This window comes from Momordica charantia, assembly GCF_013281855.1.
Source record: "Momordica charantia cultivar OHB3-1 chromosome 5 unlocalized genomic scaffold, Mcharantia_2.0 BLBB01000005.1, whole genome shotgun sequence".
In the NCBI taxonomy this organism is placed as follows: Eukaryota; Viridiplantae; Streptophyta; class Magnoliopsida; order Cucurbitales; family Cucurbitaceae; genus Momordica; species Momordica charantia.
The window spans coordinates 13,778,747-13,850,835 of NW_028275163.1; the positions used below are offsets into that span (position 1 = coordinate 13,778,747).

The following is a 72,089-nucleotide window of genomic DNA, read 5'->3' on the forward strand; positions in this document are numbered from 1 at the left end:
AAGGTAACCTCTCATCGACACTTTAGCTTGTTCAATTGTTTCCCCTTGACTAACCTCGTATTCTTTTCAGAAATGACATCCAAATTCCTCGCCCTCAGCAGCACGAAGCGGCAACGCACCACGGTCTCAATGGTCCCACTTGCGCCCGTTCAAGTTCGTCGTCACACTAGCAGTGCTGACGTTCCTGCTCCCGGGCTGGCGAATTTGGCCAAGCTTGAGGCCCTCCAAGCTCAGCCCTTGCAGATCGTCGCTGGGGCGAGGGGTCGTCTACCCTTCTACAGCGGAAGAAACGAGCGAGGGAAACGCTTCCCGCTGAGGAGGTCAACTCCAGATCTCCACCTCCCCCCATCGTGGTCGACTCGGAGGAGGGGTCTCAACTTGGTCGACAGCAATGCGACGAGCTCCCACTCCCATTCAGGCTCGCCTTTTTCCACTTCAACATTCACGAGGCCGCAACGAAGGTGAGGTCCTCAAGCTCTCGTCGAGTGGAACTATCTGTCTAGGCGCCCGAGGACCCTGTGGAGGCGGTGAGGAAGACCATAGCTCTTGCTGCAGAGGTAAGCTCGCGTTCACTCTTCCTTTCCTCTTTTCCTTTATCTCATTTGATCTAACCTTAAGTTTTTGCAGCTGCAGTATTGACTGGGATGTTTATGCTGAACGCACGCACTAAGCGTGGTAACAATTATATAGATGCAAGCGCACACCTGTCAGAGTAATATAAAATGGATGGAGTATCCAAGTATCGATCCTGAAGGACTTCTAAACAATTTCCAAACTCTGAAGTTTTAAAGAATAGTGAATGTTGAAATGAGTGATTCTTGTAAAATGGGAAGTGGTCACAAATAATGGTTTTGGATTTGGGATTTGGACTTATAATAATAAAACCTAGCCCGATTTACTTCAAGTTAGCCAACAAAGAATCAAGGACATGCTAAGGATAATATGCATTTTACTTTAGAAACTAACGACTACGCTTCTCACTTTACTTATGTCTAAGCAAGTTCAAAGTCCTAAGACATTCCCTAATATGTCTATTATGAGATATATCTTAGTTTTAGGATGGAAATAGTCGCAACCTCGGGTTAAGGTCCTATGTCTAGGCTACTTAAGCGGAACCCTTATGTCTAAGGCGCTCCTCTCCTCGGTTTAACCACTCAACAATGCAAATAAGCAACCTTTTCAGTATTGACTTGTTAAGACTTACAGTGGCCTTCTCTAAATCCTAACTTTTTGGGAAAACATGTTGAGCAATGAATGGAAAGTAAAAACACTACTTCTTAGCAACCCTTTTTAGACATAAAAGGCTAACTATCCATAACCGGGCTAGAGACGGGAATTTAGAAAGACATATTGAAGAAAATACAGCAAGTAAAATGGTTGAATGTGGAATGCATGTGTGAAAAACAAAAGTTAACTAATGGAGAGTTTTTATCGGGATTGAGAGCTTCGCCCTTCTCTTTCAAGCAAGGGAGAGTGTCACGTGCTCTTTCCTCCAAAACACAACTCTCTTAACTAAAAATAAAGCAAAGGCAAAGAGAAGATAAGCAAAGTGCTAGATTTTTATATATTTGAATAAGTAGAAAATAACTAAGTACAAATGGAAACAAAACAAAGCTCAATAAAAGAATGTAAAGTGCTCGGGATTTAAAAACGAAAAGCAACTAATGAAAGCAACTCAAAAGTACTTAGAAAGCAGTAAAGAAACACTAAAAATGATCAAGAGAAGGAAGCAAGGCTTGATCAATTTGGTGGAGAAGTTGCTGGAATTTATAGCTGTGCAGAATTGGTTAGGTAGGTCCTAAAACGATGGTGAATCACCCATTTCCAACTCTTTTGACTGACCAAAACGTGCTCAACTGATAGTGGAACACTTCTTCTACACGTATGCATCGGTTGGAACCACCAAAATGCATTGGAAGACGCGTTTCATTAAGGGCAAAGTTGGAAGAAAACCAGTTTTTCTGCAGGCTTCCCAGGCGCCTGGCGCCTCCCATGATACTTTTTCGTCTTTTTTCTTCTTTTGATTAATTTGCACTCCCAAATGGTCCTAAAATGTCATAAATACAATATAAGCCATCCACAAACCATAGTATATGAATTTTGCATGAATTGGAACTCAAACGATCGAGAAAAATCCGAAACAAAGCTGAAACATAGTAAAACAGCATCTAAAACCTTCTTTTTACGTAATCAAGTATCATACCTGTCTCTCGGCATCGATGATGAGCTTGAAGCTCAGGGGACAGGACTTGAAGGAGGAGGAGACAAACGCTTCCTACAAGCGGCAGATTGCTGAGGTCGAAGCCTAGGTCGACCAGCTTCGAGCTTAGAAGGATGTCGAGGCGGACAGGTCGAATGCCTTGATTGCCCAAGCTTGGACCGACCTGAAGAATGCACGTGGACGAGCTGATACTGCAGAGAAGGGCTGGAATGAGGCTCGGTAGAATTTGGTGAGCTAGGCTTACTTGGAGAAGAAGGTAAAAAAGTTTCCCGAGTTCGACGGCCTGGCTCGCGACCTGGCAAATAAGGGCTTCTACTACACCATTAATTGGCTCGAAACCGCTTGCTCGGAAGAGGTCGTCGCTGATGTCGAGCAGAAGTATGAGGCCATCTAGATTGACTGTCCTACTGAGGCCGGCAAAGGAGCTGAGCCTGCTGACGCCGATGCAGGAGCCAGCAAGTCTGCTGACCCTCCACAGGAGTAGATTGTCTCCTCCTTCTACTACTTCTTCTCTTTTTAAATGAAATTAATGTATTGAGCCGAGGCATATATACCTCGGCTCTTAATCAAAATTTTAATTCAATCAATGTACTGACAACAACTCGCTTTTAATGAAACGAGATTTTGTCCGAGCCCAATTTGTTTCTTTTCAATGTCTGTATACTTAGAAAATTTTGGCTTAAGTTTGAGTCTTGACTTCGTTGTCTAACATTCTCAAGTCTGGGTGATTTACTTCTTGCACAACGACTTATGAGCAGAGATACCTCAGCTCGGCGGTGCGCTTAGTGAACAATGGATGGTTGGGTTCTTACGAGTTGACTAGTGCCCCCAAAGTTTGAAAAATGCCACAGGCAATCTTTCTCGTTTCTCGTTATGGATGAGCATAGGTCATACGACGTAGTCTTCCCTGGCTCCCATTTGACGTAGCTCGGTAGTAGTAGACAATGCTAACGAATAAAATCAAATTTTGTACAAGTCTGGGGAGATCGGCCTCCATTAATGAATGATATTTTGCACGTCGGATTACACACATTCTATTGATAATAAACTAGCAAATGCTCGGCGTTCCATAGGTGGGGGAGTTGTCTCCCATTGAGGTCGGACAGTAGATAAGCCCCTGAGTGGAGCAACTTCAAAACTCTGTACGAACCTTCCCAATTCGGCTTGAGTGCTCCAACATGCTGCATTACCTTCTTGAGGACGAGGTCTCTAGGCTTGAACATTCGAACTCTTATTCGACGTTATAGTACCGAGCCATACGGTTCTGATATTCTGCTAACCTAAGCTGGGAGTGAGACATTTTCTCCTCGAGTAGGTCAAGATTCATGAGGAGAGCTTCGCTGTTGCTTTGCTCGTCGAAATTCTCAACTCAGAGCGTCGGCATGCCGATCTCCATGGGAATGACAGCCTCTGACCCAAAAGCTAGGCCGTATGACGTCTCGCCAGTAGATCGACGTGGTGTAGTTTTATAGGACCATGATACCTCTGGTAACTCTACTGCCCACTAACCCTTCAGAGATTCAAGCCTCGTCTTCAAACCTCGTTTGATGATTTTGTTAATGGCTTCAACTTGCTCGTTTGACTGCGGATGGGCCGGAGACGAGCTGAGGTGGCATATGCCAAGCTGTTGGCAGAACTGGTTAAACCGGGCACCGTCGAACTGCTTTTCATTATCGGTAATGATGGCGTTCGGTATTCCAAACCGACATATAATGCTCTTCCACACGAAACTGATGACCTTTTTCTCGGTAATGGACGCCAGAGGTTCGGCTTCCACCCACTTGGTGAAATAGTCTACTGCTACCACGGCAAACTTCAACTGCCCCTTCTCTGTCGGTAGCGAGTCGATCAGATCTATCCCCCACTGAGCGAAAGGTCAAGGACTTGAGATCGGCGTTAGCATCTCTGGGGGTTGTCTCCAGATGTTTACGAAGTGCTGGCACTTGTCGCATGCTTTTGCGAACTCCTTGGTGTTGCGCTTAATCGTCGGCCAATAGTAGCCCTGGCGAACGACCTTGGCATCCATGGACTGAGCTCCTCTGTGGTTTCCGCCGATTCCTTCATGAATCTCACGTATAATGTACCTCGCCTCCTCTGGATCGAGGCACCACAACAACGGTAGAGAGTATCCTCTCTTGAAGAGCTTGCCTTCTTGAATCACGTAGTAGGCCGCTTGACGTCGGAGCTTCCTGGTTTGGCCCGAATCTGTCGAAGTTAAACCACTGGTTAGGAATCTTTTGATCGGATCCATCCACGTAGGCTGATCTAACTGGACCTTCATTATCTCAGGTCGGTCGATGGATGACACGACAAGTATCTCAATGGTACTGTTCTTGGTAGGTCGGTTTCGTAGGCCGAGGCTAAGCGAGCCAGTGCGTCGGCGTTGGAGTTTTCTGACCTCGGCACCTGTCGAAACACATACTCTTCAAACTGGGCGAGGAGCCCTCGAGTCTTAGCCAGATACCTTTCCATACGAGTATCCTTCACTTGGTATTCATCGGTTACCTGGTTGACAATCAGTTGGGAGTCGTTGAGGACCAGAAGACGCTTCAGACCCATCCCCCTTGCGACCTTCAGACCGTTGAAGCTTCATACTCGGCTTTGTTGTTCGAAGCTCGGAAACTGAACCGGAACGCGTACTCAAACCGAAGGTCACCGGGACGGAGGAGCAGCATGCCTGCCCCACAACCTTCTCATTGGACGAACCATCCACGTAAAGTGTCCAGTGGTCGCGGACGTCGCCCCATTGTCTGGGTGGAGTCAGTTCGACAACAAAGTCGGCAGCGGCCTAACCTTTTAGCGTTGTTCTCGGCTTGAAGGCAATGTCATGCTCACTGAGCTCTAGGGCCCACTTCATCAGCCGACCTGTCGTCTCGGGCTTGTAAAAAATCTGCCTCAATGGGAAGTTTGTCACAACAATTATCTTATGCCCCTGGAAATACGACCGCAGACGACGCGTCGACGTCACCAATGCCAAAGTTAGTTTCTCGACACAGGGGTAGCGAGCTTCGGCCTCGGTCATTGATTTACTTGTGTAGTAAACAGGGCTCTGCCGCCCTTCTGCCTCCCTGATAAGGACTGAACTCACTGTATTTTCTGACACAGCTAAGTACAGGTAGAGAACATCACCAGGCAGCGGCTTAGACAACAACGGGGCCGAGCTGAGGTACTACTTTAGCTTCTGAAAAGCCGACACATACTCTTCTGCTGGCGTGCCACGATTGAGCTCTATCTCGTCGGTGCATGGTGGTGTAGTTGCTTCAAGTTCCATGACTACTACACAAGTGGCTATTCCCTTCATTGTGGCTGCGTAGCATTCTCTCGATGTTTTTTCCTCACCTCGGACTATCGCAATTCCGGTCGGGGTGGGGTACTTCAAGACATGGTGGTAAGTGGATGGAACTGCTCTGAGGTCATGAATCAGGGGCCCACCAAGTATGGCGTTGTATGCTGAGCTTTGATCTATCACGACAAACTCGGCGACTCTGGTTACCTGCTGACCTCCTTTGCCGATAGTGACAGGGAGCGAGATGCACCCTTCCATACCGACGAACTCCCCTGAAAAGCCAACCACGGGTGTCAGGCTGTGCTTCAGGTGCTTTCTCTCCCACCCCAGTGTCGTGTAGGTCGAGAAGGATAAGATATTAGTCGATGCACCACCGTCGATAAGAACTCTTCTGACCTCCACGTGATCTATTAGTGGGGCGATTACTAGGGCATCATTATGGGGCATGTGCAATACTTTGCCGTCCTGGTCATCAAATAATATCGGCATAATGGGCTCCCTCGGGTAAGAGGTGCAGACTTCGTGCGCGGCCTCCCAGGCTAGGGTTTTCCTCTTTTGCCTAGACTGCCCCCCGCTCGGACCCCCGTGAATGGTGTTTATTATCGCAGGACGATCTTCCTTTCGTCTAGGCGGCTGTGATCTTTCTCTTTTCTCCTCCCGAGCTCATCCTTCTGGCTCGGCTCCTCCTCTGTTGCTAACGTACTTCTTCAAATAACCTCTCCGGCTCAAATCTTGTACCTGCTCCTTCAAATGGAAGCAACGAGAAATGTCGTGGCCGTGATCCTTATGGAACCAGCAGTAGAGTCGCTTGTCTCGCTTCCTTAAAGGTCGGCGGAGCTTTTCTGGGGCTACAAACAGCGCTTCCAAGTCGGTGTCCTCAGTTGCCGCATAAATCTCCGCGATTGAGGCGTTCAGCGGAGTGAACCTGTCGAACTTCGGCCCTCGACAGTCTGAAGAGACCCTCTCGTCGTGGCAACCTCTATTCTTGTTGTCATCGGCCCGCCGAGACGAGCTCCGATCATTGCCACGTTGCTTTTAGGAGAAGGGGACTTCTTGTCCTGATCTTTACCACGGTTGCTCTGCCTGGCTCCATAGGCCTTCCACAGCTCCAGGCCATAAATGTACTGGCGAGCTCGGGCGAGCATCTCTTTCAGGGAGGCCGGCGGACGGCTTCCGAACTCTATCGTCAGATTTCTGTCGTTCAACCCAGTGGTGAAGTACATCATGGCGATATCGTCGGTACAACTCACCACCTTGACGTGCTCGTCCATGAACCGAGTGATGTACTCCGTCAGGGACTCATTGTCCCGTTGCTTCACTGTTTCGAGGTGCGAGGGGGGTAACTTCAACAACTGTCGAGCCAAGAACTGATTGATGAACAACCTTCTCAGCTGTTGATAATTATCGATCGATCGAGGCTTCAACGTCGGTACCACAACCTCGCTGAGCCTTCCAGAGCTATTTGGAGTGCTCGACACTTCATGGCATCGCTCGCAGCCAAAAAATCCATGATCATCTGAAATCATTCATTCAAATTGCAAATGCATTTTGATTACCTGGTATAACAGACGATGCTCTGAGACTAACACTTTTTCCATTTTCTTTGAAGGACCAAGCTAGAGCATGGCTCAATGCATTTCCACCGGGATCCATCACCACATGGGGGTCGTTAGTGGAGAAGTTCTTAACAAAATTCTTCCCACCTACTCGCCACGCTGATATCAGAGAGGAGATCATCTCCTTTAGACAGTATGATCGTGAACCTGTTCACGAGGCGTGGGAGAGATTTAAAGAACTAATCAGGAAATGTCCGAACCATGGCTTGCCGGCATGCATCCAGATAGAACATTTCTTTAGAGGCTTAGATCATCCTACTAAGATGATGCTAAACAATGCTGCCAACGGAGCCTTTACAAAGAAGACATTCAACGAGATAGTTGACATCCTAAATGACTTAGCTTCACACAACGAACTATGGTGTTCGCAAAGATCTAGGGCAGCACCAAAGAAGCAAGATCCAGCTGGAGTTTTGGCTCTGGACATTGCGACCTCGATGCAAAAAGAGATGGTTACAATGAACCAGAGGCTAAAAGAGATGGCATTGGGAATAAAAAATCCATTAGCCACGCCGATACAACCTGTGCAGTCGGATTATTGCACTCCTGCCCCTGTTTGCCAAGTCAACGATCTCATTTGTTCATTTTGCAGTGAAAACCATATTTATGATAATTGTCCACATAACCCTGCTTCTGTTTTTTATGTAGGACATGGGAACAATAGGAACTTTAACCCATATTCGAACACCTACAACCCAGGTTGGAGGCACCACCCTAATTTCTCATGGGGCGGACAAGGAGGTTCGAGCGGTTTTAATCAAGGGCAGAGCCAACAGAACAAGCAGTCCTATGTTCCACCTACACAGCAATACATCCCACCACCGCAACAGCAGTACAATCAGAGAACACAGACTCCACCAGTTCAAAATAACAACTCAAATCTTGAGAATATGATGAAGGAGTACATGGCCCGAACCGACGCAGTAAAGATGGTGATAAGTGACTTCGTGTTTCTCATTGTCGTCGTTTTATGACCTAGCTGTTAGTTCAAAGTCTTTCTACGAGTAGCTGTGGTTGAAACCGATGTTAGTGTGTGGAAACCTCAGGGGCTAGTAGCCGGTCTGTCAGATGTAAAAGTCTTAGTGTAAGGAGGGAGTGTGCAGATTCCTTAGGGGTATTTGAAAACGTTTTCTGTTTTTGAAAGAGAAAAAAGATTTTGAAAGAAAAAGTTTTTATCATTTCAAACTTGGTTTATAGTGACTAAGTTTACAAAGGCAATAGAATGGTAGGCTTTGACATCTTTTCCCTGAGACAATTTATGATTGAACATCTCGGTTGCTTTTGCTTTTCCTTGTCCATGTGTTAGAAAGCTGATTAAAGTTGCTAAGTTTTGCTTGAGGACAAGCAAAAAGTTAAGTTTGGGGGTGTGATTACGCTTGTTTACATGCGTAAAAAGAAGGTTTTAGATGCTGTTTTTACAATGTTTCAGCTTTGTTTCGGATTTTTCTCGATCGTTTGAGTTCCAATTCATGCAAAATTCATATATTATGGTTTGTGGTTGGCTTATATTGTATTTATGACATTTTAGGACCATTTGGGAGTGCAAATTAATCAAAAGAAGCAAAAAGACGGAAAAACTTATATGGGAGGCGCCAGGCGCCTGGGAAGCCTGCAGAAAAACAGGTTTTCTTCCAACTTTGCCCTTAATGAAACGCGTCTTCCAATGCGTTTTGGTGGTTCCAACCGATGCATACGTGTAGAAGAAGTGTTCCACTATCAGTTTGAACACGATTTGGTCAATCAAAAGAGTTGGAAATGGGTGATTTACCATCGTTTTAGGACCTACCTAACCAATTCTGCACAGCTATAAATTCCAGCAACTTCTCCACCAAAATCATCAAGCCTTGCTTCCTTCTCTTGATCATTTTTAGTGTTTCTTTGTTGCTTTCTTAGTACTTTTGAGTTGCTTTCATTAGTTGCTTTTGGTTTTAAAATCCCGAGTACTTTACATTCCTTTATTGAGCTTTGTTTTGTTTCCATTTGTACTTAGTTATTTTCTACTTATTCAAATATATAAAAATCCAGCACTTTGCTTATCTTCCCTTTGCCTTTACTTTATTTTTAGTTAAGAGAGTTGTGTTTTTGGAGGAAAGAGCACGTGACACTCCCCCTTGCTTGAAAGAGAAGGGCGAAGCTCTCAATCCCGATAAAAACTCTCCGTTAGTAACTTTTGTTTTTCACACATGCATTCCACATTCAACCGTTTTACTTGCTGTATTTTCTTCAATATGTCTTTCTAAATTCCCGTCTCTAGCCCGGTTATGGATAGTTAGCCTTTTATTTCTAATAAGGGTTGCTAAGAAGTAGTGTTTTTACTTTCCATTCATTGCTCAACATGTTTTCCCAAAAAGTTAGGATTTAGAGAAGGCCACTGTAAGTCTTAACAAGTCAATACTGAAAAGGTTTCTTATTTGCATTGTTGAGTGGTTAAACTGAGGAGAGGAGCGCCTTAGACATAAGGGTTCCGCTTAAGTAGCCTAGACATAGGACCTTAACCCGAGGTTGCGACTATTTCCATCCTAAAACTAAGATATCTCTCGTAATAGACATATTAGGGAATGTCTTAGGACTTTGAACTTGCTTAGACATAAGTCAAGTGAAAAGCGTAGTCGTTGGTTCCTAAAGTGAAATGCATATCGTCCTTAGCATATCCTTGATTCTTTGTTGGCTAACTTGAAGTAATTCGGGCTAGGTTTTATCATTATAAGTCCAAATCCCAAATCCAAAACCATTATTTGTGACCACTTCTCATTTTACAAGAATCACTCATTTCAACATTCACTATTCTTTAAAACTTCAGAGTTTGGAAATTATTTAGAAGTTCTTGAGGATCGATACTTGGATACTCCATCCATTTTATATTACTCTGACAGGTGTGCGCTTGCATCTATATAATTGTTACCACGCTTAGTGCGTGCGTTCAGCATAAACGCCCAGTCACCTTCGAACACCTCCACATACGAGACGGGATCGCCGGATCCATCATACGAACTCATAACTGGGACTTTGAACCTCGGCGGGATGGGCTCGTCCAGGACAGCTTGGGAGAAAGGCGGCTCCTCCTACTCAACCGACTGATGTGGGTCTACGGGTTTGTACTGCCATTTGAGATCTTCTATCTCCTTCTGAAATTGATCTCGGAGGAGGTCCACCTCGGATCGGAATGAATGATCGCCGTGGGAGGACCTTTCTCGATCTTCGACCTCCAAGCTTCTCTCTTGTCGTAAGTCATCCTGGTAGCCCTGACCTTCGGGCGCCAAACCGATCGTCGTCTTGGTGGCCCCTCACCTCGGCCCTGGCAGGCGTTGTAGTTATCAATCGATGCCTGATGGGTCCGGATTGGTCGGACCCTCGGGCGTTGGTCTTCCACCCCGTCATCCTACTGAGGGTGGCTTCGTACCTGCGCTTCCAAGGTGTGTCCTGTTCCCGGGAGTTGTAGCCTTCGCGAGGGCACCCCAACTCGAGCCTCCCTGCAAGGTCGGAACTGATTCTCTGTTCTTTCGGTCGGATGCATCAGCCCTTTCCTCGGGCGGGATCTCTGGAGACGGAAGAGTCGGACACCTCGCTGCCCCTCTCGACTGCTTCAAGCCGTGCCTTGACTTTCGTAAGCTCTGCGATTACGTTAGCTACCACGATGGGGTCCACGCCCGCATTGGTGCTTGCCCTGGAACACGCACCTGTGTTCCTCCAGCTGCGGAGACGAGGAACACGAGGCGGCAACCTGTTCCTCTGAGGCTGTAGCGGTGGGAACTGTTCTGAGGCGAGGTGGAAGTCTCGGGTCGCTATGGGATCAGATGTGGCGGGTCGACCTCCATTTTCCTTGACAACCTTCGCCTGGGGCCGTCGCTCGATGACGGAGTCCCAGCCACCTGAGAGTATGTAAAGCGACGATGGGCATGGGAGGTGGCGGCATCCCTCATTGGAGAGCGGATCGGCGAAAGTTGAGATCGCGACTGCTGGGAGCGGGTTTGGGCCATTAGCTCAGATTGCAAGAGCAGAATGACTTCCAGATGTCGCCTCCCCAAAGACGGCGCCAAATGGTTGAGCTCGAAATTGCCAAGCTCGGATTAGTAGTAGATCGGAACGTACATGATGAGTTATTAGCCGTTGTTCCGGATGTTCCCAGACCACTCACAAGATCTGCAAAACAAAGGCAGCACTCCGACAAGCAAGTTAGTTCTAGTCCGAGCTAACTTGCCGATTTTATCTAGGATTGCGTACCTTGCATTTAAGGCAAGGGTTTCTATTTATAGAAACTAAGCCTGATAGGAAGTCTGACACGCCCTAAAAATGCGGCATGTTGTCGGGTTCGGAAGAGACCACGTTACGGACTTTGCTCAAGGTCGGTTCGGCTTCATAAGTCCTACCCTGACTGCCGACCTAAGTGTTTTGGAGTCAATTCCCATATTTCGGTTGCGTGTTAATTCAATTCGCCTCTTCGAGTATGACGCGTGGTAGGCCGGGATTCATACCCAACGAGAGTGATTTGAAATTTTTAGGATTTTTGCTCTTTTTTTAGAGCGATTTGAAAATTTTATTCCGTTTAATTCGATGTTTAGGTAGGACGAGGAACTTGAGACGCGTGTGCATGAGAATACGAAACGAAATAATTGAACAGACAAGATGTGTAGAAAGCACTACAGGTTGATGTGCTACAAACTTATTCTTTGTGCTTCTTTGATTTTTGTTTTCGAGATCTCAACGAGTTTGATGTAATCTTTGATTCTTTTGAGTTCGACCGATTGAATTTTGTTTTGTTTTGTTTTTTTTTTTTGTTTTGATAGAGAATGGAAATATGATATGAGGAACATATTTGTGCCGACTATTGATTTTGTTGGAGAGCTTGTGAAGTCGAAAATTTGAGTACTAGTCTACAGGTACCATCGATTCTATTTCTATTTCAATTTTCAGTCTCGGAATTGCGCTTATAACAAATACTTTATGTTATTCTTTTGAGATAAAATAGTAGTGTCCACTTTGAACTTTAAGATCGATTTAGGTCCTATTCACTCACCGAGAATCAGAATGAAAATCAATCGATATCAAATCAATCCGAATGAGAATGTTATTCCTTTAATGCTGTTTACCAAAAATTTTATGAAATCGGAATCTAAATTCTTTGATATTTACTAAAACTGTCTGGAATCGGAATCAGAATTAGAATCAGGACAATTACTAGTATATCCTTTTTTCTTTGTAGCTAATTACAAATACATTGTTGTGCTATTTTTTTTATAATTACAATAATAATAAATTTTATTTTATTTTATTACTCTATTGATAGTAAATATTTTTTTATTATAACAATTCATTTAGTATTAATAAATAATGAATAATTAAAATAAAATTACATCAACTAAAATAGTTTGTTTTAGAACTATCCTCATTTTATATAAAGTATTATTAAATTTTATTATTATAATATTTAATAATAAGGTTATTAAATTTTATTACTATAATATTTAATAGTAATGAATTATATTTAAAAAATTCTATTAATATTAATTAATAATAACAAAATAAAATTAAAAATTAAATAAAAATTTATAATATCTTATAATAAAATCAAATCAACTAATTAAAGTGGTATAAATTTTTATGAGTAGTATAAATAAAAAAGAAATAATAAAAGTATAAAACAATTAAATATAAAAGTTATAGGTCTCGTTGATATGTGAGAAAGAAATGGTAAAAGTTTTGAAAAGTAATTACAATAAATGTATGAAGCCCACGAAATAAGGAAGGAGAATGAGATTGATGAGGGTGTAGGAGGGAAATGAGTTTACCTCTTTTTAAGGGATAGACTAAAAAAATTGTGTGGGTCCCACCTTTTGATTTCCAATTCGATAAATGGCCTTAGAGTAATGTTATTTTTCTTCTAAAATTTTGTTGCCCTCATTTTAGTTCTTTATCATGGCTTCCTCAAACGCCTTTTGAACATTTACTTTACAATTTTTGTTATTTCTCTCTTATACTAAGTAGACTATACCTATACTTAAAAAAAAAAAAAACTAGACCATACCTATAACTTTTTAATTATTGTTTTACAATTTTAGTCTTTTTATTTATATTAATAATTTTTCTTTTAATAAAAAATTATACAACTTTTATTGTGAGATTTTATTATAAAATATTATAAATTTCATGATGGTTACCTACCTTAAGAATTAATTCTTATGTGTTTCCCAATATCAAATATTGTAGGGTCAGATGGTTGTCTCGTGTGAATAGTCAAAGTGCGCCCGAACTAGTCTGGACACTCATGGATATCAAATATATACGTACGTACGTACATGTATATAATATTAAATTTTTATCTAATTTATTAATTAATTAATTTTATTTTATTATCATTAATATTATTATTTAACCTTATAAAAAATTAATAATATTTTATATTAATGAAGATTGTTCTAATAAAAATTATATTGCTACAAAAAATTATATTAACTTTTTTAAGTGGATGAAATTTTATTTGATTATTTATAATTGATTAATACTAAGATAAATTATTCAAATAAAACATATTACTAACAATAAAATAAATTAAAAATTATTACTATTTTATTGTTAGAGTATATATATATATTAGTATATTTTATTCTCTTGTATTAATATGTATTAATTTGTCTTTTACTTTATTCTTATAGGATTAGGTCAACCTTGTATATTTGTCTATATAAATAGATTTTAATAATGAGAATAAGTAATATTTTGGATTCTCTCAAACCCTAGTGTTTACATGGTATCAGAGCCACTAGTTTTTTATCAAATTTTTGAACTTAGGGTTTGTGCCCATTAGGACTTTGTGCCCATTAGGGTTTTGTTCATTAGTATCCAACTCCAACTCACCACTGCCGCTGCCACCGCCTCCCACTACCGTCGTCGTTGTCGCCGCTACTGCCATCATCGACGTCGCCCACTGTCGTTTGTTGTTCATGGGTTTCCGTCGCCGACGTTGCTAGCGGTTTCTGTCTCGCTGTCGTTTGCGCTTCTGTCGCCGCTAGCTGCCGCCCATCACCGTCGCCATGCGCCTCCATCCCTGCCGTCGCCCCCCGTCACCGTCGGTCTTTGGGTGTCGTGGGTTAGGGTTTCTGCTTTTGAGTTATTTCGGTTCAGCTGGTTTGGTTCGTTGACCCGGCTCGGCCGATTCGGTAAATTTGGCCCGGTTCAGACGGTTCGGTTAAGTTGGTCCAGTTCAGCCAATTCGGTTCAATTGATTTGTTTGGATCGCATCAATTCAGTTGTTTGTTATGGCAGAGAATAAATTAACTGTAGCATCTGAGATGATCCTAATGCTATAAAAAATTATAGAAAATAAGTTGAATGAATCAAACTATTCTTCATGGAAAGTAAATGTTCGTCTTTTTTTGCGAAGTATTGATATGGAAGATCACATAACTGAAGATCCTCCTTAGGATGAGAACCAGAAAGCTTGGTTGAGCGATGATGCTCGATTGGCTCTGCAGATTAAGAATTTGATTGAGGGTGACATTATTAGCATGGTCAACGAGTGTGAGTCTGTTAAAGAATTGCTTAAATACTTGGAATTCCTTTATTCTGGAAAAGGAAATGTTAGTCGAATATTTGAAATTTGCAAGCGTTTCTACCAACCTGAGTGTGGTGATCAATCGCTTCCGAGTTACTTTATGGAACACAAAAAGACTTATGCAGAGTTTAATGTATTACTCCCAGATAGTAATGATGCAAAAGTTCGGCTTGCCAACGTGAACAAATAGCAGTTATTAGTTTTCTTCTTGGTCTTCCACCTAAATTTGATGTGGCCAAAGATCAATTATTCTCTGGTTCGGAAATTTCAGCTTTAGAGGAGGCATACACTCAAGTACTTCGCGTTGAAAAGTTACAACCAGTCATGTCATCTCAATCTAACAGTGCTTTGGTTGGACGTAGTACAAATGCATATTGAGGTAATACCTATCAAGGAAATTCCACGACCTCGAATACTCAACGATGGAATTCTAGTGCTCCAAAGTCAAATTCAGGAGGCCTGGACATACAAAGCGAGAATGTAGAAAGCTGTTGAATAAAGGTCAGAGAACACAGTCTGCACATGTTGCATCTACTCCTGATAATGCTGGCAAGTTAGTTACGATTTCTGCGGAAGAGTTTCCTAAGTTTGAACAGTATCAAGAATCATTGACGACATCGTTCTCTAATCCGATTACCGCAATCGCTAAATCAGGTAACACCAGTAAATGTCTTCTTTCCTCCGCGACAAAATGGGTCATTGACTCTGGCGTGACAAATCATATGTCAGGTAACCCTAATTTATTTGCTAATTTCTCCCCATTTACATCGTTGCCTGATGTTACCATAGCAAATAGCACCACTTCTCCTGTTCTTGGCTCTGGCACAGTGCATCTTTCCAAATCGCTTTTATTGACATATGTCTTAAATCTACCACAGTTCTCATTTAATTTAATCTCTGTCAGTAAACTTACTCGTGATCTCAAGTGTTGTGTCTTATTTTTTCCTAGTTATTGCTTATTTCAGGATCTTACGACGACGAAGACTATTTGTAACGCCCTAGAACGTTCCACACGCTTCTAAGTCACGTTAACTACCCACCTGTCTAACCTTAACTCCAAACACGAGATAACAACTCCCTGTGAAATAATTATAAAAAATAAAGCTTCAACTACCATCAATTTACCAATGAATCAATCCTATAGAATATCAATCAAACATCATCCATGGACAACCCCATGAGGCAATTTCATTATTCCAACTAGGCAAACTCAATGAATGGAAGAAAATTAAAATAAACACCTATTCCGAAATAAAGTAGACAACGAGTGGGAACCTCCCAATTATTCAAATAAGAACAAGTAGTTTGTTGACCGAGCCATAAAGTTTTCACCATCTAAACCTAAGCTAAGCAAAACTAACCACGCAGCCTATGGTCATCGCTCGTCACGTCTCCTCCGCTTCATCACCATGGTCGCCAAAGAATCCTCCGGCTGAAACAATAATTGTAGAAGGGGGGTGAGTATATAAAATATACTCCGTAAGTAGCCCTCACCAACAACACACAAACATCATGCTCAAAACAAAAATCATGAAACATTCATAGCCATGCTCTTCATCACATTATGCAATCAAACATAGACACGCTCTAAAAGATCCGGCGATAACCACAACCATGAACAATTTAACTACCAACCTCGAGTCTCCCTAACATCTCAAGCACCTCTACGCTTATCACAGCTATCCTAACTTTCCAAAGCTAACTCTTTCGAGTAGAGTCGGCCCCTGACCATTTTTACCCAGAGCCCCGATACTGCTGCATCGACCCTCGACCATTTTTACCCAAGGCCCCGATGACTTCACCATCTATCGGCCCTTGACCATTTTTACCCAAGGCCCCAATAGTTTTCCTTCCAAAAGACTCCTCGCATCGACCCTCGACCATTTATACCCGAGGCCTCGACACTCATCTTTATCCAACATTGGTGTGTCGACCCTCGACCGTTTTTACCCGACGCCTCGATACTCAATTAGTGACGTATCAGCCCCCGACCATTTATACCCGAGGCCCTGACACACATCCATTCACCTCCCCCAAGAATCCAACGTTCCTTATCATGACCAACTCCACCACAACCCCAAGCCTGCGAACAGGGTCCGAAAATATGCTTCTATTACACCCACAACTCATAAGAGAATAATATGACTCAGACCAGCACACTCGCATCATAAAGAAACGTTTACATAAACTATACTAGCATGCCCACATCATAAGAAAGCATAATCACAATACTTCCATTTTAACGAGCATCCCTTGGTAATCACACATCATTCCACAACAATTCTCAGTAGTCTAACAAGGCAAAATTCCACCATTAACTCCGACGAACATACAACAATACACCAAGCATATAGATTAGCACAAACGAGAGTTACCCAGCACAATAGCGTATCAAAATCAATATTAAACAACACAAAACAGCACATTGGAAACCAACTAACACACATTAACGCACGCACGCACACACCCCTTGTAACGCCCCGCGTTCTTTGACTCGTCTTTTTAGAGATAAATAGTGTCTTTGGATTTTTCCCTAAGCTGATAACTTTAATTCTTGGATTTTATAATTTTGAAATCCAAATTTTTGGCTAAATTAGAATTAAGTTTAATTTCATTGGATTAAGATAATTTAAGTTCTCGATCAGTGTAGGAGATTTTTAGTTAAATCTTAAATTCATGGTTTTTGGGACTCTTAATTTCTACTTATTGGATCATTATTCTTGGCTATTAGAGTTTAAGTTAGCTATTTTATTTCGGGTTGTTGTGGGTTTTATTTGATTTCTAAAGTGAAATTTTGGGCTTGTTGTTTTGGGCCTTTGTGTTATTTATTTTATTAGAGTTTAAGGCACTCACGGCTAAAGTGTTTGAGGGCCATCTAGAAAGTCTAGGTTTACGAGCTTTGTACAGTTAGTCTAGGGCAAGTGGGAGAAATGTAATTGGGTATAGTGTATGCCCTAGTTATTGTATTTTCCCTTTGCTTTATGATAATGTACACCCCACTCGAGTTTAGTTCAAGTGGAAGTTTGTTGGGTGTGTTGCGCTAAACTCGTAGTTTGTATTTTGTAAAAACATATGTCTATTCAATAAAGTTTTATTCAATAAATTTGTTGTTGAATCATAGCTTTCCATTTTCCAAAATCCAATAACTAAACATCCAAGGTTATTTATGATGTAATCGGGACAGTATATATACTGCGTATATAGTTGATATACGGGGTATATATTTGATATACCCCTGATATATGAATGGATAATGTCCCGTGAATAACCTAAAGGGTCTATAGTATATGGATAAGGCTGGGTACCTTATCCTGGCAACACTATGGATACGGCCCACTCTGTAAAGGTTACAGACGACTCGATCCAGGTCGTTCGTGTGGAGACATGCGAGTGAGGGTATCCTATACAATGAGTTTGTATAAGACCGGACCACGAAATAGGCAATCTTTAGATGTAACACCGTTAATTAATAGGTTGCCATTTCTTAGGATGACCAGGCAACTCATTCTCAATCCTGAGTGAGTTGTGGACTCCTGCCCGTGAGGGCTCGTCCTTTGATCTGTATGGGTGAGAGTGGCCCGAGTCGCTGACTCAACATTCCTACCATTTTCGGGACGAGACCGAGTGGGGATCTGGGAACATAACTTCACAAGATGGAATTCACTCCTCCCCGACTTTAGGGGAGTAGGTGAGTGTTCCCTTAAATGCTGACTCCGGGACTTGAACAAGGGGCCCCACCCTCTCATTGGCCGAGAGGGACATCCGGCTATTGGTTGGACCATAATCGGGTTGTTCATTAGAGGAGCAGTGGTGTTTAGGGAGTAAGATGTAACTCAGGGGTAAAACGGTAATTTGACCCAACTCGAGTTACGAACACTCGTGAAGGATTGACTCGTCATTAATGGTCGTATATCCATGGACACGAAAACATTCTGCAGTGAGAAAAGTGCAACTACGGGTCTTTAGTGGAATGACCTGTAGTTAATGAATCTAGATTAACTCGGTCAATGAGTTTGACCGATTATTCTTGCATCGTTGGAGCTTCGGATCTGTAGGTCCATTAGGTCCCCTTGCTAGCTCATAACGGGTAAAACGAGGATCAAATTTGAATTGTTCAAATTACTTAAGGGATTATATGTATATTGATACATTATAATATATATAGTTAATTGTAAATTAAAACTATATATTATGAGAGATATTATTTGAATGAGATTCAAATAAAATTAATATGAATGAGATTCATATTAAAACTATAGGTTAAAAATAATGTGCGTAAGATGTGCATTAAAACTATAGGTTATATGAGAGAAATGATTTAGAATATGATTCTAATTTTATAATAAATAATTAAGTGTTAATTATTTATGTATATATATATTTATTAATTTTTAATTGGATTAATAATTAATTATATTAATTAATTTGATTAATTTAATTTTATATATATATTAATTATTATTATATTATATATATATTATTATTATTATTATTATTAACTCCCCTGCAAAATTGCAGGGGAGTGGGAGGTGTTGCTTCTTCTTCTCCAAGTGTTGGAGAAGGGGTAGAAGATGTGGTTACAGAACAGAACAGTACCAAGGAAAACTCCCACGAATTCTCTCAAGAGTTCTCTCCATCTCTCCCTCTCGTTCCAAAGAAATTCTCCCACAAGAACGATCTCGTACCCAGAGGATAGCGAGGAAGGCTCGGTGGTGGTGTTCGTCGGAAATTTGTTGAAGAAACGTTCTTCAAAGGTATTGAATTTCCTCTGTATTTTTCTTCTTTAAATTTCGATTTTGTATCCCGAAAATAAGCAACGAAGATCCGCTTCCGCTCCGGGATTCACATCCCTTCAATTCTAATATACCTTATGTGAGTTTATATGTAATATATGTCTAATATACGTCCAATATACTATTGATATGATATTCTGATATACTTGAATATGTATGTGATATACTACTAATATGAGTGTTGATATATTTGAAATATAAATATATGATATACTACTGATATGACTGTATGATATACTTGCAATATGTATGTCTGAAAATGGTAAGTTGGGAATACTAAAATATTCAAAATCAGAAATATAAAAAATTTGCTATATTTGAAAATTAAAAAACAAGTGCTATATTATTAAAGATATAAAACTAATTTGCTACCCAATGCAATTCCCCATAATATTAAATAATAACATTCTTATTTCAATTCATGATACTAAACGAGGTCTAAACTCTCTTTACTTCAAAGGATTGAGAATCAAAGAATGATGATGAAAATCTGGTGAATGTAGGAATAGAATCAATTGGTGACACACTTCTCAAACTTAGGAATTAAACCCTCTAAAAAAAGGTAATTTCATTTATCTCCTAAACCTCGTGAATCTCATTTCTATTAATTATTTATTAGTTGATCATTGATGTAATTTTGTTATTCAAATATTATAAATTTCTATTTGATTTATCTATTATTTAATTTTACTTTGTTATTGTGAAATAATATCAACAAAATTGTTAAAATAGAATTTGTTGGGGGTAAAAACCCGAGCAGGATGTGTGTCTACTTGCGAAGCGTGGGACCACAAACCGATGCCCCCAGCAAGCTGGCAGTGCCGAGCAGGACACGTGTCTGCTCATGACAGGATGAGGGATCACAAAAAGCTAGACACCGTATGTAACCGTAGCAGGAGGCGCACATTACCGGTACGACGGGCACGCCCTGTAGCTGCAGGCGACAAGCTCTAAGCTGCAGGAGGAGGTGCCACCCCGCGGCTATCGGGAGCGTGCTCCACGATGCTCCCAGTATAGTGCGGTGCGTCATTTCCACCTCTAATCGTCGTTCTTCCTAGTCGGCCATCAGAGGGTATAAAAGGAAGGACACTCACCCTCACCGAGTAAGTGAAAAAACATGTACTCACACTTGAGGTGTCTTTTTCTTATTTCTATTATGATTACTAACTGGATCATCAGAGTGTTTCAGGCGGGACATTGCACTGGTGTCGAGTTCTTTGGTTTCAGGTTCCCTTATTCTCCGTTCGGGCTATTCATTAGAGGGCCACATGGTCTTTGACCAGAATTCACCGTCAACAGTTGGCGCCGTCTGTGGAAACAACGTTTTCAAGCAAGAACGAAAACTAGTTCTCCGCATCAAGACTTCATCGGAATGGCCTCTGACGATCAAGGGGAACCCGAGATGAGGAACGTCGATGAGGAGCTCGGCATGACAAGCCCGTCGATAAGCCTGCCCCGACTCCCCCCGTGTCGCAGAAAGCAAGGGGAACCGGGATGTTGTCCACTCTCTTCACCCAATCAATCATATAGGCAAACGAAAGGTGGGGCACCCCCACTGCAAAAGTCCTGGGTTCCATAGCGAGATATGAGCAGCTAATGCCCAAATGGCTTCCCATATGGGAAGACTTATCGAGGTTGTCTTGAGCGACTGAACCTGCGGAACCTTCCCCTTCCCAATGGGAGCATGGTCGAATGAGGAGCGACTGAAGGGGAGCCCTAGGCCTCGACCCATGGGGGGCTCGGAAACGAAGACCCCCTGACATCTCTTGGGCCCCTTGAAGGGTCGAAAAACTTTCGGGATAGGCTCAACAGAAATCGCCCCAAGCGCGGAGCGACCAGCTCCAACGGGGACTCTCAAACTAGCACAGAAACGTTGAGCAGGCCGAGTGGGTCCTAGGTCGGGATAAGGAAAGAGGAGTTAGACCGGGTGAAGGAGGAAATCATCAACCGAGTTAAAGCCGAGTTGGAGCGGGAGGTGCTGGACCCACCACACAGTACGAACCGTCGAAGATCGCCCAAGAGCCATTCACGGCCAGCATGCTAGTCGTGGAACTGCCAAAGGGTTCAAGGGGCCTCGTATTGACAAATACGATGGATCGATAGACCTCATGGATCATGCCACATCATACCACGATGCCATGCGAGCTAGGCTGAACACCCTCACCATTAGCGGAGGCCCATCAAGAGGACACTCTAGCAACAAGCAGAAGGGCTCTGGCTCAACAAGCTCGAATGGACTAGGAGCGCGGGAGGTTCTAACCGTGCAAATAACCGAGCCAGGACCCATGGTAACCTTTATAGACGGGGAAGCTGGCGTCTAGCTCCAGCCATACAACGATGCAGTCGTGATTGTCACGGGCATCGACCATGTACCCACACAGTGAGTATTGGTGGATGGAGGGAGCTCGGCCAACGTCCTTCCCCTAGGGGTGCTGCGCACACTAGGATGGGACTCCACAAAGCTCAAAAGGTGTCTGTCCCCGTTGATCGGTTTCTCAGGAGAAAGTGTCTACCTCGAAGGCAGCATCAAGCTACCCCTAACCTTGGGAGAGGGGAAGGAAGCTATCACCCAAGTTGAGGAGTTCGTAGTTGTAAAGCCCCCGAATTTTGATAACTTACACGGGGAACATTACTATACTTATTTGCTCCATACTTTCTCCCAAGGCACAAAGGCCACTAAACAAACCTAGATAATTTAGCTTTTTATTTGCTAAACTTAATCCTGTGAACACTGCACTTAACAAATTAACGAAACAACTTGTCCTCCATGGATAAGCAATACATAACTCTCCTATTTAAGTACAAATAGAGTTAAATTGAGTAAACGATGATAGACCAACAACCTACTCGATAGAAGCATAATCCTACAAGATGATAACAAATCAACTAAGCAAATAAATCCACCACGCTACCAATGTGCCACTCTGATAATAACAGCAAACATAATTAGTTAATCCATGCTTCAACCTTTCCAAGTTAGAAAGTCCAATAACGTTAAACATACTCCCTAAGCTTCTCAACGAAACCAAAGGCCTAATCTTTACAAGAGTCCAGACTTAAAAGAAAAGTCATCTAAAACATTCTAATAACTCCTTAAACTTTACACAAATCAATGCTCAAAACAGAGGACATAAACTAAATCGACAAGTTTTCCTAACAACCTATTTTAGACAAGTGAAAACTAAATGGAAGCTAGTTATGGTCCTTCTTCTTGAGTCTCCTCCGCACCATCACCATGATCGTAACTCGTATCCTCGCCTGAAACAGTAATTGCAGGGGGGTGAGTATATAAATACTCCGTAAGTAGCCCTCTCTAACTACACACAACCAACATGCTCGAAATCACAACAAATATCACAATACGACAAATAGTAAAATCACCAATAGGGAATAACAGTTATCAACACACACACATGCATCCCAAGTATCAAGACTCACAGAACTTTGACCACAAAGCTCGCTAACCTCTAGCTTCCCCAAGCTCCTTCTAGCCCATCACACTACGTTAGTTCTCCAAGTCTAACTCTCTGAATCGTATCGACCCTTGACCTTTTGTACCCAAGGCCTCGACACTCCTCTACAGAAGCTTGGTGTTCGACTTGGCCTTTATACCGAGGATAGGGGTGTTCACGGTTCGGTTCGGTTCGATTTGGAGGCCGAACCGAAATCGAAACCGGTTTTTAAAATAAAAAAATTCAAAATTGAGCCGAACCGAAATACACAGCAGAACCCAACCCTCGTTTCCTGCGGTTTGGGACCTGGGTCTGCTACTGTGGGCTTGTGCTTCTGAGCTTATGGTATAACGCCCCACGTTCTCTGACTCGTTTATTTTAAGATATAAATAGTGCCTTTGGATTTTTTTTCCATAAGCTAATAATTTTAGTTTTTGGATTTTCTAATTTTGGAGTTCTGATGTTGGGTAAATTAGAATTAAGTTTATCGGATTAAGAGAAATTAAGTTTTGAATTTTTAGAAAGAGATTTTATTTCGATCTTAATTCAAGGTTTTGGCAATTGAATTTTCCCATTTGGATTTTATTCTCGGGTTTTAAAAAATTTGTTAATCTCTAAAATAAATTTTCCAACCTTTTAAGGTGGGTTCTTTGTAACAAAAGGATTAGGAAAACCCTCCTTATTAATAAGATTAATAGCCCTATTTTGTTATTTACTCACTTTTACTTCCTTTTGGTAAAAAGGAAAATAAAATAAAAGATGGAAAACAAGGAAAGGAAATAAAACAAACAAAAGAAGCCCTAGGTTTGCATTTATCTCTCCAAATACTTCCCCCCCTAGATTTCCTTCTCCGACGACAGCACCTCCTTGGCGGCGTTCGACGACCTCCTACAGCAGAGACGACATCCTTCAATGGCTCTTCCTCAGAACAGCAACTCCTCTAGAGTATCGACGATGGCCAAAGTCAATATCTGAGATGCCCACGATCTGTGACAACTCCCTGCAGCAGCGCCAACGTTCTCCAACAATCGAACGACAGTGTTTTTCCGATGCTTTTGTAGCAGAAATCCCACGAACCGTAGTAGTGGCACCGATTTGTAGCAATCGGCAACGGTGCATCTTCTTTCAAACTCAGATTCCGGTGTCATTCTGCAAGTAACCGGTGTCGTGGCCTTCCGTTGACCCCAAATAGCACAGACCCGTGAACCCCAGCGAGTTTCGTGGTGTTTTTGTCCGATCCGACAACCTCGAGCTTAAAATCGCCGACCAGCAGCGGCGTCTGCGACAAATTCGTGGTGGGGTGTCTTGGGTCCTGTGGCCCATGCGTGACAGTCTTCCAGCTTCGTTCTTCACCAACCGACAACCCCCAACGACCTTGAACCGCCTAGATCTGTGAAGCTCGGTCAGTTTCATTGACCCACCATTGTTTGAAGTTAAATTTGGATTACCCATATCCAAACAAAACCGATTTGTGATACCCACCCCTCGACATCTAGCCACTCCTAACTCAAGTTGTTTTAGTGTGAGTTAGTAGGTAACGACTCACCTAAACTAGGTTTCAATTGTATTTAAGTGTTTCGAATTGGTTACTAACCTCGAGATACTATTCATTTTGTTTTAGGAACTCTTCGACAAGCTTAGGAGCTTTAAGACATTGTTGGTAAGAAGTTTCTTACTGAGGGGATTGTTTGTTGTGTGTTGATATGAAATGCTTGTTGATTGTGGGCCTATGAGTGTCTTTTGAATGACTGTTTGAGATTTATGATATCTTATAAATAGTGGTTATGTTATAATTGTTGAGTAACATTTGGAAATTCATGTAGATGTGAGATATACTGTATTATGAGCTATATACATGTTGTGTGTAGTATTGGTTAGCTAAGTTGGATTGATGTTATGCCTTGGTTGGGTTGAATGTGAAAGTTGTGTTAACTGTTTTGGCTGTATGATTAGTTGTGTTTGGAGCATGCTGACTTTGTCGTGCAACTTGTATTTGACTATGAACTATTGTGAACTTATTTGATAGAATATATGTTGGCTTTCTCTTTTTGAATATAGAGCATGCTGAAAGTTGAGAGAATGGTATTGTTGTGATGTTGGATGGTCATGTTTGAATAATGGTTGCATATGTTCGTGTATAATGCATGTTGCGTTGTTGTGAGATAATTTCTGCATGGGTCATGGCTGAAAAGCATGTAGGTCTCTGGTGAGAGTTCCGGGATGTAATAAAGTAAATGGAGGACTAACAGGGCTAAAGGACTGGCACATCACTAGTTGGGTATCGAGGCTCCAGGTGTAAAGGTTGGGGATCAATGCCCCAACTTTGTAGAGATGAGTGTCGAGGCTCCGGGTACAAAGGTCGGGGATCGGCACGATGATTCTATTTTTTGAATTAGTATTGGGTCTTGATGTGGTGGCGGTTAAGGACCAATACGTTGAGTTGTCGTTGATACCTTGGGAATAAATGTCAAGGGTTGATGCACAGTTCAAGGCCTTGGGGATAAATGGCAAGGTCGATACGATTCGAGGAGTTAGACTTGGAGGACTAACATTATGTGATTGGTTAGAAGTTGTTTAGAGGTCAAGGACCAATACATTGAGTAGTCATCGATACCTTAGGGATAAATGTTAAGGGTCGATGCACAGTTCAAGGCCTTGGGGATAAATGGCAAGGTCGAACGCCAAGCTTCTGAAGATGAATGTCAGGCCTTGGGGATAAATGACAAGGGTCGATACGATTCGAGGAGTTAGACTTGGAGGACTAATATTATGTGATTGGTGAGAAGTTGTTTAGAGGCCAAGGGCCAATACGTTGAGTAGTAGTTGAAGCCTTGGGGATAAATGTCAAGGTCCAACACCGAGCACCGTAGAGAAGTGTTGATGCCTTAGCTACGCGAGGTCAAGGGTCGGTACGACTCGAAGGAGTAAGTTTTGGAGGAATGAAGAAAGAGAACTAGTGAGTTAAGATGTGAGGATGAGTTTGACATGCATGGTACATGTTTAGTTAAATTTATGCATAAACTATTTCTTGTAATATGTTTCTTTCATTTAAGGTTCGAGATTAATGATAAACATGATGTGTTCAATGTTTGATAAGCACGACACATTGTTTCCTTGATAAGTATGTTGTTTGTGCGTGACCCTTCAGATAAGGGCTGCTTATTGGGTGCCGTGGTTGTACTCATCCCTCTATTTTCCCCCTCTAGTTTTGCAGGTATTGAGCTAACTCTTGGAATGGTGATGGCGAGGAGGAGATTTAATTTGAGAGACCATTTAACGCCACATAGTTAAGTTTCAATTTGGATAGCAAAACCATTAGTCTTGTCTGACACTTCAGAAAAATCACAAACAAGTAAAACAACTAGTCTGTTCTATCACTTCAGACAATCATCAACAAACAAAACAACTAGTATGTTCTATCATTTCAGACAAATCACAAATAATCTCTTAAGGGCACCGACAAGACATTTACACTTCCATTCGCAATACATTTTCTCAAGATACTTTTCAATCATACAAGGAGAAACACAAACTCATAGTTCCCAAACCATGAGTACCCGTCTCCTAACTCAACAATTGTCATTCCCCAGTAAGCATAAAGCTATCACATGCATCCAGTTTCAGAACATGCTTTTAATCACCCAACATAACCATTTCCAACCATATTAATCAGACGCCCCAAACTACGTCCAACGTTCATGCCACAAAACATTTACATAATATATAAAAGCACAGCAAGAAGCAAACCAAACAGTATCTACCAGAAATTCTCAAGCCATGACCCACAATTATAAAAAACAATGGTACACGATTATATTAGAAAGCAGCAATAAACCACTACAATAACATACCACAACTTACTCACTGCTACGCTCATAAATCTTGCGTCGATTCAACACCTAGACATCAAAAGATAAAAGACAGCTGTTATGCAACGAGAATCGACGATAGTCAAGCTACAGGTCGCGATTGGAAGGGAGCCCATTGGGCCACGAATGGCTCAGTCCCGACCCGGGCTCGGTCTCGATCCGGGCTTGATCCCGACCAGGCTCGGTCCCGACCCTTGCTCGGCCCCAAGCCGGGCACGGCCCACGGCCCAGCCAGGAAGTCTTCCATCTGCGATCAACGATTTCACCCAGGCCCTCCAACTGTGAATTAGGGTTAGCTACGGAAGGTTCTGGAACTACTGGATGGCTATAAGTAGCAGTCCAACCCTAGAGATAAGGGCATCTAAAGTTGACTACTTTTACATTATTCTCTTGCTAACTTAGGCATCGGAACCCGTGTGACTAGAGTCACACCGGTTTAGTTCGATTTGGTTTGCAGGTATTAGTCCCGAATAATCAAGTTTTGTGTATGCGAGGAGGAAAATCGGAAGACCAAAATCCACGCATCAACAATTGGCGCCGTCTGTGGGATCGATTTAAAGCATCCAGTCAAGCAACATGACACCAGAAAAGAGTCCACGACGCTCTGATGATAACTGCTTTGCCAAGAGGAGGTTGAACTTGGACGACCCCCAGGTCGGAGGATCCGAGGATGGGACTAGTCAGTCAAACCCGAAACGTAAGGAGGGGTTGCCCGAGGCGCATGCAATAACGACCCTGAGCCACTCCAAAAGCATTTCACGGTCTTGGAAGATGAGGTAGAAGGCATGCTGCAACGCTGACCCAAGTCCTTCGAAAATTCGAGCAACAAGAGCCCGATGAGGAACCCTTTGTCAGAGACCCGAGGAAAGGGAAGGGCTCAGCAAAAAGCGAGACTGAGGAATCAACAAACAGTGCAAGGAGCAAGTTGCGGATAGGTGGAAACACCAGGCGACGAACCCGGATTTTCGACTCCCAGAAGATCAAGAAGCAACTTAAATCCTCGATACCAAACGGGGGAAAGAACAACCAGGACAACCGAAACTCTGAACCATGGACCTTGACAAAGGCAAATTGACGGATCAGCCAGAGTTGTCAGAGAAGCGACAAAACCAAAAGGAGAAGGGATTCGACCTCGAAGAACTACTAGATCAAGTCGACTCACCATTCGCCGAAGAGATCATGAAAGAGAAGGTCCCTCCAAAATTCAAGCCACCCACGGTGAAACAGTTCGACGGAACGACCAACCCAATAGACCATCTAGATGCTTATCGAGAATGGATGGATATCTACGGGGTGTTAGAGGCGGTCAGGTGCTGGGTGTTCTCGACTACATTAAACGGGTCAGCCATAATATGGTTCCGACAATTAAAACGAGGGTCAATCTCGAGTTTCAAAAGCTTGGCTAGGGCATTCGTGACCGAGTTTGTAGGGGGACGGTGTCGGAGCCGACCCGTGGCTTATCTTTTAAGTATTAAACAAAGAACGACAGAGAGTCTACACGACTATGTAGCTCGGTTCAACGAGGAAAAGCTGCAGGTGGAAGGCCTTACAGACACTGTATCTCTGCTGGCTTTCATGTCCTGCGTCAGGGATGAGCATTTGTCATTTTCTTTCGGAAAGAAGACACCGACTACCTTATCGGAGGCTCTGAGTCGAGCTCAGAGGTACATGAGCGCTGGTGAATTCTTTTACTCAAAAAGTGAGCCAGACGGAAAGCGGTCCGACCAAAAGAGGGAGAGGTCGGGAGATAAGCCACAGGGGTTGAGATGAGAGAAGAGAGATCGGAGTAACCAGAAAGATGCACCCCGAAAATTCGAAAAGTATACACTGACCACCGTTCCACTCGAGTAAGTACTAATGGAGATCAAAGACCAAATGTTGCTTAAATGGCCAGAGAGGATGAAGGCACTGTCAACTAAACGAAGTAAAGGCCGATATTGCCTTTTCCATCGGGATCACGGCCATGCAACTCAAGATTGTTTCGACCTCAAGGAAGAGGTGAAAGGGCTTATCCGAAGAGGCTACCTCAAAGAGTATGTAGAGGACCCTAAAGCGACACAAAACGGCGACAATGATAAGTCATCTGCTCAAGAGATTCAAACTATAATGGGAGGCCGAATAGAGAGAGAATCTGGGAGAAAAAGAAAGGCAGATGTGTGGGAAGCTAGGGCGAACCTCAGACAAAATGAAGTCTACCATCGTATATTGCAGACCGGTCTGCGACGATCGAGTTTTCAGAGGACGAGGCGACTCACCTCCTGCACCCTCATAACGATGCACTGGTTATCACCCTGAAGATAGCAAATCTGAAGGTACATCGAATTTTGGTGGATGGGGGCAGCTCAGCAGATATCATTTCCTGGACAGCCTACAAAACCACGGATTTAGGAGAAAATGTGCTTAAGAGCAGCCCAGCACCGTTGATAGGATTTGGAAGGGAACGGGTCGTTCCCGAGGGGATGATAGTGTTGCCTGTAACGTTCGGAAGTGGGCCGAAAAGTGTCACCAAGATGGTGGACGTTTTGGTCGTTGACTACACATCCTACTACAATACAATATTTGATGACCAACGATGCACATGCTGAAAGCGATACCATCCACATACCACCAGTCCATGAAGTTCCCAACACCGGGTGGAGTAGGAAAGATTAAGGGAGAGCAACGAGTGTGCGGGAGTGCTACTATACCTCAATGAAGGGCAACGATAGGACTTCTACTAAGTGGGGCCGTTCATCTTTCCTTTTTTCCCTTCAAGTGTGGTTCTTTTTGTTTTTCTACTTTTAGCAAGATTTCTACTTATTGTTTCTTTTATTCAATAAAGTATCCATTTGCTTGGTTCCCTATCAACTATGTCTTCTAAATCCAAAACGGGATGCCAAGCGACTTTGATAAAACACCTTGCCTCGTCTACAAGCGTACTCTCAAAGATATCGACAATACACTACCTTGAGAGTAGGGGCAATAGGTACCGACTACTTGGTGAGGGTAAAACCAACTCGAGCTGAACAGGCCGAGCAGGGCTCAGGTCCGACCACTGCTCAGCACCGACCAGGTGCGATGAAGCACAAATCTACAATAATTGACAATTCAATCGGCTCAGACCACGATCCTTGACCGTTAGACCAAAGCATTCTCAGTGCAAACCCCGAGAAACCTGCATTCTCCTTGGTCATGGGTCTGACATGACAGGATAAGTCACGACAAAAGCTATACTCCCAATGAGATCGAAAGCATCACATTTGGAGTAGGGGCAATTGTTATGCAACGAGAATCAAGATAGCCAAGCTACAGGTAACGATCGGAAAGGAGCCCGTTGAGCCACTAAGGGCTCAGTCCCGACCCGGGCTTGGTCCCGACCCTTGCTCGGCCTCGAGTCGGGCTCGGCCTACGGCCCAGCCAGCAAGTCTCCCATCTGCACAAATCTACAATAATCGACAATTTTGAACTATGAGATAACCATTTGGTAGCTTATTTTTATCAATGGGTCTTATTTTTGGCTGAGAAGGGCTTGCGTCCGACCACCGCTCGGCGCCGACCAGGTGCGATGGGGCATGAATCTACTTTAATCAACACATTTGGAAAGAACAATTAAACAATCTCAACACGGACAAATCAGAAGCTGGTCGATTGATCTAGCACGGTTAAAACATAAGATGTAGTAAAAAGCCGAAGACGACAACGGGTATAAAACCATTGGCTATGGCCAAAGGGTTAGAAACCTATGGAAATGAAAGTAACGAAACTCCACCAGAGTTAGAGCCGTAAGCCAATAAGTGATTGGTAAGAGGGTTAATTGATAATTCCAAAAAGAAATACGAGTGAAGGTAGTGACAAAGCACATAAAAGTCAACCGGACGCTAAAAACAGTAAAGAAACTCGCTCAAGCTACCCTATTACTCGTCGTCGTCGTCGTCCATGTTGTTAGGAGCGTCACGCTGGGCTCTAAAATGCTCCGGGAGGAAGGAAAAGTCAATGTTAGGGTGCTGGGTAGAACCCTGGCGAAGAGTTTTGCAGGTCGATGTACTTCTGCGTTTTCTTGAATTCCCCGGCCAAGAATTCAGGGTTAGAGAGTCGAGCGCTGGCCTCGTCAAGTCTCCTCTGCAGGTTAGCCAGCTCATCTCGAGATTTTCTCTTCTCCATTTCCAACTCACGTTGGGTACTCTCCAGAAGGCTGTTGGCCTGGTTCAAGGAAGAAATGGCATGTTCCAGCTCCTCCCGAGGGGCATAGTGGCAACAGAGGTGGTTAATTTCATCACCAACCCGACCCGAGAATACTACCAGAGATTGAAATTTGCCAAGGGTAGAATTCGACGTTAGGAGAAGATGCCATGACAAGTACTTGAAGCTACAAAGCGCTCACCTAGTGGAGATCGCTAAGGCACGTACTGATGCTGTGCTGAGGATTCGACAGGCCCTGCCAAAGACTAAATGCACTTTCCAGGTAAGCTATCCCATCAGCATCAGCATTATATGGGCCAGAGAAAGGGAAGATTGAAGCTTGAGAGGAGCTCCCTAGATGACCTCGAGGGGAGAACGGGATAGACGTCCCATGAAGTCGGGCAGAGCGCCTCGGAGCTGTCGGAGGCATGGAAGATCGAGCATGTTGTGAAGGGAGTCCTTCCTCAGTCAAATCAGTCACTTCGATATCCGAAGCCGGACTAGAGCCGGCCTCCAAACCTCGGGAGTTTCGACGGCATTCTCTTTCATACAAGGTAGCTCTTTCATACAAGGAAGCACTCTGTCTCGACATTTCTACAAATAGAGATAAAGGTAAAAAGCAACGTTCATGCAAAATGAAGAGAAGATTTCGACAAAAACCTGGAGGGTTACGTGGGAGAGCCAAGCCAAAATCCACTAAGTTTTGCTCCGTAACCAAATCTAAGCCCCAACGCTCGATATCCGATAGCTGGATAACGGTATGATAAAAAGTGGACGCCTTGACGGTAAGCTCACAATTGCGGGAAACTGCCAACAAGGAAAAGGAATATCAGAATCGATACTACGAAAGTCCCGATAGAGCTCGAAAGCTACTTACCCAACTCCCTACACTCGGTCGGGACGAGAAAATACAACCCTCTCTCGTCACAGGCGAACTAGTCAACACCGACAAAGAACTATTCGTTCTTCCAGTGCTTCATTGAGGAGGGACCCATAGTAAGAACTTGGTTCCAGGAACTAACGTAAAAATGAAAGTTATCCTCGGGGTTGTGTTTGAGGTAATAAAGTGACATAAAGTCCACGGCGGTTAGGGGCTACTCGCCCCCGAGATACGACCACAAAATAAAGCAACTGATCAAAGTAGACCACCCATTCGGGACGATTTGGGAAGGAGCTACTTGATTAAAAGCTAAAAAGTTTTGAAGAAAAAGAGGCAACGGTAAGCGGACTCCAAATTGGAACATCGCGGCATAAAATACTACTTCACTGGGAAAAGAACCATCAATACTCTCTCCTGGATTCGTAAGACGAAGGCTAACCGAATCCGGGATACGGTACTTCGAACACAAGCGACGCAGATCTCTTGCCGTAAGAATGAAGTTATCCATCCAAAACGGACGATAAGATTGAGATTCTGACGAAGGGTGCAACGATGACCCATCATCCGAGGAGGTCTATTCAAAATTAAGGCTAGCCATAAGAGATCGAAAGCATCACATTCAGAGTAGGGGCAATTGTTACGCAACGAGAATCGATGATAGCCAAGCTACAGGCCACGATTGGAAGGGAGCCCGTAGGGCCACGAAGGGCTCGGTCCCAACCCAGGCTCGGCGTCGAACTGGGCTTGGCCCACGGCCCAACCAGTAAGTCTCCCATCTGTGATCAAAGGTTTTCACCCAGGCTGTAACGACCCAGAATTTCCCCCACACTTCTAGGTCACATTAACTACCCAACTGATTAAACTTAACCCCAAACACATGATGCCAACTCCCTATGCGACAATTATATAAAATCAAGTTCCACCTCTGGTCAATTCAACAATAAATCAATTTCATAGAATATCAATCAACAACATCCGTGGACAACCTCACGGGCAATTTTATTATTCAAACTAGGCAAAACTCAATGAACGGTAGAGAACTAAGATAGACACCTATCCTGAAATAAAATCAATAACAAGTGGGAACTTCCCAATTATTCAAATACGAACAAAGAGTTTATTGACCATAACATGAGGTCTTAACTAATAACTTAAGCTAAGCAAGAGTGACTAAGCAGCCTATGGTCCTCGCTCGTCATGTCTCCTCCGTCTCATCACCATGGTCGCTCACGAGTCCTTCACCTGAAACAATCATTGTAGAGGGGAGGAGGGGTGAGTATATAAAATATACTCCGTAAGTAGCCCTCACCAACAACACACACACACCATGCTCAACTAAATCGTGAAATATTCATAGTCATGCCTTTCATCACATTATGCATTCAAACATAGACACATTCTGATTACGCTTGTTTACATGCGTAAAAAGAAGGTTTTAGATGCTGTTTTTACTATGTTTCAGCTTTGTTTCGGATTTTTCTCGATCGTTTGAGTTCCAATTCATGCAAAATTCATATACTATGGTTTGTGGATGGCTTATATTGTATTTATAACATTTTAGGACCATTTGGGAGTGCAAATTAATCAAAAGAAGCAAAAAGACGAAAAAGTATCATGGGAGGCGCCAGGCGCCTGGGAAGCCTGCAGAAAAACTGGTTTTCTTCCAACTTTGCCCTTAATGAAACGCGTCTTCCAATGCGTTTTGGTGGTTCCAACCGATGCATACGTGTAGAAGAAGTGTTCCACTATCAGTTTGAGCACGATTTGGTCAGTCAAAAGAGTTGGAAATGGGTGATTCACCATCGTTTTAGGACCTACCTAACCAATTCTGCACAGCTATAAATTCCAGCAACTTCTCCACCAAAATGATCAAGCCTTGCTTCCTTCTCTTGATCATTTTTAGTGTTTCTTTGTTGCTTTCTAAGTACTTTTGAGTTGCTTTCATTAGTTACTTTTGGTTTTTAAATCCCGAGCACTTTACATTCTTTTATTGAGCTTGTTTTGTTTCCATTTGTACTTAGTCATTTTTCTACTTATTCAAATATATAAAAATCTAGCACTTTGCTTATTCTCTCTTTGCCTTTACTTTATTTTCAGTTAAGAGAGTTGTGTTTTTGGAGGAAAGAGCACGTGACACTCTCCCTTGCTTGAAAGAGAAGGGCGAAGCTCTCAATCCCGATAAAAACTCTCCATTAGATAACTTTTGTTTTTCACACATGCATTCCACATTCAACCATTTTACTTGCTGTATTTTCTTCAATATGTCTTTCTAAATTCCCGTCTCTAGCCCGGTTATGGATAGTTAGCCTTTTATGTCTAAAAAGGGTTGCTAAGAAGTAGTGTTTTTACTTTCCATTCATTGCTCAACATGTTTTCCCAAAAAGTTAGGATTTAGAGAAGGCCACTGTAAGTCTTAACAAGTCAATACTGAAAAGGTTGCTTATTTGCATTGTTGAGTGATTAAACCGAGGAGAGGAGCGCCTTAGACATAAGGGTTCCGCTTAAGTAGCCTAGACATAGGACCTTAACTCGAGGTTGCGACTATTTCCATCCTAAAACTAAGATATCTCGCATAATAGACATATTAGGGAATGTCTTAGGACTTTGAACTTGCTTAGACATAAGTCAAGTGAGAAGCGTAGTCGTTGGTTTCTAAAGTAAAATGCATATTGTCCTTAGCATGTCCTTGATTCTTTGATGGCTAACTTGAAGTAATTCGGGCTAGGTTTTTTTATTATAAGTCCAAATCCCAAATCCAAAACCATTATTTGTGACCACTTCCCATTTACAAGAATCACTCATTTCAACATTCACTATTCTTTAAAACTTCAGAGTTTGGAAATTGTTTAGAAGTCCTTGAGGATCGATACTTGGATACTCCATCCATTTTATATTACTCTGACAGGTGTGCGCTTGCATCTATATAATTGTTACCACGCTTAGCGCGTGCGTTCAGCATAAACGCCCAGTCAAGTTTTTGGCGCCGTTGCCGGGGACTTTAGTTTTAAAATTTATTTTCAAATTCTTTTCGTTTTTATTTTTGTGAATTGTTGTTGGGTGTAATTTCCATCCACCGTTTTTGTTCTATATTTTTGGTCGTTTATCTCACAAGGGTAAGTTAAAGTGCATGAGCACAAGATCTTTTCTTCTACCCCTTGACCCTGAGATTGAGCGGACCCTTCGAAAAACTAGAAAGGAGCAAAGACTTCGAAAACAACTAGAAAAGCAAAAAGAGAGAGAAGGTGAAATCAGTCCTGAAAGTGAGGTAGAGAGTACGAGCACATCAATGGCAGATATTCCACCTCGTGATCCGGTTGATCCACCTGCTGTTAACGGTAATATGAGGGATCATGCAAGAAATGATGAATTCAACCATATCCAGATGGCGGACAACAGAGACGTGGCAATGCGAGAATATGCCGCCACGGCTTTTCAGAACTTTGATTCAGGGATAGTCAACCCTATTCCAGCCCACGCAAACTTTGAGCTTAAACCAATGATGTTCCAAATGTTGCAGACAATTGGACATTTTGGAGGGCAGGAACATGAGGATCCACATGATCATCTGAAATCATTCATTCAAATTGCAAATGCATTTCGATTAGCTGGTATAACAGACGATGCTCTGAGACTAACACTTTTTCCATTTTCTTTGAAGGACCAAGCTAGAGCATGGCTCAATGCATTTCCACCGGGATCCATCACCACATGGGGGTCGTTAGTGGAGAAGTTCTTAACAAAATTCTTCCCACCTACTCGCCACGCTGATATCAGAGAGGAGATCATCTCCTTTAGACAGTATGATCGTGAACCTGTTCACGAGGCGTGGGAGAGATTTAAAGAACTAATCAGGAAATGTCCGAACCATGGCTTGCCGGCATGCATCCAGATAGAACATTTCTTTAGAGGCTTAGATCATCCTACTAAGATGATGCTAAACAATGCTGCCAACGGAGCCTTTACAAAGAAGACATTCAACGAGATAGTTGACATCCTAAATGACTTAGCTTCACACAACGAACTATGGTGTTCACAAAGATCTAGGGCAGCACCAAAGAAGCAAGATCCAGCTGGAGTTTTGGCTCTGGACATTGCGACCTCGATGCAAAAAGAGATGGTTACAATGAACCAGAGGCTGAAAGAGATGGCATTGGGAATAAAAAATCCATTAGCCACGCCGATACAACCTGTGCAGTCGGATTATTGCACTTCTGCCCCTGTTTGCCAAGTCAACGATCTCATTTGTTCATTTTGCAGTGAAAACCATATTTATGATAATTGTCCACATAACCCTGCTTCCGTTTTTTATGTAGGACATGGGAACAATAGGAACTTTAACCCATATTCGAACACCTACAACCCAGGTTGGAGGCACCACCCTAATTTCTCATGGGGAGGTCAAGGAGGTTCGAGCGGTTTTAATCAAGGGCAGAGCCAACAGAACAAGCAGCCCTATGTTCCACCTACACAGCAATACATCCCACCACCGCAACAGCAGTACAATCAGAGAACACAGACTCCACCAGTTCAAAATAACAACTCAAATCTTGAGAATATGATGAAGGAGTACATGGCCCGAACCGACGCAGTGATACAATCCCAAGCGGCATCAATGAGGAATTTTGAGACCCAATTGGGACAGCTCGCCAATGAATTGAAGAATAGACCACAAGGTTCTTTTCCAGGCCATACTGAATTACCAAAACGAGAAGGGAAAGAACAGTGCAAAGCTGTCACCCTCAGGAGTGGACTGGCATATGATGGACCAACAATGCCAACAACAGATGTACAGATTCCGTCCACTGAACCAATTGTAAAGATACCAGAAAATCCAACAACACCAGAAAAAGAAAATATTAGAAAAGGTAATGAGGACACCCCGAGTGTTCCTCCAAAGGTACAGCCTTCTTTTACCCCTACTCCCCCGTTTCCACAAAGATTAGTAAAGAAAAATAATGATTCCCAGTTTAGAAAATTTTTAGATATTTTAAAACAACTGCATATAAATATTCCATTAGTAGATGCTCTAGAACAGATGCCAAATTATGCTAAGTTTTTGAAAGATATAGTTTCTAGGAAGAAAAAAATAGGAGAGCATGAACTGGTAGCCATGACAAAATGTAGTAGTGAAGCTGTAGGCAGCCCGCTACCCATGAAATGTAATGATCCTGGCAGTTTTACCATTCCATGTTCCATAGGAGGAAAAAACTTAGGTAGGGCATTATGTGATCTAGGCGCTAGCATTAATCTTATGCCATTATCAGTTTTCAAATCTTTAGGCATAGGAGAAGCTAGACCTACTATGGTTACCCTCCAACTAGCAGATAGATCTATTATAAGACCTGAGGGAAAGATAGAAGATGTTTTAGTCCAGGTGGACAAATTCATTTTCCCTGCGGACTTTATCATTCTAGATTGCGAGGCAGACTTAGACGTTCCCATTATTTTGGGAAGACCATTTCTAGCCACTGGGGATACAGTTTTTAATGTAAGGAAGGGAGAAATTACAATGAGGGTAAATAATGAAGAAGTTAAATTTAACGTTCTAGATGCCATGAAATTACCAGGAGACTTTGAAGAGTGCTCTGCTATAAATAGCTTGAATCCTGTTATGTTTGATGAGTTTTATGACTTATTAGTTACAGAGATTGAAGAAGAGCTTGATAAGATAGCAGAAGGACCAGAAGATGTGGCTAATCCTATTGAAAAAAATACAAAAAGAAGAATGCAAGTCGTTACTTCCGTCCATAGTGGAACCACCCACGTTGGAGCAGAAGCCATTGCCGTCGCATTTGAAATATGCGTATCTAGGGGATAACGACACTTTACCAGTTATTATAGCTTCCAATTTATCACCTACTAATGAATATTCTTTATTGCAGATTTTGGAGAAGCACAAAAAGGCCATTGGATGGACGATAGCAGATATCCGAGGGATAAGCCCGGCCTTTTGCATGCACAAAATTCTATTGGAAGAAGATGCTAAGAACTCTATTGAGAGTCAAAGGCGGTTGAACCCGAAGATGAAAGAGGTTGTAAGGAAAGAAATTCTCAAATGGCTTGACGCCGGTGTTATATACCCAATATCCGACAGCAGCTGGGTAAGCCCAGTACAGTGTGTACCAAAGAAAGGGGGTATTACCGTGGTGGCCAACGAGGAGAATGAGCTCATCTCAACCCGAACTGTGAGCGGGTGGAGAGTTTGCATTGATTATCGCAAACTCAACAAGGTAACAAAGAAAGACCATTTTCCTCTCCCGTTTATTGACCAGATGCTCGACCGTCTGGCAGGTAAGGATTTCTATTGTTTTTTAGATGGATATTCGGGTTATAATCAAATTACTATTGCTCCAGAAGACCAGGAGAAGACAACATTTACGTGTCCGTATGGTACGTTCGCTTTTAGGCGAATGCCCTTTGGACTATGCAATGCACCCGCGACTTTTCAGAGGTGTATGATGGCCATCTTCTCTGACATGGTAGAAAATATTCTAGAAGTTTTTATGGATGACTTTTCTGTTTTTGGAAATTCTTTCGACGCATGTTTAGTTAATTTAGAGAGAGTATTGGAGAGATGTGAACAAACAAACCTAGTCCTAAATTGGGAGAAGTGTCATTTCATGGTACAAGAGGGTATTGTTTTGGGTCACAAAATTTCCAAGCAAGGAATAGAGGTAGACCACGCTAAGATAGACATCATTTCAAAGCTACCTCCTCCTACAAATGTCAAAGGGATTAGAAGTTTTTTAGGGCATGGGGGATTTTACCGCCGCTTTATAAAAGACTTTGCTAAAATTTCTAAACCCTTGTGTCAATTGTTAGAACATGATAGACCATTTGTTTTTGATGATGACTGTTTAAAATCATTTGAAATGTTGAAAGTTGCTCTAAGTTCAGCTCCTATAATTATCGAACCTAATTGGGATTTACCTTTTGAGCTCATGTGTGATGCCAGTGATTATGCAATAGGAGCTATGTTAGGACAACGTAAAAACAAGATCTTGCATCCTGTGTATTATGCTAGTAAGACTCTGACCGGTGCACAACTCAATTACACTACTACTGAAAAGGAACTGTTAGCAGTTGTGTTCGCCTTTGATAAGTTTAGGTCTTACTTGATAGGCACAAAAGTCATTGTTTTTACTGACCATTCTGCTTTAAAATATTTATTTGCTAAAAAAGATGCTAAACCACGTTTGATACGGTGGATTTTGTTACTTCAAGAGTTTGATATTGAAGTTAGGGACAGGAAGGGTACTGAAAACCAAGTTGCTGATCACCTGTCTAGATTGGAATCCCCGCTCTGTGATGATGGAACTGTTATACGTGAACAGTTTATTGACGAGCAACTCTTGCGAGTTGATTCAGTTCCGTGGTATGCCGATATAGCAAATTATTTGGTAAGTCGAATAGTTCCTTATGAGTTCAACAAGCAACAGGTAAAGAAGTTTCTAAATGAAGTTCGATGTTATCGTTGGGATGAGCCTTTTTTATATAAGCTAGGACCTGACAATATCTTACGCAGGTGTGTCGCAGAAGAAGAGCACGAGGCGATATTAGACGCTTGTCATATGTCTCCATATGGAGGACATTTTGCAGGACACAAAACCGCAGCCAAAGTTTTGCAAAGTGGGTTCTTTTGGCCCACTCTGTTCAAAGATGCACATAAGTTTGCCCAGGTTTGTGACAAATGCCAACGGACAGGTAATATATCTAAACGCCACGAAATGCCTCAAACCCCGATCCTGGAGATTGAAATATTTGATGTGTGGGGTATAGATTTTATGGGTCCATTTCCATCTTCTAATGGTAAGCTTTATATATTGTTAGCAGTAGATTATGTTTCGAAATGGATAGAAGCCATTGCAACTGCTACCAATGATTCCAAAGTTGTTATTCGTTTTCTGCAAAAGCACATTTTTACGCGTTATGGAACCCCGCGTTGTCTGATAAGCGATGGGGGGGCTCATTTTGTGAATAGGTCTATGCAAAAGTTGCTGACTAAATACAATGTGCGTCATAGGGTTGCAACAGCATATCATCCTCAGTCGAATGGGTTAGCCGAAATATCTAATAGGGAGATAAAAAACATTTTAGAAAAAACTGTAAATCTTAACCGTAGGGATTGGTCTTTTAAGCTTGATGATTCACTTTGGGCATATAGGACAGCATTTAAGACTCCCCTCGGCATGTCCCCCTATAGGCTAATCTTTGGAAAAGCATGTCATTTGCCTCTTGAGCTAGAATATAAAGCATTTTGGGCTACTAAGAAATTAAATTTTGATTTGTTGGCTGTAGGTGAAGCGAGGAAGTTACAATTGTTGGAATTAGAAGAACACAGGCACTTTTCTTATGAGAATGCTAAGTTGTTTAAGGAAAAAACTAAACAGTGGCATGATAGGTGTCTTCGGCCGAACAATCTTCAAGAAGGTGATCTGGTTCTGTTATTCAACTCTAGGTTGAAACTTTTCCCTGGAAAACTTAAGTCTAGATGGTCTGGTCCCTTTCAAATTTTTAAAGTCTACCCATATGGGGCAGCGGATCTAGTTGACTCTAAGGGAAATGTTTTTAAAGTAAATGGGCAGAGACTTAAGCCGTATTTTGGAGAACCAGTGGATAGAGGAAAAAACTCTATTCAACTTTCAGGTCAATAAATTTATGCGAAAAATGTTTTTTCCTTCTTATCCGTTTTTGAAAGAACAAAAGTAAAGGAAGGAAGTCTTTGTATCTTGTATTTTCTCTTTGTTTCATTATAAAGTTTTTCTTATTAAGAGAATGTTTGTGAAAACGTTGAAAAAAAAAAGAAAAAAAGAAAACGTTGAAAAAAAAATAAATCACGCAGGCGCCTGGCGCCTGCCCTGTTTTTCCAGCATTTCGAAAACTCTCAGGTTCGAGAAGTCGTGCAACATATCTACAACTTAAGGGTTTCATTGGATTTTGCGGTTTTACCTTCATGGCCTCCAGCGCTAGCTGCTATCCTTGGTCATCCATCTCCCAGTACTGACACTGATCCTAGTCCACAACCTCCGACTTCATGAAGGGGAGGTTCCTTCTTTGCTATTTTTTGTGTTTTCTTCTTTTGGTTAATGACGTAGTTTGCATATTCTAGCATTACTACGCATGTTTTTTTTTTGTATTGATTATGTTTTGAGCTTAGTTGAAGCATGAATAAATTAGTATCGTTTATCTTCTGATCACTTAAAGTATGCCTTCACTTAACCTTAGTTTAGCTTTTCACATGCCTATTTTGAAGCATCTGTGCTGTGCATGTGATTTCATGTCGATGATGATTATAAGAGATTGTTGAGTTTTCTGTTCTATGCCTGACTAAGCTTGGAGCTATTTCCTTTGTTTATGTGATAAACTCATTTTCTTTTGTCTTTTTGATCTTTACAAACTTTAAGCTTTTTCTTTGCCCCTATATAGGAAGTCCTTGTCCTTTTTATTGTTAAGCCTTTTTCATCCGATGCAAAAGTCTTTTCCCAGTGAGGACACTGTCTCTCTTAAGTTTGGGGGGGACAGTCGTTGTGTGAGTCGTTGTTTCAGAAAGATAAAGTGTTATTTATATTTGAAAAATCATGCTATTTTCTTTTGAAAAAGAGTCAGTTGGAAAAACAAATGCTATTAAAAAAAAAAAAAGAGAAAGTGTTGAAAAGAAAAAAAAAACACAAAACAGAAAAAAAAAAAAAGAAAAATTTTTTGCAAAAGAGTAAAAAGAGTCTTGTTGAGAGAAAATAAGAGTGGGGAAAAGACTTGTGTTAGAAAGAAAAGAGTGGTAAAAACATTGAGAGTTAAAGAAAATGTATTTATGATTCCCGAGTCCTACTGTAGACACCCATTTAGTTTTAGGTTGGGTGTTGACTTTGAAAATAGCAGTAAAGATGGTGATAAGTGACTTCGTGTTTCTCATTGTCGTCGTTTTATGACCTAGCTGTTAGTTCAAAGTCTTTCTACGAGTAGCTGTGGTTGAAACCGATGTTAGTGTGTGGAAACCTCAGGGGCTAGTAGCCGGTCTTTCAGATGTAAAAGTCTTAGTGTAAGGAGGGAGTGTGCAGATTCCTTAGGGGTATTTGAAAACGTTTTCTGTTTTTGGAAGAGAAAAAAGATTTTGAAAGAAAAAGTTTTTATCATTTCAAACTTGGTTTATAGTGACTAAGTTTACAAAGGCAATAGAATGGTAGGCTCTTACATCTTTTCCTTGAGACAATTTATGATTGAGTATCTCGGTTGCTTTTGCTTTTCCTTGTCCATGTGTTAGAAAGCATAAAGTTGCTAAGTTTTGCTTGAGGACAAGCAAAAAGATAAGTTTGGGGGTGTGATTACGCTTGTTTACATGCGTAAAAAGAAGGTTTTAGATGCTGTTTTTACTATGTTTCAGCTTTGTTTCGGATTTTTCTCGATCGTTTGAGTTCCAATTCATGCAAAATTCATATACTATGGTTTGTGGATGGCTTATATTGTATTTATGACATTTTAGGACCATTTGGGAGTGCAAATTAATCAAAAGAAGCAAAAAGACGAAAAAGTTACATGGGAGGCGCCAGGCGCGTGGGGTGCCTGCAGAAAAACAGTTTTTCTTCCAACTTTGCCCTTAATGAAACGCGTCTTCCAATGCGTTTTGGTGGTTCCAACCGATGCATACGTGTAGAAGAAGTGTTCCACTATCAGTTTGAGCACGATTTGGTCAGTCAAAAGAGTTGGAAATGGGTGATTCACCATCGTTTTAAGACCTACCTAACCAATTCTGCACAGCTATAAATTCCAGTAACTTCTCCACCAAATTGATCAAGCCTTGCTTCCTTCTCTTGATCATTTTTAGTGTTTCTTTGTTGCTTTCTAAGTACTTTTGAGTTGCTTTCATTAGTTACTTTTGGTTTTTAAATCCCGAGCACTTTACATTCTTTTATTGAGCTTGTTTTGTTTCCATTTGTACTTAGTCATTTTTCTACTTACTCAAATATATAAAAATCTAGCACTTTGCTTATTCTCTCTTTGCCTTTACATTATTTTCAGTTAAGAGAGTTGTGTTTTTGGAGGAAAGAGCACGTGACACTCTTGCTTGAAAGAGAAGGGCGAAGCTCTCAATCCCGATAAAAACTCTCCATTAGTTAGCTTTTGTTTTTCACACATGCATTCCACATTCAACCATTTTACTTGCTGTATTTTCTTCAATATGTCTTTCTAAATTCCCGTCTCTAGCCTGGTTATGGATAGTTAGCCTTTTATGTCTAAAAAGGGTTGCTAAGAAGTAGTGTTTTTTGCTTTCCATTCATTGCTCAACATGTTTTCCCAAAAAGTTAGGATTTAGAGAAGGCCACTGTAAGTCTTAACAAGTCAATACTGAAAAGGTTGCTTATTTGCATTGTTGAGTGGTTAAACCGAGGAGAGGAGCGCCTTAGACATAAGGGTTCTGCTTAAGTAGCCTAGACATAGGACCTTAACCCGAGGTTGCGACTATTTCCATCCTAAAACTAAGATATCTCTCATAATAGACATATTAGGGAATGTCTTAGGACTTTGAACTTGCTTAGACATAAGTCAAGTGAGAAGCGTAGTCGTTGGTTTCTAAAGTAAAATGCATATTGTCCTTAGCATGTCCTTGATTCTTTGATGGCTAACTTAAAGTAATTCGGGCTAGGTTTTTTTATTATAAGTCCAAATCCCAAATCCAAAACCATTATTTGTGACCACTTCCCATTTGCAAGAATCACTCATTTCAACATTCACTATTCTTTAAAACTTCAGAGTTTGGAAATTGTTTAGAAGTCCTTGAGGATCGATACTTGGATACTCCATCCATTTTATATTACTCTGACAGGTGTGCGCTTGCATCTATATAATTGTTACCACGCTTAGCGCGTGCGTTCAGCATAAACGCCCAGTCACATTCCATAAAATTTGGTGACAACCACAACCAGGAACACGTTAACTACCAACCTCTAGTCTCCCTAACATCTCAGGTACCTCTACGCTTATCACAGCTATCCTAGCCTTCCACAGTTAACTCCATCGAGTAGAGTCGACCCCTGACCATTTTTACCCAGAGCCCCGACAATGCTGCATCGGCCCTCGACCATTTTTACCCGAGGCACCGACGACTTCACCATCTATTGGCCCTTAACCATTTTTACCCAAGGCCTCAATAGCCTTCCTTCCAAAGGACTCCTCGTATCGACCGTCGACCATTTTTACCCGAGGCCTCGATACTCAATTAGTGACGTATCAGCCCCCGACCATTTATACCCGAGGCTCTGACACTCACTCATTCATTTCCTCCAAGAATCCAACTCTCACCAGAGTCTTACTATATACTTTCTTAAGCCATTACCCCTGCATCTTTCAACTCACAAATACAATTCAACATGCTTCCACAACATAAACAACATTCTAATAATGAAATAATAAACCAATCATGCTCTCACAATATTACTTTTCTTAACAACGGCTCAACAATGAGTTTCGTCGCAACAAAGCATAACCAAACAAATTTTAAACCATTGGAGTCTGACATAGTTCACCCAAAACACTTAATATCCAGCATCAATATTCAATAAGCATTACCAAGTATAATAACACACAAGGCACGCTGAACAACCTGTGCATATTCAGACAACAAACATTTCCACAACGCTACTCAGCAGTTTAGCAAAGCAGAAGCCTCACCATTTTCACCGACATATATCCAACACTACTCCAAGTACACCGATTAACACAACGAGAGTTATTTAGCACAATGACGTAACAAAATTAATATTAAACGCCACAAAACCAGCACATTAGAGACCATTTAATATACATTAATGCACGCACACGCCCCTTGTCTACTTACTCACAACTGCGCCCTTAAGTTTTTTCGTCGACCTCACACCTACGCACTAAAACAGAAAAATACAGCAAGTTACGTACACTATTTAGCCTTCGAAATTAATTCTAAAAGGGTTCAAATGACTCATTACCACCAAAACCGACTCCATATAGGTGTGGGTCACCTAGATCTAGCTCGCCAAGGTGTGGGTAGTCCAAATCGAGCTTCGAACGGATCTGGGTAACCGCCAAACGTCCTAAACGATGTTGTAACGCACGAAATATGCTACCAAACGTTGCTGTACACTAGTCTAGGTGACGAAGGAGTCATTCTTTGGACCCGAGCTGTCGGAGGTCGCTGCCAAATCGTCAAGCCGTTACGAATGAATGTAGAACCGCCGGGGTCGCCGCAAGATCGGTGCAGGACGCGGGAGCCGCTGTGGAAATGATGCAGAAACGAAGCCGCTGCTGGAAATCACTTCCTTATTGCGGACCCGCGCGCTGTTGTGGTTCGTCGATTGGCAGGCGGACGTCGCCTTCGCGGGCCGCCACTGCTACGGGTTCAAAGCACGTCGAAGCTGCTCACCGGATTGTCGTCGTTCCGTTCGGAGTGGACTAGCAACACCGGTGCTGCGTCAAGGCGTCGGATGAGTTGCTGGAAACGGGAGGAGGGGGCGGCGGGGTTGGGAATGAAGAAGAAGTCGGGGGGGGGGGGGCGGCTAGGGTAAGAAGAAAGAAGGAGAAGAAAGAAAGAGAACTTGGGAACTAGGGTTTCGTTTTGTTTTCATTCTTTTTCCCTTTTCTTTTACTTTGTTTTAAAACCAACTTAACCCAATAAAGGCCCAACAAGTCCAAGCTCAAGAGAAAAGAAATCCATCCCATCTTAAAACAAGACCCACCACACGGAGTCCGGTAAATATAAATTTAATTGGAGTTTAGAGCCCGATAAAGATGTATAAATTTAATTAACAATTAATTTAAAAATTAAATGAAAAATCTCCTGATTCGAGACTAACTAACCTGAGGGACTCGGGGCTTTACACAGGCCCTGCAACTGTGAATTAGGGTTAACTACGGAAGGTTCTGGAACTATTGGACGGCAATAAGTAGCAGTCAAACCCTAGAGGTAAGGGCATCTAAAGTTGACTTCTTTTTCATTATTCTCTTGCTAACTTAGGCATCGGAGCCCGTGTGACTAGAGTCACACCGGTTTAGTTCGATTTGGTTTTACAGGTATTAGTCCCGAATAATCAGGTTTGGTGTGTGCGAGGAGGAGAACCGGAGGACCTAAATCCACGCTTCAACAACAGTAGTTAACACCAACTTTCAGCTATGGAAAACAATTCTAAGGACGTTCGAAGGTCCCATTATCACGAAATTGACTTCCATTAGGAGTAGGTAGCTTAGATATAGTTCGAATAGGTGTGGGTAGAGTGAACCGAGCCTCGAACGGCAGTGAGTAATCGCCGAATGGGTACTGAAGGGAGTGGATATCACAAAACCAACTCTGAATCTGGGAGGTCAAGTGTCGAATGTTGCCGGAAGAGGGAAACTTCACTACTGGTCTGTTTTTGACAAAGAAACGGTCACGTTGCGCTATTTTTCAGGCCATTCAAAGATCACTGGATCGAGGTTGAACGTGTGTCTCACAGCCGGGTCATTTCGTCGCCAATGAAACTAAGGTCGTGCTACCACTTCTTTCAAGGAACACCGTTCGTTGAGCTTCTGAGACGCTATTGGTAGCTACTAAGGTTGTTGTCGGGATTGCTGTAGAAACGACGCAGTGCGTGGGTGTGGCTTGCGTCGTTGTGCTCGTCGTGGAGAAGACATCGCCGACCATTGCTGGCTCGATGCCGTTGTACAGGAGGTATGCCGGAGGGGAGATGAGTCGTGGTGCTCATGGGCATCGGGCTTACGTCGAAAATCGTCGCTGCACGTTGTCGGCCACTGCCTCAGGTTCGTCAACTGTCGTGCTTCGCTAGAAGAGAACCGGAGCTACTGTCGGCGAGGTGGTTGAATACCAAGGGGAGGGGCGGCTAGAGCAACACAAAGAAGGGGGAGACGAAGAAGATAAACTTCGGGTTTTTTTCTTAATTTAAAATTTGTTTTCTTTTATGTTTTCTTTTATCTTAAAAAATAATGGGTCCAAATAAAACCAAACAAAGAAAAATGGGTTAAACCCTTATAAAAGAGTACGGATTTTCCTAATTCTTTTTCAAAATGAAACCAACTTCAAAAATGATGTGGGAAAATAAATTTAGAGGTTAACTTATGTATGGAAATCAATAATAAAATCCAAAAAGGGGAAATTAAACTTCCAAATTCTTGGAGTAAGATTTACTTAAAAGTCCTCTTCCAAAATTTGAAAACTAAATTTACCTTAATCCAACGAAATTTATCTTACTTCTAATTTACCCAATATTAAAACTTCAACTTAGAAATCCAAGAATTTAATTACCAGCCTAGTGAAAATATCCAAAAGTCCAATGTAAATCTTAAGATAAAAATAACTTGAAAACTCAGGGCATTACAATAGTAGACGGTCCCTCAGCGTACAATGCCATATTGGGTAGGCCCGCAATACATCATTTTAGGGCTGTCCCGTCCACCTATCAGCAGGTGATGAAATTCCCCATTCCCAATGGGATGGGGACCGTTGATCGACAACAGCAGGCCTCGCGGGAGTGTTATGCTTCTGCCATGAAAGAGCTAAGGAAGATATGTGTTATCGGCGTCCAGGGCGATCAGCCCGAATCGGGTTGTCCAGCAGAAAGACTCACCCTCAAGGAGAGACCAAACGAAGTCGTCACCGATGTGGTTATCGATAGGAAAAGAGCATTTCGTCAGCAAAAGAATTAGAAACAGTCCTCATCCGAGGGCTTGGAAAAGCCACCAACGTAGGTGAAACGTTGCTAGACGATTACAAGGAACACCTCGTCGGGTTCCTCAAAAGCAACGTATACATTTTTGCCTGGTCTCATGAGGCTATGCGTGACATCGATCCATCGGTCGCCATGCATAGGCTGAATGTCGACCTTGGGGTCAAGCCGGTGAGATAGAAAAAGCGAACCATGAACGCCGCACACAATGCTGCCACTTTAGAGGAGGTAGCCAAGCTGTTGAAGGCGGGCTTCAATCGAGAGGTCCACTATCCTGCTGGCTGTCTAACGTGGTTTTGGTCAAAAAAGCCAATGAGAAGTGGCGAATGTGTGTTGACTTCACTAACTTGAATAAAGCCTGCCCCAAGGATAGTTTCCCCCTACTCGAATAGATCAGCTGGTTGACGCTACCACTGGGCACGAGTTATTGACATTTATGGATGCTTATTCTGGTTACAACTAGATCAATATGCACCTAGCTGATCAGGAACATACCTCATTTGTTACCGAACAGGGATTGTTATGCTACAAAGTCATGCCCTTCGGATTAAAGAATGCTGGGGTGATTTATCAGAGGACGATGACCAAGATGTTTGCCCCAAATTGGGAGAATACGAGGTGTACGTTGATGACATGCTCGTCAAAAGCTGGACTGCCGAGCAACACGAGGGGGACCTCTTCGAAGCTTTTTGGGTCATGCGAAGTCATGGTATGAAACTGAACCTGGCCAAGTGCGCCTTCGGAGTAAGGTCGAACAAATTCCTCGATTTTATAGTACATCAGTGAGGAATTGAAGCAAATCTTAAAAAAATCCAAGCCATCATGGACATGAAGTCACCAGCCAACCCGAAGCAGCTCTAGAATCTAAACAGAAGGGTTGCCACCCTTAACAGGTTCGTGTATCCGTCAACGACAAGTGCTTACCTCTATTTTAAGATACTAATGAAAGAGGGAATGTTCGAGTGGACAGACAAATGTTAGAAGGCTTTTGTAGAGCTAAAGCAATACCTTACATCAGCCCCCCTGCTATCTAAGCCAAATCGAAGGGAAAGCTTGTACCTCTACCTGGCCACCTCGGAAAACAGTTTTCCCATATATTACACTAGGAAGGTCCTAATCGGAGTAGAAATCTACTACACTCAGATCGAGAAGATAGTTCTAGCACTAATCATCGTGGCACGAAAGCTGCGACCCTAGTTCCAAGCCCATCTGGTCATGGTCTTGATTGACCAACCACTCCGACAGATACTCTAAAAGCCCGAAGCCTCAGGAAGAATCATGAAGTGGGCCGTAGAGCTAAGCGAGTACGACAACAAGTACTCCTCCAGAACATCCATGAAGTGGCAGGCGACCATTGATTTTGTTGTCAAGCTAACTCTGATGCAAGCCAAAAAAAGCGCCACATCTAAGCCAGTAGTTGGACTTTACATACCGAAAGATCTGCGAACGAGCAGGGTTGTAGAGTCGGGACCCTGCTGACGAGTTGAAAAGGGAGCCACCACGAGTACGCGCTTTGCTTCAAATTTTAGACCTCAAATAACGAGGCCGAATACGAGGCGCGGATCGCTAGACTCCGCCAAGCTAGGTCAATGGGGGCCCGCTACCTCAATATCATCAGCGACTCCCAACTGGTAGTCAACAAAGTTAACCAGGAATATCAGGTCAAGGACAACTGAATGGCTTCATACCTCGAAAAAGAACGAATACTCCTGAACTCTTTCGAAACAAGCTCGGTCGAGCAAGTCTCTCGTTTGAAGAACGCCAACGCAGATGCCTTCGCCCGACTAGCATTGTTTTACGAGACCGACCTACCCCGAACTGTGCTGGTCGAGATCATGAGGGAATCGAGCCTCGTCGAGCTGAAAATGATGGATATCGACCAACCCAACATCGTGCACTGGGGAACACCTATCGTCAAACACCTAAAGACGGGGGAATTGCCCTAGAATCAAACGGATGCCCACCTACTCAGGAGGTGAACCACTCATTACCTCCTTATAAATGAGGTCCTGTACAAATAGGGATATTCCCTCCTACTTCTCAGCTGCGTAAGTCCAGCGGAAGCTAAATGCATCTTAAGCGAGGTTCACGAGGGTGATTGTGGGGACCACCTGGCAGGTGTTTGGGATTTTGGAACGAAAATAAATGATAGAGCGCAAGTGTACACCCGTCGCCTGTAGTAAAACAACATGAATATTTCGAGTATTGATCCCTAGGGACAAATGAAGTCTTTTTAATGAAAATGATGTTGATCGGTGACTTTGCAATTGAATTCGGGGTAACAAATATCAAGGATAATGTTGGTTTTTGTATTTCAAAACTCAATGCAATAAACTCAACCTAGTTACTTCGAATTAGCTAAAAATATGACAATTTTTTCCGATCGGCTTTGCTTCGCCATCTTCTTATGTCTAAGTGATTTTGAAGGTATAATTTCATCCCTAATATGTCTATTAGAAAATGAAACTTAATTTAATAAAACCAACCGTAACCTTAGATCGAGGTCCTATGTCTAGGCAACCCGAGTGAAATCTTTACGTCTAAAGTATTTCTCTCCAAAGTTAAATCATTAAAGTTGTGAAATTGTATCAACCTTTTCAATATTGATGCTTGGGGATGATGAATGAAGTGAGGGAACTGTTGTATTTATAGGGACTTCAAGCCGGTTAGGAGGTTGAGACTTTTATGGAGAGCCATCCCTTCACAACACCTTTTAGTTGGTTTGTTGTTGAATTGGCCATCATCAATACATGGAACACATGAGGAGGGGCTTGGGGGAACTTCAAAATACATAAAAACTTGCATTAGACATTAAGCGAAATTGGGGAAGGCGTCAGGCGCCTAGCTCGGTTTTTTTATGCACAAAATTGTAATTTCCTTTACAAATCAACTCTAAATGATGTAAAAACGTCCTATATGCATGTATAACCTAAGATAACTTCAAATCAAAGGTTTTTTACACTAAACCAATTTTAAAACACAGTTTATGAGTGTAAAACGGTAGAAAATAGCACCTAACTAGCTTCTTTTTACCCTTGTAAAGAAGGGAAATCAGTGGGTCGAGCACGTGTGAACAAAATCTTGCACCAAGGATATTACTGGCCCACCATGGGCAAGGACTCCAAGAAGTTCGCACGACGCTGTGACAAGTGTCAGCGAATGGCTGTCATGACACGACGATCGGTCGAGCAACTGACGAGCTTGACCACCCCTTGGCCCTTTGCACAATGGAGGATTGACCTGATCGGCCCACTGCCTATGGGAAAGGGGCAGACCAAAGTGGCAGTTGTCGTAGTTGACTACTTCATAAAGTGGGCAGAAGCCGAACCCATCACCCACATCACCGAGCGGAAGATAATTGCCTTTGTCTGAAAGTTCATTGTCAATCGATTTGGCATCCCAAACACCATCATCTCAGACAATGGCAAGCAGTTCGATAATGAGAATTTCAAAAGGTTCTGTTCGGATTTAGGGATCCAGCACCTCAGTTTTACCCCGGTACATCCCCAGACTAATGGACAAGTCAAGGTAGTGAACAAAATCATCAAGAAGATCCTAAAAACAAGGCTTAAAGGACTCAAGGCCTGTGGGCCGAGGAACTTCCCAGTGTCCTGTGGGCCTACAGGACCACACCAGGGACTGTAATGGGCGAGACTCCATATTCGCTATGCTTCAGCATGGAAGTAGTCTTGCCTGTGGAAATGGAAGTGCCACCACTGAGGGTTGAACCCTATGATAAAGAGCTCATGACGAAGGAATCATGAATTCCTTGGATTCCCAGAGGAACATAGGGAATCCATCCGCCTCCATGTCGTCCAGCATCAAATCTGAGCGGCTAGGTATTTAATTCACGGGTGAAACAGCGTAGGATCGAAGTTGGAAACCTAGTCCAAAAAAAGATAATTCTAAACACGAAGAATCGAAAAGATGGAGCACTCAGCTGCAACTGAGAGGGCACTTATCGAGTGACCAGTATCATCTGACCAGGAACCTACATGCTGGAAGATATGAAGGGCAAGCCACTTCATCACCCATGGAATGCTGAGCACCTCCGCATCTATTGTCCTTAAGAAGACCAAAAGCCGTCTAGCATGTATACGATCTCTCTTATAATTAAATGAAGTGGAAATCTTTTTCCCTACCGTTATTTTGAATTTGCGTGGTACCGTAAGACCAGGGTCCCGCACATCCACAGGATGAAGCGAGACCCGGGCTGGGGGTGAAAGTCTGTATAACCACAACTCCCTAGGACCTAGGTCGAGCAAAGCAAATCAAAATAAAGAAAAAAAGTGTCATTTCATTAAATATGAGGAGCAGCCTAATACAACTCTCGTTAGGAGCATGTGCGAAACAACAACATAAAACCCTCCCGACACTACTGAAGGCAACCAGAGATGCGCGGGCTACTACCTCATCTGACTAACCGCCTCGGTAGAGGGGTCAGGGCCTTGCTCTGCTTGGAAAACCTCCTTCCGAGCAGACCGACACTGACGTCGTCTGTTCCTCCTACGCCCTTTCGATCCAAGGATTAGGGCATGATCCAAGGCAGCTACTCTTTCGTGAAGAGCCTTGTTGTCAGAATGGAGAATCTCGATCTCTACCTCAAACTCGGCCTTTTCCAAATCGTGGGTGGCATTGGTCTATAAAAAAAGTTAGCTTGATCCACTAAGCTATGAGCGAAGCTCCCTACATCAGTAAGTGCACGATGCAACCGCATAACTTCGAAGACAATTTATCCTTACCAAGAGGGAAACTGCTACTGTCAAGAGGGATACCGCCATCGAAGGAATGCTTTCTTTTCTTCCCAATCACCTGAAATAAGGGGTGAGGAGGAAAATAGCCGCTTTTATAGCAAAGGCACCACCTACCGGAGAAGGGAGGCCATAAGCTGTATTAAAGCCATTAACTGCTGAGTCTTAATGAAGGTCCCGGAAAATGAAGCGTCCCAGATTGATATCATACGCGCGTATCCCCCTAGGAAGGTGCCGAACGGTCACGTGCGAAGAAGCCCCCAAACGACACGCCCGTTGGAGGTGTGTGGCCGAACGCATGAAACATTCAAGAGGTACGTGCGCCAGAAAAAAAATGGGGGGGGGAGATGCATCGCTCAAACAACATATAGAAGAAGTACAGAAAAGGGAAGTTTCAATCTTGTTCATTAACAGACATTACAGGCACCGATAACCGCGGACTTCTACAACACTAAAACACGTAACACCAGTTGGTGAAGGGTAGACCCCATCCACTTGAAGCACTTCCTTATGGACGGGCGTGTTTGTTAGCCATCGCCCGCATGCGCTCGAAATCTGAATGCTAGCGGTCACAAAAGTAAGACCAGATCAAAAGTGGACGACAGACGCGCTCCTTGAGATCACGTTGGCCTGGGAAAATTTCCATTGAGAATGACAGCAACCTGAGGGTATGAAGAGTAGACATGAAGGTATGAGGAGAGGATAAAACCCTTCTTTCCCCCTCGCCATTTTATAGTCGAGGTGGGAAATCCCATCTGAGGCACTCTTGCCATTTCACACAAAATCTGACTTGGATACACATAAAATAAAAGGGCGGGAGAAACGAGAAAGTAAGACAAAGGAAGTTTCATTAATAAACTGGAGAAGGCCGTGGGCCCCCTCATTCCTTTACATACAGAAAATAGGGAGAAAGGGCGGTGATGCCGCAAGAGGACATCCTGGTCTACAAAAAGAAGGAAAGAGGAAGGAAACAAAAAAGAAAAGAAAAACGACGAAGTCAGTGTGTTGGTGCATGGTGCACCATCCTCCTCTCCAAGCACTGGACCCTGCGAAAGAGTGCTTCATAGGCCTGCTCCGTCTCCTCCATCCCCTAGAGGACCTCCCGCACTGTCTCAATAGTGAAGTGATGGCCGTTCTTAGTGTCGATATCCTCCTCTTGAATCTTGCGAAGGTCTCGCTCCAGTTCGCAAACCCGAGCATTAAGTTATCCTTACCCAATTGAGCAGGGTCAGGAGGAGCCCAAGAAGGAGCGATCCTAGGGTCTAGAAAACGTGCCGCTATAGTTGAAGGTTCGCCCTCCCCTCCTTCGTCGGTCCCATCCTCCGTTCTTCAACCGCGTCGTCCTCTTCCTCTGAACGGTACCAACCGTTGGAGACCAGGTAATCTTCCTCCTCCGAAGAAACCTCTTCTCCATCCAAGAGAAGGTAGTCTTCATTCCCGTCAAGGGGTGACCCTCTAGAAAGGCAGAACCATTCTCCGAAGGAGCATCCACTTGGATGGGGTCATTGTTGGAGGATCTAGGCATTTCTTCTACTGACAGATAGACCAAAGGGGAGTAGATGAAGAAAAAGCGATGACGACGAGAGTAAGGGCAACCCTCAATTTAAAGGGAGAATGGGTGATCCCTAGCCGTTAAATCAAACGTCTAGGTGTCGCTTCAATAAAGGCGCGTCGCTTCCTATCCGGAGATAAGCGAAACGACGTGTTGTACGACTAAACAGGAATGCCTCGAAGCACACGTAGCAGAATGATAAAAATACCAAACGGTTGCGGAAAGATTGCCCAAGGACGGTCCCCAATGCCTTTGGATCTAGTAATAAGTAACTTGACATGTATGAAATCAATGTGGAGCACCATGCCGCAGCCAGCCTATCGGAGTACTCAAAGCTCCAAGGCTGCCCCTGAGTCCGAATAGCCACGTGGCACCACTCGGCTACGCGCAAGCCTCTGGAGAACCGATGTTCCAAGGTATCTCCCCGAGTGGAGAATTCGATAGGGCTCCCACTCGGACGTATTCCTACCTTCTTAGGAACAATCAAAGTTCCACGACTGCCCTCGAGTCCGAATAGCCCACGTGGCACCACTCAGACGCGTGCAAGCGTCTATAGAACTGATGTTCCAAGGCATCTCCCCGAGTGGAGGATTCGAATAGGGCTCCCACTCGGGCGTCTTCCTACCTTCTCAGGAACACTCAAAGTTCCAAGGTTGCCCTCGAGTCCGGATATACCACGTGACAGTGCAAGCATCTGGAAAACTGATGTTCCAAGGTATCCCTCCAAGTGGAGGATTCAAATAAGGCTCCCACTCGGACATATTCCTACCTTATTAGGAACACTCAAAGTTCCAAAGTCGCCCCCAAGTTGGAATAGCCAATGTGGCATCACTTGGACACGTGCAAGCCTCTAGAAAACTGATATTCCAAGGCATCTCCCAAAGTGGAAGATCCGAATAGGACTCCCACTCGGATGTATTCCTACCTTTTTTAGAACACTCAAAGTTCAAAGGTCGCCCCCGAGTCCGGATAGCCCACGTGGCACCACTCGGACACGTCCAAGCCTCTAGAGAACTGATTTTCTAAGGCATCTTCCCGACTGAAGGATCCGAATAGGGCTCTCACTCAGATGTATTCCTGCCTTCTTAGGAACACTCAAAGCTCCAAGGCAGCCTCCGAGTCCAGATAGCCAACGTGGCACCACTAAGCCGCACGCTAGCCTCTGGAGAACTAATTTTCCAAGGAATCTCTTCGAGTGGAGGATTCGAATAGGGATCCCACTTGGACGTATTCCTACCTTCTCAGGAACACTCAAAGTTCAAAGGCTGCCCCGAGTCCGGATAGCCCACGTGGCACCACTCGGACGTGTGCAAGCCTCTGGAAAACTAATGTTCCAAGGTATCTCCCCGAGTGAAGGATTCGAATAAGGGTTCCACTCGGACATATTCCTGTCTTCTTAGGAACACTCAAAGTTCCAAAGCCATCTCCGAGTTGGGATAGCCCACGTGGCACCACTCGGACATGTGCAAGCCTATGGAGAATGATTTTTAAAGGCATCTCCCCGAGTGCAGGATCCAAATAAGGCTCCCACTCGGACGTATTCCTGCCTTTTCTAGAACACTCAAAGTCCCAAGGCCGGCTCGAGTCCATATAGCCCACGTGGCAACACTTGGACACGTCCAAGCCTCTAAAGAACTGACTTTTCAAAACATCTCCCCGACTGGAGGATCTGAATAGGGCTCTCACTTGGACATATTCCTGCTTTTTCAAGAACACTCAAAGCTCCAAGGCTACAACCGAGTCCGGATAGCCAACGTGGCACCACTTGGCCGCCCGCTAGCCTTTGGAAAACTGATTTTCCAAGGCATATCTTCGAGTGGAGGATCCGAACAGGGCTCCTACTCGAACGTATTCCTACCTTTTCAGGAACACTCATAGTTTCAAAGCTGCCCCCGAGTCTGGATATCCCACGTGGCACCACTCGGACGCGTGGAAGGCTCTGGAGAACTCATGTTCCAAGGCATCTCTCCGAGTGGAGGATCCGAATAGGGCTCCCAATCGGACGTATTCCTACCTTCTTAGGAATACCCAAAGTTCCAAGGTTGCCCTCGAGTCCGGATAGCCCACGTGGCACCACTCGGACGCATGCATGCTTTTGGAGAACTGATGTTCCAAGGCATCTTCCCGATGGAGGATCCGAATAGGGCTTCCACAGCCTCCCAGGTATGGCAGTTAATTCCCTCCCACAAAAGTGGCTGGAAAGCCACAAGGGAAGGGGAGGGGGGAAGACCATCAAAGAAAACAAAAGATAAAGCGAGATAGCCATGTATTCATAGTCGAGCAAACAAGCATAAGACAGCCATGTATTCATGAGAAATTAACAAAAGTTACTTGAAGCAGCAGATGGAGCAACAGATATAAAGCCCGATACACAAAGGCAGACAGAAAAAAGCCGATAAATCTATGACGGTGGAGGATCAAAGTGAGCAGTTGTCGTGTTTAAAGCATCATGGTAGTTCTAGCCCTTAGAGATGAGACGTTGAAGGTGCTCATCAGATTCATGATTGTTAGGCATCAACAAAAAACGCTAAAAGTCATCAAGGACGCGCCTCAACTCCTCATCCGGACACTGCCCCTGTAGACGAACTCTCACAAAATCCACTCCCGCCTATTGAAGGTCTCGCTCTAACACAGGGAAGCCATATGAGTAGTGAAAATGGGACTTCAAGAGCTCGGACTCGTCCAAGACTGCCCGAGCCTGAGCAAAAGAGTGCTGGGTGTCAGCCAAAGCAACCTCTAGACTAGCAACCCGAGCAGATCTCACTGCAACTTACATTGGCATGTTTGAGGTGCAGCTCTAGCTCAAAGATTCAACTGTCGCTAGAATCCCCTACAACCTTCTTCGCACGAGACTCTGACTCGACTACCTGGGCTAGACGAGACTGTACCTCCCCCTCAAGCTCGCCCACATGTGACTCGACCACAGCTACTCGACATTGAATACGATCTAGCTCAATACAAAAGAGGGCCGCCCTCTCCTCCGGCTGTGACACATACTCGCGGGTAATTCGCCTCTTCGACTAGATACGCTCAAATTGAATGTAATGGGGATCTGTTGGCTGCACTTAGCAGAGTTTAAAGGTGTTGAACCTCGATATGATGCTCCTGTTTCGGACCCTCTTGGCCGCCAACTCATCCTGCAAGGCTAGGGATAAGGCATGGAAGCGGCCAGCCAACTGGCAGAAATAACCCGAAAGAGGCGTCAAACAGGGAACAGGAATAACAAAGAAAAAAGAAAATGAAGAGTAGCTCACATAAACCACGTCGAAAGCTCTGTCACGACATTCCTCCTGAAAGTAGAAAGAATAATGAACCTACCCTTGGCGAAAAGCATGATGGGCCATCTCTCGAGTAGATTCCTAGATATCTCACAGTCGACGATAGGGGTAAAACTCACGGGGACGGTCGAAATAGGCATGCGTGATGTCCTCCTCCTGACACGGGGAAGACGCGACAGATTGAGGGTTTTATGAGGCATGTTCTTCAGGAACTTCATCCCCGACTGACGCGGCTTTCTCATACTCTCATTCTTCTCTTCTCGGATGGGACGCAGACCCTAAGGCGAGTGCCGACTCTCGATCAACAGTCGAAGGGTCGGAAGAAACTGCACCACTTGAGCCGAGCTTGACGACCTCGGTGACCCAGAAAACTAGTTTCTTGATGGAAGCATTGGCCAGAGGCCCCACTGCACTCAATCTCACCAAATGACGATGCTTAAGTGGAGGGAACAAACTCTCCTGACGAGAGAGAGTCTCCAATGAGGGGCTCCTCTCATCCGACCTAATCCGCAAAGTCAGAGTACTAATCGAAAATTTTATTCAAAGAAAGCAACATAGAGACAGACCCATCTTAACACTAGGCGGGACTTTAAACATGAAAAAGACATGTACTTGACGCAGGTTTTAACCTCGATATTAGATCAAGTTCTATTTAACCAACAAGAAAAGTGCAATAGACCTGGCTTGACACAGGCTTCGACCTCGATCCTTGATCGAGTTCGATTTAACCTACGGAAAAATAAAATGCGATGGACTTGGCTTGACACAGGCTTCGACCACGATCTATCGGGTTCGATTTAACCAATAGAAAACTAAAAGGTAACGAACCTGGCTTGACACAGGCTTCGACTACGATCTATCGGGTTCGATTTAACCAACAGAAAACTAAAAGGCAACAGACCTGACTTGACACAGGCTTCGACCACGATCTATCGAGTTCGATTTAACCAATAGAAAACTAAAAGGCAATGGACCTGGCTTGACACAGGCTTCAACCACGATCTATCGGGTTCGATTTAACCAATAGAAAACTAAAAAAACCACGGACCTGGCTTGACACACGTTTCGACCACGCTTTATCGGGTTCAATTTAACCAACAGAAAACTAAAAGGCAACGGACCTAGCTTGACACAAGCTTCAACCACAATATATCGGGTTCGATTTAACCAACAAAAACTTAAAGGCAACAGACCTGGCTTGACGGAGGCTTCGACCACGATCTATCGGGTTCGATTTAACCAACAGAAAACTTAAAGGCAACAAACATGGCTTGACTCAGGCTTCGACCACGATATATCAGGTTCGATTTGACCAACAGAAAACTAAACAAGCTTGCTTGAGCAAGAATGAACCGTCGTGAAATTCTCTACCATAAGGCTTTGAGACTTCTTTAATGAAAATGCATGAAATGTGAGTTTGACGCATGATGATAACAGGAAAATTTTTCTTGGATGCCAAAATAGAGTGAAATCACTTGCTTTTATAAAGACTTGGGATTGTTCAGATAGCCCGATCATCGCATTTCGCTTTCCTTTGAAAATCCTTTTAACTAGATCGAGAGTACCCAGAACAAATGGGACGACGACTTTGCCCCCGATAACTTTGTAATGTCATATTTGCCCCAATGTTCCAGAGAACAAACGTCCCTATTTTTAGGCTTCCTGTGCCCTTATGTTTGATTTCGAGTAACACATAGGCTTGGAGACGTGAATATAAAAGTTATCGTCCTACATATATACAAAGAGACGAATGGAGACCAGACTTTATAAATGAGATTTCCAACTATGACAAGGGACACACATCTCAAAAGATGTGGTTCAAATTTTTAAGCTATAATAGATAATGGATACACAAAACTGCCTTTCAAGCATAATATTGAGATCAAGTGAAATTTTTTGAAATACATCAAAAACTATGCATAATATTCTCGAACATGATCTAAGTTGACTGGATTTAAAAATTCACTGCCATCTATGTTGGCCAGAACTAGTGCTCCTCCGGAGAAAGTCTTTTTCACCACAAATGGTCCTTCATAATTCGGGGTCCATATCCCTCCATGATCTTCTGTAATGGGAGAATTCTTTTTAGAACTAAATCTCCCTCTCTAAACCTTCTTTGGCGCACCTTCTTATCATAGGCTTTCATCATTCTTCTTTGATAAAGTTGTCCTCGACATAATACCATCAATCTCTTTTCTTCTACAAAATTTAGCTGCTCATAATGCCTTTGGACCCACTCAGCCTCTTGTAACTTAGCTTCCATGATAACTCTCAATGATGGAATTTCTACTTCAATAGGGAGAACAGCTTCCATAACATAAACTAACGAAAATGGCGTTGCCCTAGTTGAAGTACGGACTGAGGTGCGATAACCATGTAAGGCAAACGGAAGCATTTCATGCCAGTCTCTATAAGTTACAGTCATCTATTCAATTATTCTTTTTATGTTTTTGGTGGCGACTTCCACTACACCATTCATCTTAGGTCGATAAGGGGTTGAGTTGAGATGCTTGATCTTAAACTGCTCCCAGAGCTCACTCATCAATTTTTTGTTCAAATTCCTTGCATTATCGAAAATTATGCTTTCAGGAAGACTGTAACGACAAATAATTTTTTTCTTGATGAATTTGACTACAACTCCTTTTGTCACATCTCGGTAAGAAGCTGCTTCTACCCACTTAGTAAAATAATCTATCGCTACCAAAATGAATTGATGCCCATTTGATACTTTAGGTTCGATAGGTCCTATCACATCCATGCCCCACATAGAGAAAGGCCAAGGAGCTATCAAAGCTTTCAAATGAGAAGCAGGAGCATGAGTCTTGTCCGAGTAAATTTGACATTTGTGACATTTTCTTGCATATTTAATACAATCTGTCTCTATAGTCAGCCAGTAATAGCCAGCTCTTAAAATTTGTCTAGCCATCATGTGCCTATTTGAATGAGTGCCACAAACTCCTTCATGAATTTCCTCCATAATCCTATTGGCCTCTTCCTTCGACGCACCTTAAGAGAACCATGTCATGGTTTCTCTTGTACATTATCTCTCCATTTAAGAAAAACTTCATTGCCAACTTGCGGAGGGTGCGCATATCATTTTCTAAAGCATTTGGTGGATATTCTTTACTCTTTGTATATTGTTTGATGCCATGAAACTAGGGGTTACTGTCGGGTTCTTCCTCAATGCTCATACAAGAAGCTGAGACATCTCTACTCCCAACTTTAATCGAATGGACATCCTCATTGAGTTCTAAATTGAACATCACCGTTAATGTGGTCAATGCATCTAATACTTGATTATTTGCTCTTGGCAAATAATCAAATTAGATTTCATCAAATTCTTGTGACAATTCTGTTATGAGTTGTTTGTAAGGTAATAACTTAACGTCTCTTGTTTCCCATTCTCCTCTTAGCTGATGAATTGCTAGCATAAAATCCCCAAAAACATTATGTTTCTTAGCCTTCATATCAATAGTAGCTTGGACGCCCGTCGAGCATGCTTCATACTCGGCCATATTATGTGTGCAGTCAAAACATAATCTAGCGATAAGAGGGTATAATTCCCTTTTGGGTGATATCAAAATAGCCCCTATCCCATGACCTAACTCGTTAGAGGCACCATCAAACATCATGGTCCAAGTTTGTGGGTCTAAACTTTCCTCACTTGTGGTTATGGTGGAGATATACTCATATGGAAAATCGAACTTCACCGGTACGTAGTCATTTAGGTTGTTGAGTTAGGTAGTCGGCCAAAGGACTCCCCTTAATGGCCTTTTGAGTCACATAGACAATATCATATTCGGACAAGAGAACTTGCCACCTTGAAATTCGACCCGAGAGAGACGGCTTTTCAAAAATGTACTTTATGGGGTCCATCTTTGAAATGAGCCAAGTGGTATAATACAACATGTATTGTCTTAGACATCGGGCAGCCCAAGCTAGAGTACAACAAGTTTATTCTACTTGAGAGTATTTAGTCTCGCAATCGGTCAATTTCTTACTTAAATAATATATAACATGTTCTTTCCTGCCTGAATCATCATGCTGCCCCAGTACACATCTCATTGAGTCTTCAGCCACTGTGAGTTATAAATAAGGGGTCGTCCTGGAGTTGGTGGCACAAGAATTGGAGGGTCTTGCAAATAAGTTCTCTCGTTGGTCTAGGCCATCCTCCTTAATTTGAGTACTGAAAGCTCTCCTAGTGACTAAGGACATATGTGTAGGGTCCTCTTCACTATACTCCTCACTCTCACATTCACCATTGTCGTCCTCTTCTACCTCATCTTCCTTCTCATCTTCTGTTACAAACTCTCCTTCTCTAATTATCATAGTTCTTCTATTAGGGCAGTCTCGACTGTAATGTCCTACTCCTTGACATTTCCAGCATTTAATATCCCGATTCCTCACATTAGGTTCATCAACTTTCTCTTTCCCCTTCTTGGAACTCTCTCCTTTCTCAAACTTTTCTTTTGGTTTCTCATATGCCTCTCGATTTCTAAGTTTAGAATCAGCACTCTTACTATCCGTTTTCCATGTAGAAGATGAATGGGAAAAGGGCTTAGTAGAATACCTTTGAGATCGCCTTTGGAGCTGCTTCTCAATTTTGATGGCAAGGTGCAACATCTCTTCGATGTTAAAGTAAGGTTGTAGATCAACCTTATCCGCAATCTCCTTGTTTAAGCCATTAAGAAACCGTGCCATGAGATTCTCCATGTCCTCTTCAAGATCCAGCCGATTCATCAACGTATCCATCTCCTTGTAATAGTCCTCCACAGACTTACTACCTTGTCTCAACACTTGGAGCTTTTGCGCTGTGTCCCTGTGGAAATGTCTAGGAACAAATCGCCTCCTCAACAACTCCTTGAACTCATACCATGAATCGATTGGCGCCTCAAGGTTTCGTCTCCTAATTGACATTAATTTGTCCCACCATGTTACTGCATAATCTTTGAATTGAGCAAGACATAGTCGTACCTTCTTTTCTTCACTGAAATTATGGCAATCAAACACGAACTCCACTTCTTTCTCCCATTGAATGTACGCTTCCGGATCAGTCTTACCATAGAACTTCGGAAGTTTTAATTTGATGTTTCCCAAGTTTCGATCAACTTGAGCATTCGCTCGTGGGGCTCTTTGGAAATTATGATAGCCTCTTCCCCGGCCTCTCCCTCGATCTAAGCCACGACCAACGTGTCTATCACCCCCTCTTGGACCCGCTAAAACTGTAGCCTGATCGTCCTCCCAATGATCGGATCCATCACCTTCATACTCATCCTCATCCATAACACGTGGTGGTGGAGGTGGTGGAACTCTCTCCTGAGCTTGGTTTTGAGTCTCCAACCTTCCTATCCGTTCTGTCAATGCCTCCATGCTACGAATCATTCGTTCAACAGTTCCTTCTAGCGCCTCTCTCCTCCGGGCATCAGAAATATTGCCTTCATCTCCAAGATTAGCCATGCTGTAAAAACAAAATAGAGTGACAAGAAATGGACCTCACAAGCACTCCCTCACTAATTCACTCGTTAGTGAAGTTCACTCGTGTTTAACCCTCAACACTCAAAATAATGTATCGCTCCCTTACAATCTCTCCCTCACAACTTAGTACACTCTTATGCACTTCAAACAAATCGGTAAGTGAGTCTAGCAAAGTTAAAAGCTATGTGCATTTCAAGTGGTTTAGACAGCACATAAGAACTCAAACAAGAGTGTGATTTTGGGAGTAACCCGAATAACAACAAAGAAACAAGTTAAGAAAAAAAAAAAATAATGGACAGAGTTATAATGGAAGCTAGAAAGAAACGAAAGTAGAGTTAAAGATAAAGATGGTTGGGAATTAAGCAACAAGGAAGTAGCATGAGATTTCAATGCAAGGCTACACAAAGAAGTAATGACAAATGGGGTCTTCTATGTTTTTTTTTCTCTTCTTTCTTTCGTTTTTCTTTTTTTTCAGTTATGGATCAGCAAAAGCACAATAATGCTAACAATAAATGCTTTCACGTTCAGTTTTTTTTTTTTTTTTTTATAAATCAATCAGCAAAGTGCACGAATTTCACCACTAAGAAAGTCGAATCATAAGACTTCAAAGAAGACAGATTTGTAGATAAGATCCAGATCTATAATAATGCAGAAGACGAAAATTGGAAAAGATGAATGGAATTGATACTTTTTTTTTTTGTAATTTTTTTGACAGAATGCATATGCTTAGATATAATAAAACATAAGCAAGGAACACAGAATTCAAAGAGATAAATGAAAGGAAACATATATCCGATCAAAGAGCCTAATGCTCTGATACCAAAATGTTAAGAAACCCTTGAGAGTTGGATCTAAGAACCTTGCTAACAAACAAGACCCATAGAACTCAATCCCAAAAACCCCGAAAACAAGTATGGAATCAACCCAAGGAAAAGTTTTAGAACGGATTACCTTGATGATCAATATCAAGAGTAGAGAAAACTTGTTTCTAAACTCGTGATTCGAATCACTCCACAAGAGGTATGATCAACACCGCTTGAATGATCCTAAGATGCAAATTCTAAAGACACAAGAAATTGCACAAGAAATGGGAGATAAATCTCTCAACCAAGCTAATGAGAAAACTCACTTTTCATTCAACTTCAAATTGTGTTACAACAAGACATCTCAAGGCTATATATAGCCATCCTAACAAGTCATATGAAAAGTCTTAAGCAAATGAAAAGACTTGTAACTTACAAGAAATGAAAAGACTTGTAAATGAAAAGACATAACTTACGAGAAATGAAAAGACAAGCAAATGAAAAGGTTAAGAACATGGAAAGCCAACCAAAATAATTGCAATCCCGTCCATAATGAGGGATGTGAGTGTTTGACTTGGTTTTTGAATTGAATGAGTTGACTTTGACTTGTCTTGATGGAGTTGACTTTGACCTTGACCAAGTGGACTTTAACTTGCCATAAAAACACTTAAAAATGCATAACTTGCACCAAATTGAAGTGCATAGTTCTAACTTCTTGCACATCTTCCTTTATTTCTCTTGTCGAGTTCAGGAACGCTTGGACACGAAGTAGCAAAGCTTGTTGAAGTTTCCTAGCTCTCGATCTTGTAATCGGTCCATGAGGCATAACAACGGTAGCTCCTTGGTTCATATCACTGCTTAATCTTATCAAATGCTGCTTGACAATCCTTACTCCATACCCCATCGTTGTTCTTGCAGAGCAATTAAGTGAGATATGAACCTTGCGATGTAGTTGAGTCGTCCTAGAAATCCTCTGACTTCTTTTTGCATCCGTGGAGGTGGCATCTCTAAGATTGCTTTGACTTTATCCGGGTCAACGTTAATGCTTTCTTGGCTTACTACAAAACCCAGGAGTTTTCCAGTGGTTGCCCCAAATACGCATTTGTTGGGATTGAGTTTCAATTTGAACTTCCTCAATCAATGAAACAGCTTCCTTAAAATAGTTGTGTGCTCCTCGCCCTGTTTTGATTTGGCAATCATATCATCCACGTTAACTTCAATTTCTTTGTGCATCAAGTCATGAAAGAGAGTAACCCTTGCACGTTGGTAGGTTGCCCCAGCGTTTTTTAGCCCAAATGGCAGAACTTTGTAGCAGAAAGTTCCCCATAGTGTAATGAATGTGGTTTTTTCACAATCCTCCGGTGCCATCTTGATTTGAGAACCCATCCATAAAGGAGAAGGTTGAGAACCCAGCAGTATTATCAACCAACACATCGATATGAGAAAGCGGGAAGTTGTCTTTTGGACTTGCACGATTGAAGTCTCTATAATCCACACACATTCTTACTTGTCCATTTTTCTTTGGTATAGGGACAATGTTTGCCACCCACTCAGGGTAATTAGATACTGTAAGGAATCCTGCATCAATTTGCTTCCTTACTTCATCTTTTATCTTGATCAACATATCCGGCCTCATTTTCCGTAACTTCTGCCTCATCGGCTTGAACTCTGGGTTGATCGATAATTTGTGCACTACGATGCTGTATCTAAACCAGACATATCTTGATAGGACCAAGCAAAAACATTAGCATATTCATGAAGTAATTCTATCAACTTTTTGCGACTCTCTGTAGACATATTAATGTCGATTTTAACCTGTTTGGCTCCGGCTTGTGATCCCAAGTTAATTGTCTCAGTTAATTTTTCATGGGGTCCCACATCTTTTCTTCTTCTTCTAACATTCTTAATAACTCAGCAGAGGTCTCATCATCCATTTCCTCACCAGACTCGGCGTTGTATATAAGTGTATCGAACTTGTATTTCGAATCATTATCACATTCAATCTCAGTATTACTGCTTAAGATATAATAAGGGAGAAAAGAAAGGAAAATGAAACAAATGAATAAATTGGCCCAGAGAAATAACAAAGAAAAGAAACAAAGTGAATTAAACTTTATTGATGTGGAAGAATTATAGACAAATGATACGTCTGGATAGACTACATAGGGGAATAGAAAATTAATTTGTTAATTAAGAAAATGAGGAAAAAAAACAATTACTTTGACTTATTATTTATAAAAGACGGTAGCTCTAACACGTTCCAATTGGTCAGCTCGAAACCGTTTGGGCACGAGAAGATAAAAGGTCTGACTTGCTCTCTTTCATCTATCACTACTGCCACTGCAGAACTCTCATCGTACTCCTGATGGATTATGCCGGAACTTCTGAAAGAGTGGCTGAGAGGTGGAACAGTCCTTTTTGGGTTATCATGCTCCCTATTCAAATCTTGCTAGACTTTTTGCTTTTTCACGGTTCTACATCTGGTGATGTCACCTCTATTTGCCTTATACCCTAGACTGAACCTCCTTGTGTTTTTAGCCATCCTCAACAGCTTGTCTAAACTCCCGTTGTCTCCTTTAAAGGCGGCCTCTAAAAGTCGTGGCTTAGGTTTTCCAAACTTCCCATGTAAAGTTGTAGCATTTGCAATCTCGAATGATTGAAATGAAGACTCAAAAGCTTCTTCTGCTGCTTTAACGTATGGCATCGAATCAAGCCTTGAGATTAGAATGTCTTCTTGTCCCAATATGATCACCAACTTCTGGTTAACCGCAAATTTAATTTTCATATGTAAAGTAGACGGAAGTGCCCCTGCCGAATATATCCAGGGTCGCCCCAACAAAAAACTATAAGCTGATGTAATATCCATAACCTGAAATGTTATGTCAAAGGTGCAAGGACCTATCTTGATCGGGATCTCTATATGTAATGACCCAGAATTTCCCACACACTTCTAGGTCACGTTAACTACCCAACTGTTTAAACTTAACCCCAAACACGAGATGTCAACTCCCTGTGCAATAACTATAAAAGATCAAGCTTCACCTCTCATTAATTTAACAATAAATCAATTCCATAGAATATCAATCAACAACATCTGTGGACAACCTCACGAAGCAAACTTATTATTCCAACTAGGCAAAACTCAATGAATGGAAGAAAACTAAAATAAACGCCTATCCCGAAATAAAATAAACAACAAGTGGGAACCTCCCAATTATTCAGATAAGATCAAATAGTTTATCGAAACAAACAAAGGGTCTTATCCAACTAAAACTTAAGCTAAGCAAAGGTAACTACGCAGCTTATGGTCCTCGCTCGTCATGTCTCCCCCGTCTGATCACCACGGTCACCAACAAATCTTTCACCTGAAACAATAATTGCAGAGGGGGGGGGGGTGAGTATATAAATATACTGCGTAAGTAGCCCTCACCACCAACACACACACATCATGCTCAACCAAATCATGAAACATTCATAGTCATGCGTTTCATCACATTATGCAATCCAACATAGACACATTCTATAAAATTCGGGACAACCACAACCAGGAACACATTAACTACCAAAATCTAGTCTCCCTAACAACTCAAGTACCTCTACGCTTATCGCAGCTATCCTAGCCTTCCACAGTTACTTCTTCGAGTAGAGTCGGCCCCTGACCATTTTTACCCAGAGCCCCGACACTACTGCATCGGCCCTCGACCATTTTTACCCGAGGCCCCGATGACTTCACCATCTATTGGCCCTTGACCATTTTTACCCAAGGCCCCAATAGCCTTCCTTCCAAAGGACTCCTCGCATCGACCCTCGACCGTTTTTACCCAAGGCCTCAATACTCAATTAGTGACGTATCAGCCCCCGACCATTTATACCCGAGGCCCTAACACTCACTCATTCCTTTACTTCAAGAATCCAACTCTCACCGGAGTCTTACTATATACTTTCTTAAACCAAGACCCCTGCATCTTTCAGCTCACACATACCATTCAGCATGCTTCCACAACATAAACAACATTCTAATAATGAAATAATACACCAATCATGCTCTCACAATATAACTTTTCTTAACAACGGCTCCACAATGAGTTTTATCGCAACAAAGCATAACCAAACAAATTTTAAATCATTAGAGCTCGACACAGTTCACCCAAAACATTTAATATCCAGCATCAATATTCCATAAGCATTACTAAGTATAATAACACACAACACACCGAACAATTCATGCATATTCAGACAACAAACGTTTCCACAGCAATACTCAGCAGTTTAGCAAAGCAGAAATCTCACCATTTTCACTGATAAATATCCAACACTACTCCAAGTATACCGAGTAACACAACGAGAGTTATTTAGCACAATGACGTAACAAAATTTATATTAAACACCACAAAACCAGCACATTAGAGACCATTTAACACACATTAACGCACGCACGCGCCCCTTGTCTACTTACACACAACCGCGCCCTTAAGTTTTGCGTCGATCTCCCATCTAAGCACTAAAACAGAAAAATACAGCAAGTTACGTACGCTATTCGGCCTTCGAAATCAATTCTAAAAGGGTTCAAATGGCTCATCACCACCAAAATCGACTTCGTAGGGGTGTGGGTAACTTAATTCTAGCTTCAAACAAGGATGGGTATCACGGAACTGACTTCGTTTATGTGTTGGTCAACACCGAACGTAGCCAGTAGGCAGGAAAACGTCACCAAACACGCTGGGTCTCGCAAAATCGGGCACGTGGTCACCGAATTCGGGTTGCTGCAGGTCTCGGTGGTTGTCGGAGTCCGTGGTTTGCTGCAGCCACCGAAGGTGATAAGAAAACAATAGCCAATTGGATCTAAGAACCCTTATGGTTATGCAAACCCCTAGATCACAAGTGCTAAAACCCCCAAATCAAGATGATGTCAACCCAAGGAAGAAGTTAGAACGGATTTACCTTGATGATCAATATCAAGAGTAGAGAAAACTTGTTTCTAAACTCAAGATTCGAACCACTCCACAAGATAGCTTGATCAAGGCTACTTGAATGATTCTAGCATGCAATTCTAAAACACAAGAAATGCAAAGGAAAAGCTCATGGCTCAATAAGCTTAAATTTCATTATCTCAAAACTCAAATCTCAAATCTGTTTTTTCCAAGGGAACAAGCTAGGCTATTTATAGCCTCCAAAACAACCCTTCAAGTAATCTAAAAGAATTGTAAAGGTTGTAACTTCCTACTACATCAATACCATAACCACCACTAACACAAATAAAACTTAAAACACATAAATGAAATGTTTAAAACTGAAAATACAATTAAACATGCTTTAAATCCGAGAATGAAACTCCTCCACCATAAAACCAAGAGTTTGTAACCCTTCAAGAGTGAATGAACTGGAGTTTGAACTACTTTAAGTACTTTGAAGTCTTGTTCATTTAATGCATCTTGAGTTCAACTTAGACTTCCATTAATGCAACTTGAGTTTGTAGTAAATGAAGTTGGACTTGTTCTTGACTTAATTCAATGCTACTAAATAAAACACTATCATTTATGCAACCTCAAGTGGCATTGAATGAAGTCAAGAACAAGTCCAACTTCATTTACTACAAACTCAAGTTGCATTAATGGAAGTCTAAGTTGAACTCAAGATGCATTAAATGAACAAGACTTCAAAGTACTTGAAAGTAGTTCAAACTCCAGTTCATTCACTCTTGAAGGGTTACAAACTCTTGGTTTTATGGTGGAGGAGTTTCATTCTCGGATTTAAAGCATGTTTAATTGTATTTTCAGTTTTAAACATTTCATTTATGTGTTTTAAGTTTTATTTGTGTTAGTGGTGGTTATGGTATTTATGTAGTAGGGAGTTACAACCTTTACAATTCTTTTAGGTTACTTGAAGGGTTGTTTTGGAGGCTATAAATAGCCTAGCTTGTTCCCTTGGAAAAGACAGATTTGAGATTTTAGTTTTGAGATAATGAAATTTAAGCTTATTGAGCCATGAGCTTTTCCTTTGCATTTCTTGTGTTTTAGAATTGCATGCTAGAATCATTCAAGAAGCCTTGATCAAGCTATCTTGTGGAGTGGTTCGAATCTTGAGTTTAGAAACAAGTTTTCTCTACTCTTGATATTGATCATCAAGGTAAATCCGTTCTAACTTCTTCCTTGGGTTGACATCATCTTTATTTGGGGGTTTTAGCACTTGTGATCTAGGGGTTTGCATAACCATAAGGGTTCTTAGATCCAATTGGCTATTGTTTTCTTATCAGAAAGTAACGCGCCGCTGCTCATGGAATCACCTGATCTGCAGCAACGTGGCCGGAGGAGAAGCTCTGACGCCTCGTCGGAGGACGCCGCAGAAGGTAGACGCGCCGCTGCTGGGTATCGTCGGAAAAAGAGGTCGAGGGAGGAAGTTTGCTGCAGAACCCGTGCGCCTCTCGTCGGACCTACTGTTCGCGGAGGACCGCCGCGGCCTTCCACGCAGAAACACCGAAGGACGAGTCGCGCAGCCTGCTGGGTGTCGCCGGATCTGAGGACGACGTTGTCGGAGGGAGCTGTACGCCGGGTCGCCGTCGGAAGTCGCTTCACGTCTGGTTTGTGGTCGTGTCGCCCCGGGGAATGCCACAACCGTGAGATCTCGCTGGATCTGGGCTGCTACCACCGTGGACAAAATCGCCGCCGTCGTCGGAGGGAGCCGTGCCGGTGCTGCTTCACCGGAGAAAAAAGTTCGAAGGGGGGGTGGGTGTGACGGTGGCTAGGGCAAAAGGAAGAAGGAGATGAAGTCCCCTTTCTTTTTGTTTTCTTTTTCCTTTGTTTTAAAACCAAATTAACCCAATAGAGGCCCAACAAGTCCAAGCCCAAAAGAAAAGAAATTCATCCCCTCTTAAAACAAGACCAACCACACGGGGTCCGGTAAATATTAATTTAATTGGAGTTTAGAGCCAGCTAAATATGTATAAATTTAATTAACAATTAATTTAAAAATTAAATGAAAAATCTCCTGATTCGGGACTAACTAACCTGAGGGACTCGAAAGCTCCATCGAAAGCTCTTACTATCACAGTACTAGGTCTCATATAGGACATATCAAAATGTAACTTTTTTAGTATGGATCTTAGAATTATGTTTAAAGAAAATCCATTGTCCACAAGGACTTTTGCTATTAGGAAGTTTTTACACTTAACTGAGATGCGGAGAGCTTTGGTATGTCCTGTACCCTCTGGTGGTATCTCCTCATCTGTAAAACTGATGGAGCTAGATGTTGTTATATTCCCCACAACGTTGCTCAAATTATCCACTGTGATGTCTTGTGAAACAAAAGCTGGCTTCAAGGCCTCCAACAGTGTATTCTGATGCGCTTCAGAGGATAACAGTAAAGATAATATAGAGATATTTGCGGGTGTCCGACCTAATTGTTGAATAACTTTGTATTCACTTTGCTTCACTAGCTTCAGAAACTCTTGAGTCTCTTCCTCATACACAGGTTGTTTAGGACTTGCATCCTTTACAAAAATTGCCTCTACCAGTTCATCATAAATATCATCGTTGAGTTTGGCCTTCCCTTTCTTATCTTCCTCTACCTTCTCCTTTTTCTTCTCACTTGCTTTTTCTTTATTCTTTTCACTAGCGGGTTCATTCACGCACTTTAGCAAGCTATCCGGTGTATAACATCTCACAGTTCGTGTTAAATCTTCTACTCTGGTGATATTGTCAACTGGGAGTAGAGGAGATGATACCTCTTGCCCTACAGTTACCTTGCACTCATAACTCCAAGGCATTGCTTTGGAACTTTTATACTCGAAAGGAGCTGGGACCGTGATAGTGATTGGTTTTTGATTGCAACTAGGTGCATCTGGCTTTTCACGGTAAAAGATGGTGAGAGCTTTTGGCTGAAGAGAATCACTTGAGCCCTCATCAACTAAGATATCCTCCACGACATTTATCCCTTTCTTCAGGTGAGATTTTGTTGAAGGGATGTGAATCCCGGAGTGGGAGCGGATTTTCGTTGCTGATTTTTGGGACACAAAACCGAAATTGAAAGAGGGAAAATACAGAGGAAACTTTACCTTTGAAGAACGTTTCTTCAACGAGTTTCCCTCGAACACCACCACCGAGCCTTCCTCGCTATCCTCTGGGTACGAGATCGTTCTTGTGGGATAATTTTTTTGGAACAAGAGGGAAAGTTTGATTGAGAGCTTGAACGAGAGAGAAGCTTGGGAGTTCTGTTCTATCTTTTTCTTTCTGTAACCTTTCTTGGGTTTTGCAGGAAACCAGTTCCCCACGTCACATAACTCCCCCACTCCCCTGCAATAATGCAGGGGAGTTAAATGTGAATATTAATATATATAATATAAATAATTATAAATAATTAATATATATATATATAATAATAATTAAAATATAAAAATAATTTATTAATTAATCATATTAATTAATAAATAATTATTAATTATTAATCCAATTAATAATTAATTAACATATATATATATATTAATCAAATAAATAATTAACACTTAATTATTTATCATAAAAATAGAATCATATTCGATAACATTTCTCTCGTATAACCATAGTTCTAATGTACATCTTGTGCACATTATTTGAATCTGATTCAAATAATTTCTCTCATAATATATAGTTTTAATTTATAATTAACTATATATTATAATGTATCAATATATATATAATCCCTTAAGTAATTTGAACATTTCAAATTCTTCCAAAAACTTGATCTTCTTG

At 42.4% G+C, this 72,089-nt stretch overlaps 2 protein-coding genes and 2 non-coding genes across 4 annotated transcripts; 1 reads left to right on the forward strand and 3 right to left on the reverse strand.

Moving 5' to 3' along the window:
* Positions 1–5,390: 5,390 nt before the first annotated feature.
* On the reverse strand, positions 5,391–5,996 carry LOC148211376 (uncharacterized). The gene has a single exon (XM_088124397.1). It carries the CDS (start codon positions 5,994–5,996, stop codon positions 5,391–5,393), a length of 606 nt encoding a protein of 201 aa, XP_087980523.1.
* A 1,228-nt stretch (positions 5,997–7,224) lies between these two features.
* On the reverse strand, positions 7,225–7,331 carry LOC148211377 (small nucleolar RNA R71). The gene has a single exon (XR_015791161.1). It is a non-coding gene; the product is annotated as a small nucleolar RNA R71 (small nucleolar RNA).
* Positions 7,332–28,643: 21,312 nt separating this feature from the next.
* LOC148211378 (uncharacterized) lies at positions 28,644–29,371 on the forward strand. The gene is made up of 2 exons (XM_088124398.1): positions 28,644–28,899; positions 28,998–29,371. Exons 1-2 carry the CDS (start codon positions 28,644–28,646, stop codon positions 29,369–29,371), a joined length of 630 nt encoding a protein of 209 aa, XP_087980524.1.
* Positions 29,372–35,590: 6,219 nt separating this feature from the next.
* On the reverse strand, positions 35,591–35,697 carry LOC148211379 (small nucleolar RNA R71). The gene has a single exon (XR_015791162.1). It is a non-coding gene; the product is annotated as a small nucleolar RNA R71 (small nucleolar RNA).
* Positions 35,698–72,089: the final 36,392 nt, after the last annotated feature.

Coding starts and splice junctions, on each gene's coding strand:
- LOC148211376 (XM_088124397.1), bottom strand. CDS start 5,996: ATGCCGATATTATTTGATGACCAGGACGGCAAAGTATTGCACATGCCC.
- LOC148211378 (XM_088124398.1), top strand. CDS start 28,644: ATGGAGATCAAAGACCAAATGTTGCTTAAATGGCCAGAGAGGATGAAG. Junction 28,900..28,997: donor GATTCAAACTATAATGGGAG/GCCGAATAGAGA, acceptor CGTATATTGCAG/ACCGGTCTGCGACGATCGAG.